The sequence below is a fragment of the Lathyrus oleraceus genome, chromosome 4 (genome assembly GCF_024323335.1).
Source record: "Lathyrus oleraceus cultivar Zhongwan6 chromosome 4, CAAS_Psat_ZW6_1.0, whole genome shotgun sequence".
NCBI classification, from domain to species: Eukaryota; Viridiplantae; Streptophyta; class Magnoliopsida; order Fabales; family Fabaceae; genus Lathyrus; species Lathyrus oleraceus.
Window position 1 is genome coordinate 157,885,732 of NC_066582.1, and position 72,089 is coordinate 157,957,820.

A 72,089-nucleotide genomic window follows, 5' to 3' on the forward strand; every position below is an offset into this window, starting at 1 on the left:
ATGCAGACATTTATGCAAATATATACACAACATAATAATCATAAATGCAATAAATAGAGCAACACAAGCAACCTAAACTATCCTAGAGAACGCTAGGAGAGACTCGCTTAGGGAAGATGGACCAGCAGGAGGTCAACTTCTTGCTTTATCCCCAGCAGAGTCGCCAGCTGTCGCATCCGCGAAAAACAACCGGCGGGCTAAAACAAAACAAACAGAGCCGCCACCGTGCGTTATTTATCCTAAAAGAGGGAAAGGAAACGCTTGAAGTAAACCTGGAAAAGACATGGTCTCGTGACCAAAGAGAGATGGGATCGGGAGTCGGTTATGCGAAGGGAAGGTATTAGCACCCCTACGCATCCGTCGTACTCGACGGGATCCACGCTCAGAAAGAATAGAAGAAAGGTTGCCAAAACTGCTCACAAACATCACACACACACACTGGAAACAACACAGCTGGAAAGAGAGGGGAACGGCTCGCTAGGATATCGCATCCTATGCCTACGTATCTCACCTGGAATGAGAATCAGAGCTACCGTAGTTCGGCTCACGCACGCCAAACAAAACACACACGGGAAACCGACTGCCAATCGCTGGGCTTACGTCAGACTCCACACAAACAGGCAAACATGGAAACCGAATGCCAATCGCTGGACTTACATCAGACTCCGAACCAACAAACACACACAGGAAACCAACTGCCAATCGCTGGACTTACGTCAGACTCCTACACACACAAAGGGTTTAACCGGACGCTGAATCGTCAAAAGCAACAACAAAGTTGAACAAACAAACTAACAGGGAGTCTGGTACTCGAGCCTGCTAGCTGTCAAGCACAACACACTCAAAAAAAGAAAAGGGTGCCCGGAGAGATCTCGTACGATCTCCTGCCTACGTACCTCATCTGGTATGAGGATCAGGGCAACGTAGTTCCCCTACGTAGGGAAAGAACTTCTAACCTAACCAGAGACTGGGAAATGACAAACTAGAAGGGAGACTAACTCGAGCCTAATAGTTATCATGTAAATTCACCATGGTCCTAGGTTGAAGTTTCTATCTAACTTGCACAGGGAGCAAGCTAAACCTAAACAGCACAAACAGTCATACAGAAGCACACAGCAAGCACACACACTATATACAAACAGAGGGGCTCAAACAAGTCTAGGCTTTAGTCAAGGGGTCATATCAACCTCAACAAACAAGCCACTGTATCAGGGTGATGTTAGCTCTTAACCCTAACATTGAGAGTTAGGGTGAAGCAGATGAAATGGGAAGTGAGGGGTGTGCCTCACAGCTCTTATCCCTGGCCTGGGAGAGCTTGACTCAAATAGAAGGTGTGGGAGTTCAGAAAGCAGGAACTCTTCTATCCACATGTGACTGACACAACATAGATCTTGGGTTAATATCCACAATGCATCAACACAAGGTGTGTGAGCAAAGTGGATGACACACTGAATAGCAGGAGATGGATTACACATCTCTTTAATCTTCCAATTGCCTTATCAAAGGACTTTTCCTGCTTGGCACAAAAATAAACATACACAAGCATTGCCTCTTAAGGAGGGCTTCAGACAGGTGCCTGCCCAAGTAACAGGACAGGTCTTCCAGACTACATGAAGTCAGAGATTTTATACCTCAATGTGGTTAAGCAACCAAGCAAAGCAAAAGCAAGTTCACAATGAACTTAAGCAACTAATGTACCTGAAAACAATCTAACTCAGTCAGTATACAATTCACAAAGTCAAACAGACAGGTAATAGTCAACAGTCAACAGACATAGTCAAACAGACAAGCAAGCAATGCATCAAGATGCAAGGCTCAAGCTCAACTCAAATGAGCTAAAAGCCACCTACAAAACAAGTCAAGATTAGTCAACATCAACCAAACAAACCAACTTAAGCAATGTGAACCAATCTCCTCAAGGCCATATGCTTCTTATCCTGAAAACAAAGCTCAAACATAAGCACCAACCACTAGGACAAGGCCTAGGGTCAAAGGGGGAGAAATAATTCAAAACAGAACATGAAAATTGACATGAAGCAACCTTAATCAATTAAGAACATCATCCAACAGGTCTCATGTCAATATCATCAACCAAATTCATTTCACAAATCAAATAAGGCAAGGCATGCAAGTTGGAAACTCATTGAAGCAACAGAATGAACAAATCCACATAAATTCCAAAATGGTTCAATAAATCCCAAGAAAAATCATGGCTAAACAGAACACACCACATGATCAACATACCAAAAATCAAGGCATTTGGACAAGTCTAAGCATGGAAAATAAATTCCATAAGGCAAGGCAAGCACAAACAAGCTCAAATAGGGCACAAAATGCTACATCCACTTAACACAAGCCTAAAACAGAATTGACAAATGATAAAAACCTCCAATCAAATCCAAAATAAACTTCAAAGTGTCTAGAATCAATGTGCAAAATTTCACATTCATAGGACAAACAACCATCATTTCACAAATCATTGAAGTTCATGACTATTCAAAGGTCCACAAATGGTCATCCAGAAGGAAAAATCCCAAACAAATCAGAAATGGTTCCAAAAATTCCAGAAACATTCATGATCATTCACAACATTCATATCAAGCATCATACAAAAAATCATGTCATTTGGAATTTATTTGGCATGGCAAAGAAAATCATCAAATTGAGCAAGCAAAGGTGTGACACACATTGTCACACCTACATTAACCAGATCATATCTCAACAACCATAAATGCTAAAAATGCAAACTCAACACCAAAATGACCAGAAAGAGGTCTAGTTTAAGCATACCAAATTTCACAATCATTGGATTAAATCTCATCATTTCATAAAGCAAATGGCAAGCAAGGTTCAAAAAGCACATGCATACACAAACCCTAAGCCAAAACATTTTTCAACCGTGCACAATTTCTGGAAAAATAGTCAAAAAAAACTAGACATGATGAGGATCAAAATACAAAAAACCACACATTAATTGGATGAATATTTATTGATTTATGAATTTTAGAAGTGGATGAAGAAATAAAAAAACATATGAAAGCATGGTTCATGAATGGATGGAATACATGAAATAATACAAAAGGCCTTTTGGAAATAGCTAGCACTGGGAATCGAACTGAGCGCTTATTTGAACTAGCGCGCCAGTTAAGTGAAACGCACCGTTTCACTTAACTGAGGTGGCAGTGGGAATCCACATCGTCCAATCAATATGCCATGTACACGCCACGCTGGACCAGTACATGCTTACTAACACAAAATTACATGCAAACAAGCCAGGCACGGATCAAACACAATCCCTAGCATTCATCAACATTCATACGTGTTCTTCAGGCCAAGAACAAAAGTGTTCAGAAATTGAAAATCCACACATCATTAGATTCATCTTTCCACGTACAACACTAATCCAAGCCTAATTTAACCTAAATCAGCATATATCCAGAGATTCGAGCAAAAGAAGTTTCAACCATCAAACTTAGATCTATCCTATCTTACTCATTTCTGCATGAAAATCAATGATCTAAAGTTCAGTGTGATCAGCATTAAAGGATCTACAACATGCATACATCAATTTCATGAATTATGAGAGTCGAATTCTGACCTTAATGAAGCTACAGAAGTGAAATTGCTCGAATCAGGTCTTGTAATGTAGAAACAGATGCTCCTCAAGGCTTAGGTGGATGAATGGATGAAGAACAATAGCTCAATCGTGTTGGATCTTGCTTGAATCTCCAACTGCCATGGATGAGTTTGAACTTCAACAGCTTCGAATCTTGATAAAACTTGAAGGATCTTGCTTCAATCTACCTCCACAATGCTTATGGATCATGAACCAATCGAGAACAAGGCAATGTATGTGAAAGAAATTGATGAAAAGTGAGAGAAAAAGTTTGAAGAGATTTTTCAGATCTGGAAATTATGAGGTGTTAATCTGTTTTTCTGTTATGCTTAGCTATATATATGATGTACTAATGATGCTTGTTAATCACAATTAAGCAATGCAAGTGTAATTAGCTAAAACCAAGGTGTAATGCAAATTGACCAATGCACCTCATGTGTGGAAAAGCAATGCAACAGTACACGAATTCTGAGTTCAATCCACTTGAAATGTTGTTTTTGAGCCAAAGCAAGTGTTGCCATGTGAAAACAATGAGCCAAATTCAAATTATAACTTTCCCTCCAAAATTCAAATGAAAAGTCAAATATTTTTGTGATCAAAATGCATGGCTTGTGATGCATGAATTGGATAGTGCATGTCAAGAGAGAAATGTTGCAAAAAGAACCACTTCATTTGGCCTTATGGTTTAAAAGTTATGCATTCTTGAAGTTCAAATTCACTTGGCAATGATTGATCCATATCTTCTCAACCATACATGAGAAATTCATGTTCTTGGACTTTTTGGAAAGGTGAGAGCAAGATCTACAACTTTCATGTTCAACAAAATTTCATTTGAAGCATTTTTGATGATGTAATCTTGAGGAGAAAACATTTCCATTTTTGGCAATTTTGAATTACAAGTCACTTTCTATTTTTGGAAAGTTTTGTCCTGACTTTATTTTCTTCAATGTTGATGTTTGAAATGTCAAATGATACTTGTTTGAACATGAATGAAGTATTTCTAACCACTTCCCACCTCCAAATCCAACAGTTGACTTGTGGTTGACTTTTTTTTTCAGTTGATAGATGACTTGGCTATGCACAAATGAATTTGAGCCTCAATCTCCTGATGAAATGGCTCCCAGATGAAACCCTAGCTTCTACAAGCTCAATAAAACAATATGATGATCCTTATCTCAATGAAGACCTCATCTCCTTGAAGAACCCTGATTGGCATAATACAACTGATTAGGGTTGACCAGAGGTTAAAACCCTAATCCCAAGGAACATGATCAGGCACAATGAACCTCTTGGTGATGATGATGTATCCATGATGATGGTGTACCACTTCAACCAAGATAAAGACCAACCTCCTTGAGAAACCAAGAAACCCTAATTGAAGCACAAACCCTCAGATGATTAGTGATCAATTCATGAGACCCTCAAGCTTGAATCTTTTAACCTCTTCATCTTCTGAGCAAGACCTAGGAGGATGACTTGCTCAATGTTTCCATATGATATGCAAAGATGCAATGACTAATGACCTACAAGATGAAATGCAATATGCTAAGCTAGTCCCAAGAGAGGAGGGCAAATTTTGAGGTGTTACACAAGCAAGTGAGTTCTTTCTCATGTTCTTCCAATTTACCAAACAAAGTAGTAACATCAAGTGCTTTAAGATCATTTGCTTCTTTAATCGCGACGACCTTAGGTTTCCATTCCTTATAAAGACATCTTAAAACCTTGTTAGTAGCAATAACGTTAGAGATATGATTACCTAGAGCATTCAATATATTAATAAGATGTGTGAATCTCTTTTACATGTCGGCAATGGTTTCACCATGCTTCATACGAAAAAGTTCAAATTCTTGGTTTAATGTGTTGATTCTAGCTTGTTTGACCTCATCAGTTCCCTCATGGGAAACTTCTAATGCGTCCCATATAGCTTTGGCAGTTTCACAATGAGAAACACAATAATACTCATCAATACCTAAAGCGGATATGAGAATATTTTATGCTTTCCAATCATGTGACCACAACTTTCTATCATTATTATTCCATTGACCTTCAGGTTTTGCTACGATGACGCCTTCACCATTGGTCATTGTAATTTCGTTAGGACCATTGATGATGACATCCTATACACCCTTATCAACTAAGTTGATATGGATACATATACAAGCTTCCCAATAGCCATAATTTTCGTTGGTGAAAATAGGTGCTCTATTAAACGCCCCTTTAGGTTTGATAGTCATTATCTAATAATCAAATCTTAAGACCGGAAAACAACTGACGCTCGTGATACAACTTATTAGACGATAGGCCTAGATCTAGAGGGGGGTGAATAGATCCCAAGTTAAAAATTTATTCAAAAATTTAATTTAGAAAACTTTAAGGTACGGAAGCAAGTTTCAAATATTTCTCGGATCAAAAATCATCTAACCGAACCTGCTTTTGAATAGCCCAGATATGCGTAAAGTTGTCAATGGTATGATAATAATACACAAGTTGATTAAAAACACTTTAAACAACTAATTGAATACTCTACTATAGTAAAGGTCTATCTCCAATGCTAACAACACATAAAAAACTAGTTGAAACAAGTTGTCAAACACTTTGCGTGCGATTAACAAAGTTTGGATGTCTGTATAGTATTTATAGTTCTTAGAAACCCAATCACTACCAAATGTTGTGTGATTACTATAACAACACAAATTTCACAAATGACCCAAAAGTTATTATCCAAACAATGTTGATCAAGAGATCAAAGTAATCAACAATTTGCAAACCAAAAAATAAAAGAGAGAGAGAGAGAGAGTACACAAGGATTTGTTTAGAAAGTTCCCCAGTCGACCTTGATATGGGTACATTTGACCTTAATTTGAATTCAAATTGAGATATTATTATAATAAATCTTAATTTGCAAATGAATGTATACAAGAGATGAGAAATCAAATCCCAGAAACCCTGAGTTTGTTCTTGACTCTAGCACCTCCAAAAACCTTGATCAAAGCTTAATCATGACACCAACAATAGTCGCTTCAATTCACCTGTTGTTGCTACTTCCTTACATGACCTCCTTGTCTCAAGGCTTTCACCCGGATGAATTAATCCCAAATACACATTTGTTGAACCCAAGATTTGTCAACATGATCCACAGCTTCACGCTACTCCCTTACACGGCACACCTAGTCCCAAGGCTTTCACTCGATCGAATCCGAATTGCACAATCTTGTCCAAAACCTTCAAACCTTAAAGATCTTGAAGGAAAACACCACCTTGGTTTTCTTATTTGAATCCCTCAATGATCTCAACCCAATATTCTCGGTACAACAAGTCTAATTGGATTTTATCAATCCTAATCTAATGACACCCAATCAAAAAATGATTATGTGTAGTTTGATTGTCCATGCCACAAAAAAAAAAAAAAAAGGGATGATCAAGCACAAAGGCTAGGAGGATGGTCCATTACTTCAATCCACACTTCATGATACTTAGGACAAACTTATGCATCAATCCAAAGTACTTTAAATGATCTGTGACCACTTAGAAAGTAGATTTGAAATGATGAAAGTTCATCAAGTACCAATCCACATATCATGAACAAGATGGATACAAGTCATCCAATTGATCAAAGGGAAAAGAAGGAGATGAAGAAGAAGGAATCAAGATAAGTCACACCCAAATTGGATAAAAACTTTGATCAAGTCATCATCAAATCAATCATCCATTTTGGTGGATTAGGATTTTCACCCCATCAATACCCAAGATCCATTGAATTTAATGAGACTTGAAGTCAAAACCATCATGATCCAAGGCCAACAGAAGTTCATAAGGTCACACAAATATAAAATGCAATTAAATGAAATAAAAATGCAACAAAGGTATTTTTAAATGAATTTTGAAATAGAAATAAAATGGAAAATCCATAAAGTCCTTCAAAACACCAAATAAATGGCCAAAAAAATTATGGAAGGTTGGAGATAAACTGACAAACATATAGTAAAATTTTCAGAATTTAAAAATGCAGAAAAGTAAGTTTTAACTAATTAAAACAAAGGAGAAAAGAGAACATTCATAAAAAAAATAGAAAACCATGAAGTACAATATGGAAAAATAAAAATAAAAGAGAATTTTAAAAATTATCTTAGGATTTTTTAGATAAAAAATGAAATTACTATGAATTTTTAAAGAAAACGCAATTAAAAATAATAAAAGAAAAAGAATTAAAATTAGAAAAAACACGGAGCATTGGACCACGCCTCATTAATTGACGTGGCAGATCCAACATTCCAAAGGTTATGATGCATTGTGGAATGCGGTACAAGCCAAACACAAGATCCAATTTAAATTCAACCAATCAAAATATTTCATTATGCCAACGTGTATGATTCAAACTCAGACAACCTAAGAAAGCTCTGGTCGTCTTCTCCGGTGAGCTCTCACCGGAGTTTCATCGTTTGGTAAATTCAAGACACTGGACCACCACCATTGTGATCCTCTTCTCATCATGAATTCAACCTTATACTTCAAATTCATTTATGTAAATTGAGCAAAGGGAATTTCATAGAAGTTCCATAAACAAGCAAGCCACGAAAAATAAAATTAAATGATGAACACGATCAATCAACATCAGATAAGTTAGGGGAAAGCATCAGAGAGTGAATGACTACATTGTGGTAACTTGTTTGAGTTCAAATGATGCTCAAAACAACCTTGTCCAGACGGTGATCAGAAGTTGATGAAGCTCGATTTAGTTAGATAAATTCATAAGGTCTCAGACCTTGGGAATTGTTGCGAAAATTTCAGAGGATGTCGAAGATGCTAATGGAATCGGGAAATTGGATTGAAACAAGCTGAAACTCAAAACACGATAGTTGAATTTTCTGGAAAAATTTCAAGTTGCAGCAGGGGTTTCTTGGATCTCCAAAGCTTGCAAATGAAGGCAATAGCTTCCTCTATTTATAGGAAATGTGTTTGGATCCAAATACATGTGAAATGATGCATAATTCGTGCAAAATGAATTTGATCCAAATGTGTGAAAAGTGTGACTTGAAACTCATTAAAACTCAGCTAAATGATGCGTTTTAAGGGTCAATTAACTTTTGGATACTTGGTTAAACATGTTTAGGATCAAAACACTTGATAATTTGGCTTGGAATTGAGATTAGTGATATGCAAATTTCGCGCAATGGTGATTTCTTCAGTTAAAAATCACCATGTTCAACTCAATGGGACATCCTACTCAAGAGGCTTTTTGATCTCATTCTTTTTGCAATGTGTTAACATCATGGGCAAAATTACAATGTGCCAAGAAATGTTGCATTTGTATGTTTGAGAAAAAAGTTATGGCATGTTGAAGTTGGCATGAAAAACTGGTTACATAACTTAGAAAAATTTGAGTGCTTCATGGTTGTAAATGACCTGTAATGTCTCAATGAATTTCATGATCTTCCAAGCATATTCTGACCTTAACCCTTGAAGCAAACTTGTAGAGGGCGTCATAAATGACATTGTGAAAAATGAAGAAGCCTCGTATGTTGAAAATTGAAGAAGTTATGATCTTTGAAAGTTTGGGAAAAGTCACTTGAAAATAGGTCAAATTTCACTAAGTCGACAAATGACCTATAATGTCTCCAAATGTTTAATGATCCTCTTAGCATAATTGGATCTTGTCATGTAAAGAGAAGTTGTAGAGGATATTGAGAAGAGTCATATGCAAAAAGGGTCATTCAAAAATATTGAGAATTGAAGGAGTTGTGATATTTGGAACTTTGACTTCAAATTGTTGACTTTTAGGTCAAACCACTTGGAACAAGCTTGTGTACTTGGACTTTCCTTGCATTTCAAAGCACATGGGTGATCATATGAATTCAAGATAAGGTGTCCTTGATTGTATCTTGATTAAAATTTTCAAAGCATGAAGTTTCTTGTTGAGAAAGGCATGGAAATAAACACATGAACCTTTGACTTTCCTTGAGAAGTAAACAACTAAACTTTGAGATGCTCTTGATTTGAAAAATCCTACCTTGCACAATAAACTTAAGGGAAACAAGACATGTTTTTGGTATTTTGATTAATGGTTAGATAAACAATGAATCAAATAAACACAAAGGTAAAACACCATCAAAGAGGTGCTTAGTGATCCCTGCAAAAGCAAACACAAAGATGGATAAAGGGAAATGACCAAAATGTGACCTTACTTGTATGCAAAAATTAAAATGAGACGTGGGATCTTAGGGTTAAATATTAGGGTATGACAGCTGGAATTATGGTTGAACAAAACAAAGAAAGCTAAAGTTGTTAGGAATCACATTACTATCGTTGAACCGTCTACTAGAACATGCTATAAGAAGATTCTTATCAAGAATCTTAACCTTGAAAAGATAAGAAAAGTAGAGGTTATTATGAAGGACCTAATGAATCTGGATGCAACTGATTCTGAATCAGATGAAGACCTTGAGAACTCTACAAATTCAACTAGACATCACTACAAGAAAAATGGCAAGTTACATCGGTTACTTTTGGAATATTATGTCGGTTTGAACCGCCACAAGTGTTATGTCGCGACAAGTATGATTCTGTCACAAAAGCGTGTGTCGTCAGTCTGTACTGCGATGGTTGCTAAAACCGACGCTATAACCACCACTCCAACAATTACGGCGGTTTAAACCGTCATTACTTTTATTTGAAGCGTCACTTCAAAAAATCCACTAATAAAACTGTAGGAAAATTCCCAGGTAACCCTAGCGCTAATATATTTATAAAATTAAGAAAAAATTTCAACCCAATTTAGTTCCACTAAAATGGCATCAAGGACACTTTGATATTAAGTATGATATGATAACCCGTATAATTAACCTAACATTCGTTTTAAATACATAAAATGGTATATAATAACTAGCCACCACACCCCAATAGAAATAACTTTACATTGTAAAAGCAAAATGATTTGCTCCTGCCAAAACTTGGTCATGACCAACCAAAAAGACAAAAGAGACGTCAACAGTGTGAATCACTTAATCTTCAAGCTTGATGTTCTTAACAACAAATGCATCGCCAACTTTCTGGAAAATAACAATTCTATCATGTGGCTTGATAACTCCTTATGCTTTTCCATGATCAAGTGCTACCTTCATAATAGAATGGTAAAATATGATACCAATACCTAGTTAGTCTCGGATCCTCTAATATATATCATGCACAATGAAATTTAATATTTCAACAACATATCCTAGGATTTATTGGTAACCAGTTTTCGATTGTAGTTTCCCTTTTTCAACATATTAAGAAAAATTAGTATTCACATTTTGTATATGAACATTACTAAATTATCCTGTGTATAGATGTGTCTAGTTCTAATTTTTTATTTCCTAAACAAATTAATATGAATCTAGTAATTTAAAATATGATAGATGTAGTATTGCATCTTTCGTGCCGGGAGCTCATTCTACATTGCTCACTGCTATACTAGAGATGGATTTCTTAAACATTGGCACCACAAGTTAATATGCATGCAATTATGAAAATAAACTAATTTGAGGTTACATCAACTTAGTAAACTTGCATTTTTTATAAGTAAAGCTAGCATCTATGAACGAAATTCAAAGATGCAGTCCGAATTTTAAATGAGCAATACCTTTGTATAATTTCCACAATGTTATTTCTAAATTACACAAATATATCTTAAATGAAAGTAAAAAACTTACAAAGAACTACCTCTCCTCCTTCACAGTGCTTGAATATAAACTATGCCTCATACCCTTGATGTCTTCTGGTACTTGGGATGGCAGTATCATTCCTTTTGCAGAACTAGGTAGAGATTCATCAGGTGAAGTTCCTAGAGACTAATTGGGTGATTGAATGGATCAGGAAGTATGTTAGTGATGCAATAGCAAAATAGTGGGGTGAATGCTACAATGGAAGCTATACAGGTTTTATGTTATTTGTAAATATTATTTTAACATGGAGTGATATCTATAATATAAAAAGAAACGAATAAAATGAAAAATACATGTAATCGGGTCTGGGTTATGGTTGGAGGTTATTTCAAGGTCCTGAAATAACCTTGGACATGTTAGTTCCATGATAATAAAAAAATTAACATAACTTCTAACATAACGAGATTTTGAACGTATTGTTTAGATAATGTACTGCAACAATGTTCCGGTCCTCAATCGCCAATGCTTCATCAACGCTTTCATTTATCTAGAAATGAACAAAACAACAGTTGAAAACAATTATGCAGAATGTGATACATGTGTACAGTTAGAAAAGTCATGATGAACCAAACAAATATGTCCCTTGGCAACCCTTGGACTTTTGGGACATGCCTGGTAATACCAACCTCCGTGGGATGCTTTCAGTTTGTCAGTTTTTTCAACTGCAACACATTGAGTGATTGGTAGGGAATGTCACATGAAAAATAAGGACCACATGGATATAATGTTTACATACCAAGGCATGGTCATTAAAAAAAGTAATAGTATTAGTTATTACATCTTGAAGTTGTATAATCTGACTGATAGGAAGAATGATTGCCTTAAACATGAATTTGTCGTATGAGGTAAGTTGAAAACCTCCAGAAGTTTGAGACCAATTTTGTGAACTTGAATTCATTGTTTGAGTTGAACCTTCAATGGAAGATGTTTTTGGGATCATATGCCCAATGAATTATAAAAGTATCAGTACGATGAAGGAAATATATAGGAAATAAATGTAAATAGAGTTAAACATAAAGTATAGTGTTTGCAGGAACGAAGAACCTGTTTAGGAAATATTTAATCTCAGATAAATCATCATTGATATGCAACTTAGTTACATTGAGTGTGTTTGAAACACATAATGGATACTTTCCTACATTGTAGTTAAATGACAGAGAAATAGTTGGGCACAATAGAAACTGAAACATAGTAAAAGGCAAAAAAGTTTTTGTCTTAACCTTCCACTTTTATTTTGGCAAATTGAAAAACGATTATTGTTGGTACAGATGAATCTTTCTTATGTTTAATGTATTCATGGAACTACAATGTGTATCCTTCACACAAGATACAATTTATAGTGTTGTTACTACATACATAGAAATCAATAGTGTTAAAAATGTGAAAACAACGTGTCAGATTGAAAAACAATTGCAGGTTTATTTATGATGTATTCTGACAACAATGTTCCATATCTCTTTAGTATCATTGATATCCTTAATCATTTCAAAGGGTCTCGCCATGTTGAATCAAAAAACCAGTCAAAAATGAGTGTTCTGGTTGAGATTTTTTTTTTGGTCGAAGAACAAAGAGATGGAGAAGTGAAGAAACTTGAGAGTTCAAACAAACCAGGATTGAGATAGAGAAATGAAATGATGGAAAAAGTGGTATTATGAAAACCGGAGTGCGGACACTGGCTCATTGGAAATGAATAAAAACTGCTAAGGCTACTTTGAGTGAAAGGACTGCAGGGTTGTGTTCCCAAGAATATTTCAGCATACTAATGGTTGCAATTGAAGTGCATACAAAGACTAATGGTTCAAATTTGTATGGTTTATCAAATGAAGTGCATACAAAGTGCTAACCAAAATCTAATTAGTTGTTGGCATGGAATCATCTGACAAATATGGTTGGATTTTGTCTAACAAAGACTCATTTTGCCACTAATTTGTCTACATGGAGAAAGAAGACAAAAGGGTTAAGTTGTAATAACCATCACATTTTATTTCTTATATTATAGATAGCATAATTAAATACTTTTATTTTAAAAAATGAATCTAAGAAAAATAAGTAAAAATAAGATAATGACTAAAAATAAAAAATAAAAAAGAGAGGAAGAGTAAAACGGTGAGTTAAGTTGGTGTGAAAAGAAGAAGACAAATTGATTAATTGATTTCATATCAAAATTTCCACTATTTTAGATAGAACAAAACCATCCAGGATGATGAAAAGTCGCGATAGTTAGTCAGAATTGTCGTATGAAGTGTCGTAATTTACTAGTTGCAGCACTTGTATGTACAACTATTGCAATCCAAGTGTCGCAAATCAATAAAATTCTTATAGTGCATGAAGATTGAAGACTGCCCTTCATGTATCCAATAGATTCTAGGAACTAGGCATGAAGATTGAAGACTGCCCTTCATGTATCCAATAGATTCTAGGAACTAGGCATGAAGATTGAAGACTGCCCTTCATGTATCCAATAGATTCTAGGAACGGTTAGTTATCAAATTCTCCCAATCTATGTTAGTTACTTGATGTTTTTGTTGATAAATGTTGTTAGTGAGTATATTATATCATATGTGGTTGCTTGTTTTACTAACCTATCATTGAACTTGCATTAATTTAAATAGATTTTTGAGACAATAATTAGAAAAATTAAATTATTCTTGAAAATCAACTTAGACGATTCAATGTTTATCAAATTTCGTGTATCTTGTAATCATGATTTACTCTTTAGCCCATAAAATTTGAGTCAATGCCACAAATTCTTCAAAACAATGATGATAAATGAATGTCAGTCTGGATCTTTCACACAAAATTTGATGTTTGTAAAATAAACTAGAAAAAAAGAGGAAATCAAATTTTGTGTGAAAGACTTAGAAGACGTTCATTCATCATCGTTACTTTGAAGAATTTGGGATTGAATCAAATTATATAGGTTAATAAGGAAACCATGAATTACAAGATGCATGTAATTCGAAGAACATTGGACCGTTTAAGTTGTTTTTGAAGAATAATTTAATTTTTCTGATTATTATCTCAAAAATATATTTTGAATGGTTGTATATGGTTAGTGAGGGACAGGGAAAAATAAGAAATCCCATAACGGACGTGCAACCGTCATTATATGTGTTTCGCAACTGTCATTATATGTGTTTCTGTAGTAGTGAACCAGTCTTCAGCGCCTTTATCTCATCCAAAACAAGCCTCGGGTTGAAATTGGTGCGAGCTAAAGAAGTACTCCTAACGGCGGTTTCGCTCACCTGTGAGTCATCTTTATCACCAAAATAATCCAACACTAACCCAAAATTACCATGGGACGTGTTTGGGGCAACAATAGGGGGTTCAACGCGTAGAGGAGCTCTACGAGTTTAGGATTCTCCACTCCTGTAAACGATGAAGACTCTTCGATGGTAAGCTCAAGAGCATCATTTACATGTGCATCTCTTGGGTTAACCATAACAACACACATGGGAAGAATATTTCATACCTTTAAAGGGGAGAAAGTAAGAATATGACCCACAATTAAGGAAACAACAGGGAAATCTCAAAACGCCAGAATAAGGAAACTGACCAACAGACCTAGGAAGGAGGAGTGAGCGTTGAGTAGAAAGTGAAGCAAAAGGAGACGTCTGGAGTAAAACTTTCCTTTTATAAGGAAATAAATTGTACACTATCAATCCAGGTTAATAGTTGAGGAAGATCTAAAGGCATCAGAGCAACCATCTCATTAGGGGAAGTAAGAGGTCAAAAACACTTGAGCACCCTAAGTAGGGGAACCATGCCCTAACCTATACCCCTAGAGCCACACGCTTATGAGGAAAGGTGAAACATTTTCATAATTGGAATACATTTAATGCACATGTTCTTCATTACTTTTAAAACCAATCCAAGATGTTTTCAATTCCATCCAAAAATAAACATCATTCCTGGAAGTCGGCCATAACATTGAAATATGGTCTTAGAGAGACTCTGGATATAGACAATATGGATTCTGATAAAAGAGATTTTGAACATTGGACATCTCAGTATCTGAACCCAAGTGATCAATTGCATAAGTTCTAAAGTTAAAGTCAACTTTGGTTGTCATCGGTCAACACTTTTGAAGTAGATATCTTTGATGAACTCTGATTCATACAAGCCTCATTTATTCATTAGACTTTGATGTCTATTCTCAAGGATCTGAACTCTGAACATGCGTTAAACATCTCATATGAAAATACAATGTTCTAGAGTGTTAAAACGGATGATAGTTCTTATGAACAATACAAATTAAGCGTCAAATCAAAAGTAATGTACTTCAAATGGCTATAAAAGATTTTATGCGAACTATCCAATATTTATGGCTAAAGCTACCTACTCTACAGCAGTAGTGTACTTTGAAGAAGGTTTCAATCCTATCCTCAAATGGTCTTATTTGTTATATATAAAGAGGACAAAGGAATTGTAAATAAAAAAACGATAATGTATGATTAAAAAGAATAACAAAAATAGATAGAAAGCTTTCACGCAGAAAGTTAAAGGAGCTTCATGATGAAGAAAATTCAATAAAGCAAATCATCTTCAAGAAAGAGAATATTGAACAAACACCTTGAGTTTCATTCTAAATATTCTCTAGTGTCAACCTAAACTTCATTGTGTGTATTCTACTTAGTAAGAAGCATCCTTGTAATCACAATTGACTTGATTAACAGTTGTTAATTTCCTTGAGAGACTAAGTTTAGTCATAATTCTCAAGAAGTCATTGGCGGTTATTATTTGAGTTGTATTTCCTTGAGAGACTGTGGTATAGTCAAAATTCTCAAGAAGTTTTAGATAGATGGTCTTTGAGTTGTATAATCATGTTAATTATTGGATTAAGTCCTTATTGAGAAGGAAAAATCACCCAGGCGGGTGAACTGGAAGTAGCTTCGTTAACATCGAACCAGAATAAAAAAACTTATGTTATTTATCTTTATATTTATCGTTGTTGTTTGTGTTATTGGGTTGCAAAAGTTTTAAATCTAGAAACTCAATTCAAACCCTATTTTCTTGTGTTTCTTGAAACTTCAACCATTTGATCTCATATGCTTACACATCTAAACCTAATCTAGCATATTTAAACTAACAATATTCACTGAGATGAGCATCCATCAATTGCACAAAAATTTAGAGCCACTGATTCCACACTTTGAGAAGAAACCTGCAGCACCATTGAATCCAAAACCTTCACTAAAACTCCATTTATGTAGCCATTAGATCTTATCATTGAATCTATAATTAAGCTGAGTTAAGCCTCTTCCTTCATCCTCAATGAACCATCACAGCAATAGCTCGGAGTACGTAAGAAAATTGAAAGAATGAAGTAGAAGAAGAAGAAGAAGAAAGAAGGAAAGAAAGCATAAAAGAAAAAATAAGTTACGTAAGAATTTTGGACTTTGCCGGTTTTTGTAAATTCTCATTGGAAAACTAAAGATCTTGTCGTGATCTTCATCAAATTTTAACTTTGGTCGTGTATATTTTCTTCACTTTTTGACAATTTTTTGATACGGTTTTGTTCCTACACTTGTGCTGAGCATTTCCCCCATGATTGCATGATTAATTTGTTCCCTGATGGCATTTAATTTGGAAATTAGGCTTGAATGTTCTTTGTTGTTCTTCATGTTTGTTTCTTGTGTTGATTTTTTATTGTGATTGTTGTGCTAAAATAATCAATCCCACACCATGGAACTCATGTATTCACTTTGATTTTCTACATTTGATGATGATGTTTGTTGTGATGAATGTAACACCCCGATAAAACATGATAATTATTTAAATTAAGTTAATAGTATATTTATTAATTTAATTAAATAATTGGATTATTATTGGAATAATAAAGTTGAAATATATATAAAGAGTTCCATTTGGTAAAAAGGGTTTTTCACGTGAAAAGAAGGAAGCGACTCAAAAGTGGAAAAGGGGCAGAAGAGAAGAAACTGAGAAAGGGAGAAGAAGAGGCTAGGGCTCAAGAAGAGAGTTCGCGATTGTTGAAGGTCAAAGAATCAATTGCCGGATTAACTCAGGTAAGGGGGGTTTATCGTCGTTTAATGGGTATTATGGGTTAACATGTAATGGGTAGTGATAAGCCATTGATTTGACCCTAATTGGGATGTTGAATGCTGAAAAATTGAGATGAATAAGTTATGTTAAAGCTGTAATTGAATCTGTAATTGGATGAGTCTTGATTTTCCGAAAGTGTAGCTTTTTACGGAATTGGAATCGGAGGTCCGGAAGTCCTCCAACGGCGGAAAATGCGGAGAATTCTGCATTCTGCTTCGTGTTAGCGCAGGAACAGCTTTCTGTCTTGCGTTAACCGGTTAACCCAGGGTGTTAACCGGTTAACACTGTTATGAATTGTGAAATATTGCTGTCTGTCTTGCGTTAACCGGTTAACCCAGGGTGTTAACCGGTTAACACTGTTAAAATGTGTCAGGAAGCGTGTTCTGTGTTGCGTTAACCGGTTAACCTAGGGCGTTAACCGGTTAACACTGTGTGAAATGTGAAAAATTTATATTTAAATATGGTGTGCATGTTTGATGTTTGGCCTATATTGGCGTATGATATAATAGGGATCATTTCCCGTTGTTTTGAGCGGTAGGGGTGTTAGTAGAGCGTGCTAATACTGTGATTGATTATGTGGCATGATATGATTATGTGATAAATATGTGGATGATGTATGATTGTATGCATAATGCTGTGGATGTATCTATTATGTATGCAATTGTGAATGGACTATTTATGGCTTAGAGTGTGAGCATATGTCCATTGTGGATGATTGTTGATGTTTGCATGACTAAGTGATTTAGCTTGCATATTGTGGCCTTTATGGTGGTAGCTAATTCCCATGGTGAGGAATTAGTGAGTGAGTTATTGTGGATTGTTGTTGATGTTTGCATGCTAGGTGATTAGCGTGCATAGCATAGCCCTTGGGGTGGTAGCTAATTCCCATGGTGAGGAATTAGTGATGTGAGTCACTAGGTCTCAAATGAGTGGGACTAGTGAGCTTGGTAGCCGTATCTGGATTTGATCGGTGAGGTTGAACTATATGTTCACGAATAGTCGGTACCGCATGCATGGAGTCTCATTGCATAATGTATGTATTGTGTATAATATGAATGGATGTGTTCCAATATTATACGTGTGTGTTGATGTTTATGTTGAGCATGATTATGAGTACGAGTTGATGTTGCCGTTACTGAATGTGTGATATGATTAGGGTGATGAGATGTGTTCATTTACTTAGCATTACATGATATTTTATAATGCTTATTATATCGATTGAGGAACTCACCCTTACAACTATGTTTCAGGTAACGTGCAGTGATTGAGTAGAAGCTAGTCCTTGGAGTCTAGTGTAGTTCCTTAGTGAGTCATGCTCTGGTAGATGTAACATCGGGACGGGATGTTTTGCCTTGTTTTCGGTTTAGTTGTTGAATAACCTTACATGTAATGTGTTACATGTTTTGCATGTTGTTGTTAATTTCTATCCGCTGCGAATTATGCAAATGTTTATTTTGATGAATAAATGAGCATGACGAGTTAAATTGGAACATGGTGTGAAGTGTCAAGTGTGACACCCTTAAACTGCATATATACTCTGATTTATGTTTGGTTGTTTTAATTATTTATTGGGGTACTTTAGAAGGGTGTTACAATGAACATGAGCTGAGAGAGAGGATAAAAGTTTGGAAAAGAAATGGTGTTTGATCCATTCCCCCTGTCCCTTTATGGTGTTAACTTGTTTTTTACTTTTGATTTTTTTATATTTCATTTTCCACATGTCATGCGCTAATTGGTTAGTTGTGGATATTTATGAAGGGGATCCTATAGGATCCCCGTGCGTTCCACAGTTAGAATTTGAACCCTAACCACTAGATCAATGTTGACTGCCAAAGTATGATGATCTGATGGCCCTAGGGAAGTCAAATTTCCCCTCTCTTTGACTTAGTCAAACAAGCTCTCTCTCACTTGAGCATTGCTTCTTGCTATCTGCACACCCTTATTTCCTTTCTAAGCCCCCTGATTGTGTGAAAAAAAGGTGTTGGGCTTCCTGATGAGCCCTAGTAGGTTTGAATTCAAAAATATGTAACACTTAGTGAAATATTGTAGAATAAAAGTATGCAACTCTTGAAAAATATTGCAGTAGGCAAAACAATGTAACTTTTGGCAAAAACTTGTAACTCTTGGTAAAAGGATGTTGTTTCACCAAGGGTCGCAACCTTGTGAACAACACCAATATGGCCTATAAATACTTCATTCCACATTCATAAAAACACAACAAAAATATACATCATATTCACTAAAATTCCAGATAATTTTTCCTACATTTGAGTTTTCATCGGTCTTATGCAAACTCAAGTATATGCTGAATTATCCTGAGTATTCTTACGTTCCAACTCTAAGTCATTTAAGAGTGCTTGAAATGCTTATAAGGAAAGTGATTTTGCTCACGATTCTAGCCTCGGGCCATTTGATTTGAATTAATTTCCTAACAATCTTATAAGTATTATAAATAATGGCAACCGAGACTTTCGTTTCAAGTATCAAAGTGACAAATCAAGAACATTAGAAGAGAGAGTACAAGAAGAAATCGTCATTATCGATCCAGATACGTTTTTATGGTTTTTCATAGAAACTATAACAATGTGAAAATTATAAAATCAAGATTCAAAATTAAATTCTATTTACAGTTGACATCAAAGTAAATGATTACCGGTATCATGATTTTTTTAATAATTATTGATTAATTTAGATGCATAATAATTAATAAGATATAATCATAAATTCTTTGATTATTCAAAGTATATCAATTAGTTATATTTTATAGTAAGTAATTATTTAACAAACTTTATGGTATTCATATAATTTTCATTTTAAATAGAAAAACTAGATAATGTGCAATACATGTTACATGCAACAATACCATCATTCCATTCTATGTGAGATTAATTGTGTGAAAAAATATATACACTCATTTGATTCAACATTATTGCAGCATGTTTGAATTATTTCCTAATGTATTGTAACAACTATATATATATATATATATATATATATATATATATATATATATATATATAATTGTTTTATTTGGTTGATAATATATGAATCATTCAAAGATATGGATTACGAATGTTACTCCTCAAGACAAAAGTATTTTGAAATTTTAAAAAAATACTCTTATATTCTTATATTATGTAGAAATCAAATTAATATGAAATGCATACACATATATATGTTACATATTTCATACAATTAAAAGTTTAAAAAATTATACTCTTATTCATCTATAAAATTCTCAAATGATCTTGCATAAAAATCTTTGAAACAATGGCATAAAAAGCTTATTTTTAAAAAAGTTGTCAGCACTTTTTAAATTAGGTCTATTGCACTTTTTAATTCATATATGGTTATCTGACTTAACAAAACATGTTGTTGTTTCAAATTTGAAAAATTGTTTGAAATTCAGAATTCGCAATGCACTTGTTAAGTCGGGTGCCCGTTTAACGACTTAACAAGTCCTGAACAAAATTCAAAATTATGTTTTTTTATGAACCGTTATCATTCTAAATTTTTACAAACCTTCACGAAAATGTCTGAAACTTTTGCATCAATTCATAGAAGTTTCTTAGAATGTATTTAAGAAAAAATACATTAATTTTCAAATTACCTCTTTCATTATTAATTTTTCACATCAATTCAAATGATTTTCTAAGTGTTCATTCTTTTTCAAAAATGTTGAAACTTTGTGCATATTTTTAAAATCATTCAAAAGGTTTCATGATATATTTTGAGCACTTAAGGTTTATATATATATATATATATATATATATATATATATATATATATATATATATATATATATATATATATATATATATATATATATATATATATATATATATATATATATATATATATATATATATATATATATATATATATATATATATATATATATATATATATATATATATATATATTGTTTGTTGAATTGTATATTGAAAGGGAAAAAAAATTATTTATTCTTGAAAATTGTCCAAAAATATCTTTTATTCAAAAGTATCATTTTGTTGTAACTTGATCACCAAGTGTATGGTGACAATTATTTGTAAACAGAAAGTGGTGTGCTTTCTAAGTGTATGTGATAATCATCATAGTGTTGATGTTTATTGGAGAAAGGTCATTTGAATTGGTTTGATTCAAATTCTACCATAGTTGTTGGTGTATTTGTGAAATTAAGGAAGTAGTAGCTTCAAAAGACTCAGGTTTTTTGGAAGGATATTATCCAATACGAAATGAATTTAACAATGTCGATCTACCTAAAGGATCAAGACCTGTTGGATGCAAGTGGGTTAACTATAATAGTGATGGTACACTAAACACATATACGTCTAGATTAATGACCAAGTGAGAACTTGTCGATCTACCTAAAGGATCAAGACCTGTTGGATGCAAGTGGGTTAAGTATAATAATGATGGTACACTAAACACATATACGTCTAGATTAATGACCAAGGATTTTAGACAAAATGAAGGTGTTGATTATTTTGACACATATGCGTTAGTAGCAAGCACGACGAAAGTTAGAGTATCATTTGCATTAGATCTTTAGGATGAATTTATATAGTTCATTAAATAGATGTCAAAATAATATTCCTAAATAGAGATCTCAGTGAGGAGATTTATATGGAGCAATTGAAAGGTTATGTACTTCCTAGTAATGAATAAAAGGTGGGCAAGCTTGTTAAATCCTTTTATGGATTAAAACAAGCACCGACACAATGCCATTGAAATTTTGGCTTTGTCATTGCAAGATTCACCAATTAATAGGGAGACACATAACTTAAGGGGAGACTTTTCAATCATGATCAAAATGCAAATTCAAAGAGTTTGTCATCATCAAAAGGGGAGATTGTGAGGAATATATCTTATATCTAGTTCTATTTTGATGAAGACGAAGATTATCAAAGAAGAAAATGATCAAAAGTGTCATACGCATCAATGATGAAGTCGATCAAGAAGGTTTAACATATAAATTCAAGTAAAGATTTGATACAAGTGAACATATATAACTAAAGATGCCCATTGAAATTTGTATTATACTATTTTAAATTGCTCATAATTTCATCTCTCACTTCATCTAAATCCTTCTTGCATCATCATGCATGATTATCTAAAAACCCTATTCATCTAATTCTTGTTACAAGTGTGTGTACACAAAGTTGTATGAGAATATTGTGATATTCATTCGTCTCCATGTTGATTATATGATTGATCATTAGCAACAAGATGAATGGAATTTTAGAAACAAAAAGGTTTCTAACTTCCATATTCAAGATGAATGATTTTGGACTAGTTGATACGCTTTTGAGGATCAAAGTCAAGCGAAATAGTGGAGGTTATGAACTTAGTCAAATACATTATGTTGAGAAAGTATTTGATAAGTTCAAACACTTACATTTAAAGAAAATGAGTACTTCATTTGATCCTACTGTCAAACTTTAAAATAATGATGGAATAATTGTGGCTCAATTGGAATATGCAAGTGCAATTGGTTGTCTAGTGTATTTGATGCAATGTACCTGACATAGCATTTGCAGTTAGTAAAATGAGTAGATTTACTAGCAATATAAATTGTAAGCATTGGAAGCCCATCACAAATAATTTTGGTTATATTTAGAAAAACAATAATTTTGGCCTCCATTACGGTAGGTTTCCCGCCATATTAGAAGGATATACCGATGCGAGTTGGATACCGACTGTTGAATATCATAAATATGCATTTGAATAGATATTTACACTAGTTAGGGGTGTGATTTCTTGGAAGAGCAAGAAACAAATGTGGATCACTCTCTCAACCATAGAATCGGAGTTCGAGGCAATTGTTTTCGCTGGTGAAGAAGTTGAATGGTTAAGGGACCTTCAGTTGAAAGTTCTATTGGGTAAAGAAAATGTTTTAAAGGTGTTGATACATTGTGATAGTCAAGTCACTTTACGTAGAGCACACAAAAAGTGTATAACAGAAAGTCTAGACAAGTAGGACTTATATATTCTTTCGTGATAAAATTGATTAAGGATGTAATCATTTCATTCACATATATATGGTCGAGCTATAATTTGCATGATACATTTACTAAAACACTGGCCAAATATTTTGTAAAGACTACCTCGAGAGTTATGAGATTAAAACTCCTTGAATAAAGGTTCCGACAATGGTAGCAATCCAATCTGAAGTTAACAAATCTTAACTTAAGATTCAATGGGTAACAACAACTCGTTGATTTAGATGTTTGTTCAATATTCTATGACAATGTTGACTATTGCATATTGAGGGTTGAGTTTTTCTTCAAACTCTTAATGAAGTTCTATATCAAGGATATGTATTTCAAGAAATAGATACAAAATGAACTTCACCTATATGAATTTTGAGAAGGTGTCGTCTCAAAGTGAGAGTTGGAGTTTCTCTTATGAAAACTTCAAAACAGGAAAAACACATGACCATAAATAGTGATAGGCGAGAGATGTAGACGAAGAACCATTAAAGAATGTATGTAAGGTAACGCCAGTATAATCACAAGGGATAACAGTTCAAAACATAGCTATCTAACATTCCGTTTAAACTTTTCATTATCCTTACTAAGGTTAAGTTCAAATAAATGATACTTAATTATATTAACATTCTCTATTTCTCTTTTTCTGGAATTGGTACTCTCTCTCTCTCTCTCTCTCTCTATATATATATATATATATATATATATATATATATATATATATATATATATATATATATATATATATATATATATATATATATATATATATTCTTTAATTGAATTGAATTTAATGATTAATTAATTAAAAAAGTTAATTTAATTATTATATTAAATTCAATTCAATGCATAAATTTAAAAAAATTATTAGATGGATATATATATATATATATATATTATATATATATATATATATATGTATATATATATATATATATATATATATATATATATATATATATATATATATATATATATATATATATATATATATATATATATATATATATATATATATATATATATATATATATATATATATATATTATATATATATATATATATATATATATATATATATATAAAGGAATATTAAAACAAATCCGGAGAAAAACTTTAGAGAAAAAATGACGGAAGTAGTTGGAATATAAAAACATTTGTCTCCCAAATTTTGATTTTCATAATAATAAATCCATGTATACATGCACTTAATAAGAGAGAGAAAGAAAAAAAAAATACCGAGACAGTTGAATTGAAGCAGGAAGCAAATCTGCGGTAGTGTCCTCTCCCTCCTTAACCAAATCGGGATCGTAATCGGAATCGGAATCGGAAAGTAACAATCTGAATGGCGCCAGTTTCAGCTCTCGCTAAATACAAGTTGGTGTTCTTGGGCGATCAGTCCGTCGGCAAAACCAGCATCATCACTCGCTTCATGTACGACAAATTCGACAATACCTATCAGGTTCCTTTCTTTCTCTTCTCTTTCTTCTTTTCAGATCCGTTCTCGTTTTCTTCTTTCAATTAGATCGCGCTTATCGTACATCTATGGAAATTTCCCCATTTTTTTTATCAATATGTGAAAACCTTAACGTTACTCTCTTTCTTTATTATTAACCAACAAATACATGAAACTGCTGAAGAAACTTCCTCTATGAAGTACTTTTGAAATCCTTGTCTATATATACATATACATATGCACCACCATTCACATTAACCAATTTCAATTATGCCTCGATCTTTTCTGTGTGTCACTTTATATATTTTTTTCTTGTTTCTCATTATGATCTCTCATGGAACAACATGTTCTACTACTTCGATGAAAACATCGTCCGATATAATTGAAGAAACCTGCGAAAAATGTGCAAACCAATCCATGATTTTGAGCTATAGTTTATGTTCAACAGCTCTTCCGGTGATTCCGGTGAGTCGTGCAACGAATCTTCAAGGGCTGGCTGTGATTGCGATGGAGTTAGCTTTAGAGAATGTGACTAGCACGCTTGCTACGATTGAGAAGCTGTTAGGTAATGAGAGTTTGGATAGTTATGCGTTGGGTTGTTTAACGGATTGTTTGGAACTATACAGTGATGCGGTATGGACTATAGTGAGTTCTGTAGATGTTTTCTTGTCGGGGAATTATGAAGTAAGTAAGACTTGGATGAGTTTGGTTATGGAAGCGGCATCGACGTGCCAGAAAGGTTTTGAAGAGAAGGGCCGAGTTTCTCTTTTGACAGAGGAGAATTATAATCTCTTCCAGTTATGTGGTATTGCACTATGCATCATCCACATGTCTACTCCTGTGACTGCAAATGCAATACCATTTTAATCAACTCTCACCAAGTTCAGCTGCCAATGCAATGCCTTTTGTTTTGTTGTGAGCTGTTTATGAAAAGATCCGTGTTTTTATTTTGGGATTATAAGTTCTAGCTTTGTTTTTATTTGTAAACTAAAGTTGTAAGAATATGTTTCCTCATTAACCGGCTTTCCGGGGACTAGGAGTATGACTAGAGAAATAAGACATGTCGCCTGCTTGCCTGTAAGTTAGAAGGAGGATGAGAAGGAAAGGTATATTGATATTTGAGAGAGTGAGGGCCTTTGAGCATTGGGAGGTGCTAACTCTTGTAGTTCTGTAATCTATAATGTAATGAAGAGAATTTATCCCTTATTTTTCTCATAAAGATACCTGTTTCTATCAGACCCACTTGGAAAATTTATCCTCCAATTTTAATTTTCTCTTTACTCACTGATGTACTCGTACGAGCTAATTTTTGGACTCTGATATATGTTTTCATGTTCCTTTATTTCCTTTTCCTCCTATAACTGTAACCAAAGAGTTACTTTATTTATATTTATTGTTTTCCTTGTAATGTGTTAAAATATGTACATTGTTTGTCTTCCTTCTAATGTTTATACATGCATATTAAGTTTATCACGATACTAGGCTGTCTTATGAAAATCTTGCACCATGTGTATTTCCATTTCCTTAATGTATATACTGGCTTGTGTACTCAACTTTTTTTCCTTTTGCCTGACAGGCTACAATCGGCATTGATTTTCTATCAAAAACTATGTATCTTGAAGATCGAACTGTTCGGCTGCAGTTATGGTAAGACGTGGCTAGACCATATTGAAAATTCTTTCAGGAAGAGTGAACAATGGTCTCATTGTTTGGTCTAAAACTGAAGAGCTGAACGGGGGTGCTAATGCTATATATTAAACAATTCTAGCATGAGCGGATCTCTATCAGACAGAACCCATAATAAAGTCAATATAAATTAACTAAAACAATTGAATTTTGAGCATGTGTTGACAAACTAGAGTGAGATCCATGAAGTTTGATGTGTTTAATTACACTAATGCTAGATTGTTGAATTTTAGTTTTTCATCTCAAAATCTTCAATTTGTGTTCCATGTGTGTGATAGGGATACAGCTGGACAGGAGAGATTTAGAAGTCTTATTCCAAGCTACATCAGGGACTCATCTGTTGCTGTGATCGTTTATGATGTTGCAAGTATGACATTTAAATATGATTTCTTTTATTGACAATTTATATTTTCATGCAGAAATACTATTATTATAATAGTATTTCAAGAGTCATGTTGAGTTTTCTACTTTTCTGGATGCTGATATATTAAAATATTGAATTGGAAGAGTTTTGAGTTTCAATTTCATTATTTGTTTCTTCAAAAGCTTACCAAGGAAGAGTTGTTCCTGTGAGAAATATGTATGTGGGATATGAAATAAATAACAATTTCAATTTATTTTACTCTTAATGGAAAAAGAGTTAATGAATATGAAAAGAACGTGTAGCCTTCCTCTGTGTGTTCTGCCAATTAGGTGGTAGTGACACATCAAAAATAAGAAATTCTCAAGAAGTTGTTTTCTCCAACAGCTGCTGCCTATTATCCATAGCCAACATTTTAAATTTCTCTGATGGGTGCTTTGACTGCTATCTGATCATTCAGTATTTTTATGATGTAGGTCGTCAGACTTTCCTAAACACATCAAAGTGGATTGAAGAGGTGCGTAGTGAGAGAGGAAGTGATGTTATTGTTGTTCTTGTTGGGAACAAAACTGACCTTGTGGATAAGAGGTAATGAATAATCAATTGTGGACTTACTCAAACAGATAGCTTAGACTGGTCTGTCTCATGACATAGCTGTCTTGTTATCTATTATCTAGTTCTCTCCTTTTGCATTTTTTTGCTAATTAATAATTATTGTCTAATTCAACACCTCGAGAAAGTTTATGTGTTAGTTATGAACAAATTGTGATGGTTAGCTCCAATTACAGTAGTAATAGTACTACACAAATTATCATTTCATTCTGTGTGCAGTAGATTATAGATAATTGAAAATCAAGCATACAAAGGAGGATAGGATAATTAGTGGTTAAGGATGGAACAACATGTTATACATTGATTAAGATCTGAAATTCTGAATTAAATAGGTGATGATTAACGTGACAATATTTCAAACCTTGAACTGTCGCTAGAATTCCTTGAGAATGGTTGGCTCAATTCACGTGTTAATTTTAAGATAAACTGAAAATCGTCTCAAGCAGTACATTAGACATCTGCACAACCCCTTTAATTTATGCTGTATTAGAGAAAACACTGAGCAATCTGGTTTTACTGAAGGACTGCATTGCCCTGGAACTTTTTGGGGCTTTCTACAGTCTCTTCTTTTCTACAATATATGAGATTTGTGTATGTGAGAGAGAGATATGTCTGGTGAAAAGGGAGCAAGGACAGTAAAAATGTTTTCTTATATGTCTTTCTGCCCTTTCCGTGTGGTTGCAACATTGCCTGGAAATACTGTTAAAACTTGATTGTCCCCTTGCTGAAGGCCACTTATAAAAGGAATATTATCCAGAGACAATGCTTTATTTTCCTAAGACAAGTGCAAAGAATTAGCAGTCTTACATCCCTATGAGGGGGACACCTATATTTCTCCAAGGCTTTAGGCTTTAGTAACTAACAATTACTAATACCGTCTCTTCTTTTTTGCCTAATATTCTTCACATGATTTTACAGGCAAGTCTCCACAGAGGAAGGGGAAGCTAAGTCTCGGGAGCTAAACGTTATGTTTATAGAAGCTAGTGCCAAAGCCGGCTTTAATATTAAGGTAAACCTTCCTTTTCTTTTGCCACATATACTTAACAAATATCAGCTTGAAATTATCGTGGCGAAAGCTACGTTGCCTATTGCATTTTGTTGGCTAAGGTGAGATATTTCAAATGGTTCAAATGTGGAATAGCTGCATTATTGTATATCTAACTTGTTTTAGACATTTCATTTGTACTGAATTATCAAACCTATTAATTCAGGCCCTCTTTCGAAAAATTGCTGCTGCATTACCTGGAATGGAAACACTCTCTACCACAAAACAAGAAGACATGGTAGATGTGAACCTGAGGTCTTCTACCAGCCATGATTCTCAACCTCAGTCTGGTGGATGTGCTTGCTGAACAAACTTTGTAGTTGTCTTAAAAAGTTTTGTATCTTTTCTGCTTCTTGCTATTTGTTTTGGGTTGTGGGTTACTTCAGATGTGTAAAGGTTCTTTTGTCTTCTAGACTTCAATAGCTTTGCGTGGGAAAAATTATAGAAAACAAGTGGAGACGTAGCAGTAACTGATTTATTGTTTAGTATTATTTGAAAGATATTCTTCATTATAATTGTGAAAAACTTGCTAGGAATTTTTGCAATTTACAGAAGGAAGGTTACCAATCCATCTATAAGTACGAACTCTGGCTCAAGAGTCCAAAAAAACAAATTCAAGACCCTTCGAATTAGTGGTGCAATTTTTTTTCTTTTAAGAGGTCCAATGTTGAGGGCCCGTATCTTTTATCTTGTTTTAAAAATGATTTTTTATAGTGTAACATTTTTTGTTTAAAAAAATTTATAAAGAAATATTTCATAAAAATTTCAATGAAAATTTGATTTGAATAATTATTTTTAAAATATTATTTTAGATATTTTATTATATTATTAATTGTTTTTTGAACATTAAAATTTCAAAAAATTACTTAGCTATTTTAAATTGTTTTTTTTACAAAAATCATATTTAGTAGCTCACATCAACAAAGAAAACATATTTAGTAATTGATTTTTAGCATGAACTTATATTTTTTAAATATAATTCATTCTACTTTGTCATTTTTTCTTCTATTTTTATTCTTATTAATTTAAATATACTTATTTTTTATATTTTATAATTAATTATTATTTAAAATAAAATAAATATATTTTAAATGCAGATATAGACAAGTCAAGTTTTGTATTTATAAATAAAAATTATTCTATCTTTACTTTCTATCGTTTTTTTTATTGTTGTTCACTCTTACTCTATCATTCGTTGTTTATTTTTTATATATATATATATATATATATATATATATATATATATATATATATATATATATATATATATATATATATTTTTTTTTGTGTCTGTGTTATATTTAATTCCATATGTATATTTTTAAAATACTTTACATATATTTATAATTATGTTTAATTTAATAATAATTTATAAAAGGTAATGGACTAATGTTAAAAAAAGTCTTGTTATCATTATTAATTTAGGTACATTCTTTGGTACCTATGAGTTTTTAATTAAATACAAGTACTAACAATTAATTTAAAATTTTAATAAATTTCAAAATAAAATAAAATAAAATAAGTAATATGTGATATTGAATAATATTCTTTGATTGAATATCTATCCAACTAAATTTAAATGGATCAAAATGTTCACTGTTAATTTATTAAAGTAAAATTTCTATATTAATTTTGTTAATAAATAACCTTCAATTAAATTAAATATTCGAAAATAAAATAAGTAGAGATGGAAAGCTGAGAACGGAAAGCCTAATGTTAGCGCCAAAAGGAAATGGCAGTCAGGGTAAAACATGCATGGACATGCAGCACACGATGGATGGTAAACTCCGAGGAACAGGTTTTGTCGGTGCTTGAATCATGTGACGGAATCAAGCAGTTCAACCAAGTTCACACTCAACTCATCATCCACGGTCTCTTTCAACACTCTCTTGTCGCCAGCAGAGCCATCAAGAAACTCTGCTCTCATCCACGCACCACCCCACGCGCCGCTTTCCTCTTCGACCATCTTCACCACCCCGACGCTTTTATCTGCAACACCATCATTCGTTCTTATCTACGCAGTTCTAATTCCTCCGCTGCTTTCAGTTTCTACTACCACAAAATGCTCGCCAGGTTGGTTCCACCGAATCACTATACTTTTCCTCTCATTCTTAAACTCTGCGCTGACAGTGGTTACCAACGAGAAGGAGAAAAGGCTCACGCTCGAGTTGTTAAATTCGGGTTTGAGTTCAATTTGTTCGCACGGAATTCGCTGATCCGAATGTACTCCGTTTTCGGAAGAATCAATGATGCTTGGTTGCTGTTTGAATCGAGTTATGTATTGGATTTGGTGAGTTATAATACGATGATTGATGGGTATGTTAAGATTGGGCAAATAGGTGGTGCACGGAAACTGTTTGATGAAATGCCTGATAGAGATGTTTTCAGTTGGAATTGCATGATTGCGGGACATGTGTTGGTTGGGGATTTGGAAGCTGCAAAGGAACTGTTTGAAGCAATGCCGGATAGAGATGTCGTGTCTTGGAACTGCATGATTGATGGGTGTGTAAGAGTAGGGAATGTTTCTCTCGCCCTTGAGTTTTTTAATCGAATGGATGGGGGTATTAGGAATGTGGTTTCGTGGAATTCCTTGTTGGCATTGCACGTGAGGGTGAAGAATTTTGGTGGGTGTTTGAGGATGTTTGAGAGGATGATGGAAAGTGGTGAAGCTATGCCAAATGAGGCTACTTTGGTGAGTGTTCTCACTGCTTGTGCAAACTTAGGGAAGCTGAGTTTGGGTTTGTGGGTTCATTCTTATATTAAGAGTAACAATATTAAACAGGATGTCTTGCTTGGAACTTGTCTTCTTACAATGTATGCAAAATGCGGGGCTATGGATTTCGCAAGAGATGTTTTTGTTGAGATGCCGGTGAAAAGCATTGTGTCATGGAACGCTATGATCATGGGATATGGTTTGCATGGAAATGGGGACAAAGCTCTTGAAATGTTTGAAGAGATGGAGAAGGCGGATCAGAAACCAAACGATGCTACTTTTGTTTGTGTGTTGTCTGCTTGCTCGCATGCCGGAATGGTCATGGAGGGTTGGTGGTACTTTGATCTCATGCGTCGTGTTTACAAGATTGAACCCAAGGTTGAGCACTATGGCTGCATGGTTGATCTCCTTGCTCGAGCTGGTTTTGTGAAGAGCTCGGAAGAGCTTATAGAAAAGGTTTCTGTGAAAGGTGGATCAGCTTTGTGGGGTGCTCTACTTTCCGGTTGTAGGACTCACTTGGACTTGGAGCTTGCGGAAAATGTAGCGAAGAGACTTGCTGAGTTGGAGCCACTGGATATTAGTCCTTATATAGTGCTGTCTGATATATATGGGGCTCAAGGGAGATGGGATGATGTTGAGTGTGTGAGATTGATGATGAAAGAAAAAGGGTTACGAAAAGAAGCAGCATTGAGCTTGGTTTACCTCGAAGATTCCGAATCAAAAAGTATTGTTAATAAATGATTTGGTCTGATGAAAAAGATAGTTTACTCAATGTTGGGTGCATTAGGGGCACAGTTGAAAATATCCATTTGAGATTCGACTGGGAAAGAAAAAGTCATACCTAGAAAAATGCTAGATTCTCTATAGTACAGGCTGTTGGGAGAGAAGCAGAATGTATGCTAAGGAGTGAGATATTGAGGTGGTAATTATGGATATGGGGAAAAATGTCAGGATAGAAACAGCCACTGATGAATGGTGAGTTTCAGCAGAATGGAGATGGGATGCTGGTAAATTTCTAAGAATGTGAAGAAACAAAAGGGGTTGATGCTGCAGGGAGTCCAGATTGGTTCCCCAAAGATTTTGCTTCCGGATTCATATATGAATGATAATTGATTTATTCGAAGAAGAATGACTTGCTCAGTGTCTTCCATAAATAAGCGTCTAACATGAAATCAATCAGTGATAATTCATTTTATTAAATTTGTTTCTCCGGTGAAAATTCTTGGAACACGAGACTGTTGGATCTTACATCGAATACATCAATACAAGTTTTAGGGAAAGCGGGTAGCTGGATAATAAGGATTGAGAAATCTAGATAATGCTTAATATTTTTTTATATGTACAGTATCAGATTTCAGACCCTACAGCACAACCTTACCTTGATAAAATGATATCAGATAACTACATATATTCACATCTGTATTTCTATATTCAAATGTTCATAATTTTAAACTTTCTTTTATCGTATTAATACCTTCGTTAAAGTTTATTTGATGTACACATCAACATGTAATGATGAATGAAACTGTAACCTTTTCAATCAATGATATGAAATTCAAAAGAGTTCCTACCTGTGATCAATGATATGATAAATTCAGTGGACTTATTTTTTATTTATTTAATTATTTCATAACAGGGTAATAGTAGCATATAAATAAACAATTTTTTGATGCTTCTCTACTGGTCTACTTGTACTCCTGAGTCATATGTTTCTCCAGCCTTCCAGTCTTCTGGTATATTATTAACAGGAACGACCCATGTATCATCTCCATCTTCAGTACTAAACAACATCCTTAGAGACAAAGGTCCACTCGGTGGAGGGGTTGCAGTCCAGACTGCGCCATGACTCCGATCCAGTAACTTGCAGACAAAGTTCTGAGTCTGCAGTCAGCAAAAGAGGCAAGTTCATTACAATAATATTTACCTAACAATAAACCTTTCTTTCTTAGTTTTCTCTATTTATTTTATGCACCTGTGTCGCTAAGAATGTTGTTTCAGTTGAATGAAGAGTTAAACATTTAAAGATGTCTTTTCACATGTAGTGGTGTTGTCTCTTCTTAAGTTAATTATTTGGCCAAATATAATTAGTTTCAATATAGGACATCGCTATATAATCCCAAATACTCAATTTTTTTTACCAATTATCTTTACCAGAAATTTAGTTTATTCAGCTTAAAGAATTGACCAAGTTACAACTTATGCCGGGACAAAGAAGTAGATAATACCTCACAGAGCTGCACAGCTGTTATGTCTCTCCTTCCTTGTTGAAACCATATGACAAAAGCCAAGTAGTGAGGGTTGCTGCTGCTTTCATCAATCTTAATTGTGATGTTTTTGTTAGGGTAGCTACATGAAACCCTGGAGATAACGAGGAGAGGCCTTGGTTAAGTTTACATTTAACAGAGACTAGAAAAATTAATGCATGAAAAAAAAAAAAGACAACATAGTGCAATAATGTTTCACCATGGTAGATCTAGGATAGATTCAAACTCATTGTGGATATATTATCAGGAGTCTTATCTTACATTTACAAGTGGCCAATTTCACGGCACAAAGTTATGACTTTTTAATCATACGATAATAACTATTGTATGAAGTCACTCCTTCACAGCAAAAAAGCTGACGTATATATGAAATAGTTGTGGAAGGATTTCTCACCTTCTGTATTCAATATCAACTACACCAAAAGCTAATAAAGAAGCGGATGCATCCTTGCTCTGAGCCATCCCACCAAAGGCTCGTTGGCTAAGAATGAAGTCAGTGTTATCGCCTGAGCCTTGGTCCGTTAAAACTATAGTGACACCGTTGCCCGAGCAATAAACACCGTTGGTACACCTTACCTGACAAAGGATAATAAGAAATATTACTTTCGAAGCTAGAATGCATAATGTTAAGTTGCAGATTGTTGTTGAAGTTATACTTGTGATTGCCAAAGGACCAAATGGAAGAACTAACAAAATAATAATGTTGGTGTGTTATATGTGATATATATTATGTGTGTAGTTGTGTTATCACCTGGTAACAAGCGCCACAGCCAACTCCATCTCGATAAAGACTTGATGCAGCCGATACATCCCCTCCATTAATGGTAGCACCAAAGGAACCAAATCCACATGCACCAGCTGCAATGAATTCAAAAGGAGCATATATATATATATATGAGAAAAACCTGCTTACAAATATTATTTAATGTTTGCATTATTGTTATCATTCGTTTTATCAGTTTTCTTACCATCTGTGCCATTTTCTTCAGAGTTTGAGTAAAATGATGCACGAGATTGAACAAAACAATCGTTGCATGAGGTATCTGCCAAAGTTTGCATGAAAAGAAAGGTGACAAGGAGAACAGAACACAAAAGAGAGAGAGCCATGTAGGACAGAATGGATAAAGCAGTCAAAACTCAGGATGTTAAGGTAAAGCTTGTGATGCATGAAGGGAACTTGATTTCTCGTATTTATAGAGAATCTGGTCAATGTTACCTACCAACTTTGACATGCCAAAGATGAAAATAAAAACTGCTCAAATTTTTAATAAGAGTAATTTTGATCCCTTTATCTCTGGACTACTTGCTTAGTCTGCATTTGACATTGAAAACCACTTTCTGACTCATCAAAATTTGTACCACTTTCCCTTTTAGATGTGATTCAATGTTTACCTGCTATGATATTTCCACACCATTTCCTGTACATAACTTTAATCAATGGATATGGTCCCCTATGCACCAAACTGTAGTCAGCCATTCAAATTATTAATGTTTTAGTCAGAAATATCATTTATTTTCTTAATTCAAACACATTTTCTTTTCTCAATATTATGCATTAATCTAGTTTTTAACATCATTATCCAACATGCACATTTAATTGTCAGAGCTATTTGACCTTTACTCACCTAACAGGCAAGTTAAATCAAATATTGAGTTGTACTGAATTGAAAATATGAAGTAAGAACATGGCTTGGAACACAAGAAATTAGAAGAGTTAGGCCCTTGTGCACTTTGATGATCCTATCTATGTTAGGCATATTTTTAGAGTTCCCACTTGGTCAAATATCACATAAGGACCTTGTTCTCTATGTCATTTGGTAGGTGCTTAGGAAATATCCATCTAATTTAGATAATCTGTTTTAAAGTGCATTACACTAGGTCACAGATTCACAATTCCAAATAAGCAGCCTCTAATGGCATGATGAGAAAGTGACCTTATTCCTTAAGATATTCCTTTCCTTATGTCATTTAAAGGTAATGTCATAGATCATGGGTGTTCTTGTCATTACAGCGATTTTAGTCCTTGAAGCAGCCTAATGAAATGAGTTGGAATATTGAAGTGTTAAGAATGAAGTTTTGATATATTTACTGTTCCAAAGAAGAGAGGTTGACAAAGACTGCCATGAAGGATAACCCTCAGCTATGACGTGGGAACCATTTTGGGCTCTGGAGTATGGGCCCAGCGTGCCAATACTAATCAATATTTATTGTTTGAGGCAACCCTAGATGTTTCATTGTCTACACCAATTTGTAAAGATTTTGAAGCTTAAAATATTTGTTCCAAAATCTATTTATTTCTCAGATTTACGCCAATGTATGATTGTAACTATATATAAGCAACTTTATTTTGTTCAATACTTAAGTGAAAATCCAAATATTTGTATTGTTCTTCTTGTTTACTTCTCAATCTTTTTTTTCTATTTTTTTTTCTCCATTTTCCTCGCAACATGCATAACAATGACACCTTTCACTTCTACATCGTTTACTATGGAGTTTATTTCATTATTTTGTGCATATCATTAGTGTGTATCTATGTATCACCAACATCTTTTAAAAAATATTTGTCCATGTCGGTATCAAACATATTCATCAATAATTATGATTACATTTAAATTTTTTTAATTATTATCAGTATCGTTATATCATATTAGAGTCGTATTCGAAGTGCCTACGTTATATATATATATATATATATATATATATATATATATATATATATATATATATATATATATATATATATATATATATATATATGAACATTTTTGATATATTTGCTGCATACAATCATTTTTTTAATCATTCATAGTATCTTCAAAAATTTAATTTTCCTTTTTCAAAGTAAAAATCACGTAGAATCTCTACATGTTCGAATTCTAAAAAATAAAATAAAAATATAGTAACCTAATACCTACTAACATAAAACTTATAAAATAATATTTATATTTTTCTTGCAATTATTTTTTAATTATAAAATTATAAAATATAAAACTATATTAACCTAATAACTACTTACATAATCTCATAAAATTAAAATGTTTAATACTTTATCTATTCTTATAGAAATGTCATTTCAAAAATAAATATTTAAACTTATAATTAGGTAAACATACTAAATTAAAATATCTAATATTTTATTTATTTATATAAAAATGTCATTTCAAAAATAAAGATTTAAATTTATAATTAGGTCAATTTCTCAACCAAGAATTTCTAAGATGTATTTTTTAATATGTCATATATTTGTAATACACATAAAAATTGATTAAAAAAAAAGTAAACAGATAAATTTATTTATTAAATAAAATTAAAAATATCTATTGCCCAGGTCAATATCTAGTTGGATTTAATGATTTTTTTATTCAAATACTCCAATTTTTTAATTTTTTTTCCAAAATAAGTCAATTTTCAAAATAATTTCCAAAGTACCTCAGTTTCAAAAAAAATAAAAATGCATATGCGTCAGACCAATTGTGGCATATCCTTAAACACTAAGTGGAGACGCCAATTGGATTGCTACAGCACATGGTGCTGCCAATTCAATTGGAGCTCATGTGTTATTTGAAAGAGGAGACACCAATTGGTCTAGCGCCTCAGTGTAATGTGCAATTTTTTTGGTTATAAATAGAGGTGTTGTGTGAATCATTTTTCCACATCTCATTTCGTCATATTTCAAACATGTTTGGTGTTCGTCACCGCTATGGAAAAGTGATTTATTCGAGAGACAAATCTCTGATGTTGATGCTCTTCTGGAACATCTGTAGTTTCGATCAACTGAAGAGGGAGCTGGTTCGTTCGTTAAATGGAAAAATAGTAGAAGGGGAAAAATTAGAAGTATTGAGAGACTCGATAGCATATTTGGTTGGGTGCGAGTCAAAACTGATAAGGATGTTAGAGAAATGATGTTTGAACGAGATGACATCAGTTTGATTGTTGTAATCAGTTAGAAATATTTTGTTTTAAGTTTGCTTATGTTGTAGTGATGTTTGTGTTGGTGTAAGCCCTAGAGGCCAATACTTTTGGTACTTGTATCGAATTATTTATTAATAATAAAAGACATTTTTCTTTATTATGTTTGTTTAATAAAGTCCCTGGAATAGATAGTCCATTTAATGTATCAAGTATGACTTAATCATGAGATCACATTAAACATAAGGACACTATTCTTAAAGTGTCCGTAGTCAAGCTTTATTATGAAATGGGATAACATTAAAGCATGGAGACTATTATGTTTGTAGACTGATGATCACGTCTCATGGATCATGGATAAAGAGTTATCAAGTCTTAAACATAGGTATGAATATTAAGAGTAATATTCATACTGGATTGACCCGCTATGAGAATACTATATAGAAAGTTATGCAAAGTGTCATAAGTTATTCTCATGGTGATAATAGTGTATACCACTCTTCGACCTGAAACCACTATGGATCCTAGATGTAGAGTCGAGTGCTTTATTGCTGATCCAACGTTGTCCGTAACTGGATAACCATAAAGACAGTTGATGGGTACTCCACGAAGCATGCTGAGGGACATGAGTGTCCTAGATGGAATTTGCCAATCCTGCTTAACAGGATAAATGTCTATGGGCCCAATATTGAACTGGACAAGGGTGACATAGTCTATACCTTGTGTTCAATATAGACATAAGGGCAAAGGGGTAATTATACACATAATTATTATCACAGGAGGTTTTGTCAGATCACATGACATTTTCATGACTTGGGTAGCAGTGATGTGTTGCTAGATACCGCTCACTGTTTATTATGTTAAATGCGTGATTTAATATAATTGCCAGCGTCGCGAAAACCTATAGGGTCACACACAAAGGACGGATTGATGAGAGATAGAATAATTAAGGAACATCGTAAGGTACGGTGTACTTAAGCTGAATACGAATTATGGTAAGGTACCAAATACTTAAGTGATTTTGGCATATTATGAGATATAGGCCAAAATGCACTTAAGTGGGCTTTTTGGCTTGAAGCCCACACAAGTGGTTCTATAAATAGAGCTCTTGTGCAAAAGCTTTGCAAGGGAATACAACACAACTGAAGAGTTGGAATTTCGTATCTCTCTTTCCCTCACTCAAAGCCTTCATTCACAAACAGCTAGCACTGCGATTGAAGGAATCCGTTCGTGTGGACTGAGTAGAGACGTTGTCATCATTCAACGTTCGTGATCGCCCCGTGGATTTGCTTCAAAGGATTCGATCATTATCAGAGATCTGCACCAAAGGTTTGAATCGCCACAAGAGGTAACGATTCTATCACTGATCATGCTCATTCGTAAGGATCACTAATGGAGAAATTTTTTAAATTCCGCTGCGCCTTGGATGGCAATTCTCCTTCAGTTTGTTGTTAACCTTGTTATAACAAAAAGATAATGATGATATATAAAAATTCAAGGTTACAAAAATTAAAAGGAGATACTATCTTATGATGCAGATGTTGCTCCTAGATTAGGACAGTTATTCTTATTGTATCCTGGTTGACGACATATACTACATAGTCTTATCATTTTATCAGTCGTATCCATTTCTGTTCTAATACACGTGCTGTTTGGCCGTCCTTTTTTCTTTCTTCGCATCTCATCGTTGTGCCAAACTATGTCACCTTCATATGAAGGCCAGTATTCCTCCATTGGTAGCACTGAGAAACTTTGGTTATACACATTCATGACGGTAATGGCCTTGTAGACATCAGATAGATGGCTGAAAACGTCCTGGCGAGTATGTGCGCATGCCACAATGACATGAGAGCAAGGAATACGGAAGACCTGAAACTTTCCACAATCGCACCAACTTCTATTTAGTTTGACAACATAAGATAAATTTGGCATCCCTTAATTATGGTCCATTGTTTCCTGTACATTGAAATTTTTCCTATGACGGTTGAAGACTGTAACCGCGTGCGTGCTAGCTTTGATACTTTCCTCTTTCATCACTTTCATACAACATTCACTGAATATTTGACCCGACATTAACACTGCACTCCATCTTTCACCTCTTGTTGTGAAGGTAGAAGTCAACCTATAATATGTTGTTTTGACCAAAGCAGTTATTGGTAGATTTCTAATGCCTTTGAATACCATGCATTCCACAAGGTTTGTTGTCATGTGGCCCCATCGACAACCTCCGTCAAATTCCCTTGTCCACTGCTCTATTGGTATGTTATCCATCCATCTTCCTGCATCTGCATTAGACAATCTAATTTCATCACGGTAATGTTGAAATGACGGCTGGGTTAGAGCATATCCAGCATTCACCACTTTTTTGCGAAAGTTCTTATCTTTGATTGCACGCATGAAGTTTTGTGCGATATGTCTAATGCAATAGACATGGGTAGAAGGAGGATCATGCCATCCGTTATCATGGTTATTGTAAGCACTTTCAATGACAACATATCTATCTGAAATCAAACAGAGATTGACTTGTGGAGCGACATGTGTTCTGAGATGTCGAAAAAGAAACCCTAACCACCAGCGGTTTCACCTTCAACTAGAGCAAAGGCAATGGGAAAGACATTATTGTTGCCGTATTGTGCAACAACCATAAGCAAAGTACCCTTGTATTTGCCGTATAACCATGTTCCATCAATTTGAATAATAGGTTTGCAGAATGAAAAACCTTTGATGCATGGTTCAAACGCCTAAAAGAGGCGGTGAAAGATTCTATTTCCAGCAACACAGGTTCCGTCTGGCGTAAATGCTGGCAATGTCTCTATAATTGCAACAATTCCTGGTACGTATGTTTTTAGGGCCCATAAAAACCATGGCAATTCTTTGTATGAATCCTCCCAGTTGTCGAATACCTGTTCAACAACCTTTCTCCTCGCAATCCATGTTTTCTTGTAAGATGAAGTATAATTATATCTTGTGACGATATGAGATATTATTATACTCACCTTCACTGATGGATCTTTGTTAACAAGCGGCAAAATGTCTTGACATATCAATGCAACGCTTAAATTATGGTGATCTTGTTCAACATTAGTTGCAATGCAACTGTGAGGTGGGTCTATAGAAACTGTCTCCCAAAAGTCGCTTCTCTTTTTGTGAGACGCAACCAACCGAAACTTGCAAAGGATGTTACGACATTCGATAACATACCTTCTCGAATCAATGCATTTCACAGTGAAATCAGAAGAGTTATTCATGTGAAATTTTTTGATAGCTCGCACACATTCTTCTTTAGTGCGGAACATGTCTCCCACTTTTAACTCACCCTCTGATTGTGGATACGGGTTATAAAAAACACTGTTGAATGTTTCATCATTATGCAGATCCATGTTTGTCATATGTTGAGGCGGATTATATACATGACTTGGAGGTAATGGCGCTGGATGATAGTCATCTTCAATGTTGTTGTTCAACATATGATCAATTTGTGTCTCGATCTCTTCTTCTTCTTCATCTACGACGTTGACTTCTGCTTCTGCTTCTGGGTCGGTATCATATGAGTTTTCTGAATCAAATTCATCAGATTCAGCTTGATTAGTCATCTGAGATTGTTGAGATGGTATACTTAGTTGAAGAGTAATATATAACTCAATAGAGTTCCAACCAGAATGTTCATGACTAACAAATATGTATTCAACATCTTCATCGTCCCGTACCTTCAGTGGGAAAAATTTGCATTGACTATTCTAAAAAAAAATTGGATTTTGATACGTGATCTGTGACACAAGACCATATTCTATGCAGGCTTCAATTCATTTTTTCAAATGCAAGAAATTTGAATTTCTCTTGATCGTAAGTCGGATAGTATCGGTGTTTCGAAAACAAAACCCATATAAATCAGACTCATATGTCTCACTATTGCAGTGAGCATTGATAGTATATTTTGGTGCAAATTACATTGTAATATTTCTTGTGCAGATGAAAAGTATTTTTGGGTGCAGATGAATTTGTGTTGATTGTTGGATGTAGATAGTAAGACACTTAAATAGGTAAGTGATGTGTCAAGCATGCAAGCTAGAGGAAAGTGATGTGTCAAGCATGCAAGCAAGACGGAAGTGATGACTCAAACATGCAAGCTAGAGGGAAGTCATGTGTCAATCATGCAAGCCCTAGCATCAGTCCAATTGGCACTAGCTTGTATCCCTTATACATGGGCGCCCGTCCAATTGGTGTTACCTTGTCTTCTATGCAGACCTCGAAACTAAGCATGCAGAGCCATGCATGCGCCAAGCTAGGTTAAGATGAAGCATGCATGCAAGTCTAGGAGACGCTACTTTGATTGGCGCTAGCATGTGACAATTGCACATGGGCGCCAAACCATTTGGCATGAGCATGCAATCACCATTATCCATGCATTCATACTTTTGCATGTCACACCTTATAAATAGAAAAGCAAGTCTCACATTTTTTCCTCACCAATAATCACTTCTTCCTCAACAACAACAACTCTTTCATCTCCAACAACCATTGTTTCAAATATTTACTCCGACAAAATGTCTCTCCTCACAATGGGTGAATCGTAGAGAGGCACAATTGCAAACATAGCAACTTATATAAGCATTTAATTCTTCTATTATTTGTCTAGAATAATTTTTAATAACGATACTTAATTTGTTGTTTATCTTTTATAGGATATTTCTAGGTTTCGAACTCGGGTCCACGAATTTGCACAAATGGACCCGATGATTCAAGCGTATGTCGAACTCGTCGATTTTGGACATATAAGCAAAATAATGTCTTGGTCGGTGGATAATAAATTTATTCTTGCGTTATGTGAAAGATGGCGTCCCGAGACACACACATTCTGGTTTCCAACCGGTGAATGTACCGTGACGTTAGAAGATGTCTACATGTTATTGGGACTGCCTATTGAAGGTAAGACGGTAAATGGTAAAACCAACTATGCGAATTCAATTTGCATGGACCTCTTAGATGCTGATTTGTTAGATGATAACTCGAGAGGTCAAGGTATACTCCTTTCACGCCTTAAGGCATATTATAACAACTTACCATTAGATGAGAATTCTACCGAAGAGGCTCAAATAATAAAAACTAGGTGTTACATTATGCTTTTAATTGGTTCATTTTTATTTCCCGAAGGTAGTGGTTCTAGTATGCATGTTATGTATTTACCTTTACTAAGACATGTAGATAGAATAGGAAGTTATAGTTGGGGATCCGCTTGTTTGGTTTATCTTTATAGCTCTTTGTGTAAAAATGCACACAAAGACACATCTACATTTTCTGGATGCGATGTTTTTCTCCAAGCATGGGGTTGGTCCAGACTACCGTCCCTAGCGCCCGTCAACAACAACCCATTCACATTCCCGTATGTATAAAAGTAAGTTCTTAAAAATGGACTATATTTACTTACTTTACCGATTATTATCTCTAAATAATATTTTTACTTTTATGGTGCAGATGGTCGGCACGTGGTATGAGTTATAATAGATGTCCTAGACACTGCATTACCCAGTATCGCAATCTCTTGGATCACCTTCGACCGACAGATGTATGGCCATTAACCTAATTATTTCGTAATAATTTGTTAATTTCTTCTACCAAATTTATAATGTAATATATGTTCACATTTCAGTTCATTTGGCGTCCATATCTAAATTTGGATCATGACCATGAAACAAACGAACAAGACGCAACCGTTTGGACTGCATGCACACTGATCATAAGATTCATCACTGTGGATATGCACAATAGTGATCGTGTTAAATTGTAGTTCGGTATGCTTCAACACATCCCAGATCTCCCGGCAAACCTAGGAGAATGGCATCTACGCAAAGTTAACGACCAATGGAACTTTAACCCATGGCAAAGCTTCGTTAGATTTGAGTGTCGCAAATGGAAGCACCGCCAAGACCATGTCTTAACAGACGCTGTGATGCCAATTGAAGAAAAACCAAGTCGTAATTATATGGCTTGATACATATCGGTTGGATTTGAGTTCATCGCGAGGATATGTACCTATACGACTCAAGCCAAATAACTTACACACCAGAAGGCTCAACATCTAACCCCTAACAACATTGTCAGACCGACTACTCACAACCCCATATCCATCAAACTTTCTAATCCACAAACACACAGATATACAACCCTAACATGCCATACACCCAACCACAATACCAAGAGCATACCCCGTACCACCACCAATAACTAGATCATCATCAAGAGACCCAACATCGCTATGCACCCAACACATCACCCTACCATAGTCGCCTTAGCCAAAACACTCAACGATCATTTCAACCTTTCCTCGACGCATCATTCACACCAATGTCTCACTTCAATCGTCTCGGTTGCCCTCTAACAACTCAAACACAACCCAACTACTCTGGCATGGGTCATGAACTTAGTTATGGCAGTACCCCTTCGATGCATACACAAGACTACACCGATTTGTCTGACTATCTCATGCAATCTCCTGCAGTTGGTGGTGATGTTCCTGGGTCCTCAGATACTCAAACACCTGGGGTGAATCATCAACGTGGGCTAAGGCCACGAGTTCGGGTAGCTAGGGGATGTGGGACCGAAGGTCGGTTAGGTGGTCCCGGTCATCGACATTAGTCTTTTTTTGTGTAAACGAGTATTAATATTAATATGAATTGGTCCGATTTCGACTTTATCTATCATGTACAATATTTTTCAAAAAAAAATACAAAACACACACATGTGTTAGACCAATTGGCATCTCCTTTAAAGCTTAACACATAGACGCCAATTGGATTGACAACACAAGGAGCACTAGCCAATTCAATTGACGTCTCCTCTCTAAGTTTAAGAGCAGACGCCAATTCATTTGACGCCTCCTCTCCAAAATGGGGTAGATTGAGAAATTTTTTTGAAAACAAGATTATTTTAGAATTTTAAAAAAAAAAACGAGGATATTTGGATAAAAAAATCGGATTTAATAGCCGTAAAACAATTTGAAATTTTAGTTGAGTTTAGTACAAATTTCAATCATTTTCATTTTTATATATTTTTTACTTTATTTTTACAATTTTCTTTGTTCATTAACTTTTTTGGTTTTATGTAAAAAAAACATTTATAAAATTTAATGAAAATTTATAGGTGTCCAAAAATTTTCTACTATAACTTTAACATTTCGGACAAAATGTATATTATTTGATGACAGATATTTTAAATCGAAGGAGTGTCATCCAACTTATAATTGAATATGTTTATGATTGAATGAATGTTTTGTTAACAACTGATACACTAATTATATTATATTTAACTAATATATTAAATAATTGAACCCTTATTTGATCTTGTAACTATTTATAAAAAATAAATAAATATGAATCGTATCTCCTCTCTTCTTATCTTTTCCTATCTTTTTCGTTAAGTTGATTTGAATATTTGAAAGAATAAGAGAGATTTCAACTTTAATCTCCAAAGATGACCTATGTTTAAGTGTCATTTTTTATATTTTGTATGGTTAATTCTCTTGTTTTATTATTTAAGGATTTTTTTTACAAAAACTTTAATTGTTGCTTTAATTATTTTTCAATATCAGTAAAGCAAAATAAGAAAATATTTTGATTCTCTTATAGTGTAATCATTTGAATATCTATGAATCAAGATAAATTAGAAGATATTCAAATTATCTCTTATAATTGTAACCATTTTGTTTAATGTATTTAGTATTTATTTTATACAACTTTTAATCCCTTAATTTATATCAAGTAAAAATTTTATAATATTACCATAAATAAATCTAAAAAATTAAAATTTTCTTCCTCTCATTAATAATTATAATCTTATTTAATATTATAATTAATTCTTTAAATATACATTTAGACGTATTTATTTATTTATGGATTTAATTGAAATACATTACACCATAAGTTAATCTTATACGTTGGATATTGAAATAAGTTTGACTTTTATTTTAAAAACCTATAAAATAATACAAACGGATGATGGTGATGAATCGACCGTATAAATTTTTTTACACTGACAGTGCATAATAATTAATCTCTTTATTTATTTTGTTAAATAATTTAATGATCATAATTTATCCTTAAAAAGTGAATAAATAAAATGTAAATTCGAATCCGCGTCCCCTAACATGGCTTCTATTTGAGTTGGTTCATAAAAAAAACATAAATGCCACTTAAATATGAATAGTTTTTTTATTACAATTCATTAAATACTTAATACTTTTATGATAATTTAAAACATATTTAATTATTGGATCATACTAACTAGAGACACTCATTAATAATTTCAAATACATAAAATATTATATGTTCGGTGCATTGAATATATATAATATTTAAAAAAAAAGTTAATTATTTATGTTTTAAGGGCAGTGAATATACATATTCTTTTAAAAAAAAATTGTATTTTAAATCTCTTAAATAATGTTCAACTTATCTTTTTAATCTCTTAACAAGTGTCGGGAGCATTTGTTAGCATTTCCCTTAATTATGTTATTAGCTATATATTAAAAATAATTATGGGAAATGCTAAAGAGTGCCCCAGATATATTAATTAAGAGATTAAAAAGGTAAGTTGAACATTTTTTCAGAGATTAAAAAATGTATTCAGTGCCCCTATCACTTCTAAGGACTTTGATATTTTTATTTAATTGATTTTTCACTTCTTCTTTGTAAATTTTAAATGTATTAAAAACATCATCTTTATGCTTCAAAAGATATACATGTATGTATCTAGAAGAATCATCAATGAATGTTATAAAATATTTATTTTCCCCACGGGTTAACATGTCGTTAAATTCACACAAATCTGAATGTACAAGATCAAATAGATTTGTATTTCTTTCAACGGTTTTGAAAGATTTCTTAATCATCTTTGATTTAACACATAATTCACATTTTTCAAAATCATTTATAACATGAGACCAAACTAGATTTAATTAGTCTCTTCATAGAACTAATACCAGTATGTGCTAATCTATTATGCCATAAAGAAACAGACTCAAGCATGTAAGCAAAATTAGAAATTTCATTAATAATATTTTTGGTAGTACAAAGTTTGATCATTCCCTCAACGGAATATCCCTTTCCAACAAATACACCATTACAGGTCAATATAAGTTTGCATGATTCATATACAGATTTAATACTCGATTTTCCCAACAAATCCCCACTAACAAGATTCATATTCAGGTTGGGGACATGAAGCACATTGACAAGGGTGGATTTCTTTCCGTAAGTAAAATTGAGTTCGATATATCCGGTTCCAACAACTCTAGATCGTACTTCATTTCCAATTTGTACTTCCTCTTTGATATGTAGTGATTAGTTGCATTTTGGAAAAATAAGTATTACTGTCAGATGTTGAATAAGATGTCCTGACATGTTGGTTCAACATTGGAGTGTGACCTATTTTAGTATCTTGTGAGATTTGTTTCCTTTTATGGTATATCTGAAGATACTCTGAAGATTTAGTGCATGAAATATGTAGAGCGTTTTCTAAAAAGCAAAAGACTATTTTGCCTTGACTTGTTTACGAAGTAAAGATGTCAAAACATTTTAAGAAACATCTGATTTGATTGAAATCAAATATGCAGAAGATTGTGCAAAGTCCTTGGATCTACTATGAATCGAGCTCGAAGCTCATATCGTTCAAATGATATATATATATATATATATATATATATATATATATATATATATATATATATATATATATATATATATATATATATATATATATATATATATATATATATATATATATATATATATATATAGATCGTTTCTAAACCTAAGTAGGTATCGAAGCAACGCTAAATATTGTCTAAGTTAGGGTTTCGAGTCTGTGTATTATGTGAGCCATTCGAGTATCTCTTTGATACTTGAATTGAACCTGGTTCATTGAGTTGTAACTGTCAATCCCTCAGAAGCTTTTAAGCAAGAGTGGATTGTGTATTTCTGTTATAAGTTGTTGTATGGTCGAAGGGAAGTGAGAGGGGTTTCATATCTAGGAGAGTCTTAGATAGAAACATCCACGAGTATATATTAGGTGAGAAGTTTGTAAAAGCTGAGCTTGTTCAGAACTTCAAACTAATTCTGTGATAGTGGATTTCCTTCATGGCTTGATAGCCCTTAGATGTAGGTGATGTTGCACCAAACTCGGTTAACAACTGATTGTGTTATTTTCTATCGTGTTGTTATTTAAATCGTAATATTGTTTATGGTGTGATAATGTGTTGACCATGGTGTCATGACATCATGTACGACATCTAGGACATGCATACCAGAATTTCAATTGGTATTAGAGCAGGCATCCCGCTCTGTTTCTGGGTGAGATTCGGGGAATATACTTTCTGGTACCATGGACAAGGAAGGGGATTTATCAATAGACCCCTCATCTTAGAAGGATCGAACTATGATTATTGGAAGGCAAGGATGGTGGCATTCCTAAAATATATGGATAACAAGACATGGAAAGTTGTCATCAAGGGATGGGAACATCCTGTAGTGAATGACAAAGATGGGAAGGCTACCACTAATCTGAAGCCTGAAGATGACTGGTCTAAGGAAGAAGATAAACTGGGTATTGAAAACTCAAAAGCTTTGAATGCTCTATTCAATGGTGTTAACAAAAACATATTCAAGTTGATAAACACATGTACTGTAGCTAAAGAAGCATGGGATGTCCTCAAATTATAATAAGATTATATGTGTTTAGAAGCAAGAGTTGGAAATGATCCATGTGATGGATTGGAATAAGGAGTTATTCAACCAACTAAAATATTCGAGAGTTATATTAGATACAATTGGAAGGAGTTCCTACCTAAATAACCTAGTTTTGTATAATCCGCCTACGCGGACTTAAAACAAAGTGAAATGTGGATCTCGACCCACTAGAAAATCTTCCAACGAGATTTTACAAATCAAATGATGAGGGTCATTTGTTTTATGTAAAATAGTGGAAGCATATTTAATTAAAGGCCTAATTAAATATGTTATTGATACTTATATTTTAATTAATCTCATGTAGATTACCACGACAACAAACACCTCTAACAACATTTTACGATCAATCCTTGACAAGGAAAAATTGTCTGGGACAAATTTTTTGGATTGACACCGAAATCTGAGGATTGTCCTCAAACATGATAGAAAGCTGTATGTCTTGGAGAAACCTGTTCCTGAAGAGGAACCTCCTAGTTCTGCACCTAAGGCAGAAAGAGATGATTATAAGAAGCATGTCGATGATGTCAATGAAACTGCTTGTCTCATGCTAGCTACCATGAACTCAGAGTTAAAAAAGTAACATGAGAACATGGCAACGTTCGATATGATCGAACACCTGAAGATGATCTATCAAGAGCAAGCAAGGCATGAAAGGTTTGAAGTTTCAAAAGCCCTTTTTCAAGGAAAGTTAGCTGAGGGAGCCCCTGTAGGTCCCCATGTGCTCAAGATGATTGGGTATGTGGAAAACCTTGAAAGGTTGGGTTTTCCCCTCGGAAAGGAACTTGCGACTGATTTGATCTTGCAATCGTTGCCAGATAGATTCAGTCAATTTGTCCTAAATTTCAATATGAATGATATGGATAAATCTCTTCCTGAACTGCTAGCCATGTTAAGAACTGCTGAGCAGAATCTGAAGTCAAAAGGGAAGTCCATTCTGATGATCGGAAATGGAAAGAGACAGAACAAAAGACCCACCAAGCAGGGTGATAAATGGAAAGGCAAGGAAGTTGCCAAACCCAGACCCACTATTGCTGCTTTGAAGCCTAGTGGAGACATAACAAAGGCAGGCACCTGCTTCCATTGCGGTAAGACCGGACACTGGAAGAGAAACTGCCCAAAGTACCTGAAAGATATGAAGAATGGAGTAGAGACTTCAACTTCAGGTATTTTTGTTATTGAAATTAATTTATCTACTTCTGCATCATGGGTATTAGATACTGGATGCGGTTCTCACATTTGTACAAATGTGCAGGGCCTAAAAAGGAGTAGAGATTTGGCAAAAGGTGAAGTTGACCTACGAGTTGGCAATGGAGCAAAGGTTGCTGCTTTAGCCGTAGGAACTTATGTATTGACTTTACCTAGTGGTTTAATAATTCAGTTAGAGAACTTTTATTATGTACCTGCAATTAGCAGGAATATTATTTCCTTTTCTTGTTTGGACAAGTTTGGTTTTTCATGTATAATAAAGAACAATTGTTGCTCAATTTATTTGAATGATATATTCTATGCTACTACACAAATGAACAATGGATTATATGTCATTGATCTTGAAATGCATATTTATAACATTAATACTAAAAGAATGAAACCTAATGAGTTAAATCCAACTTACCTTTGGCATTATCGATTAGGCCACATAAATGAGAAGCGCATTTCCAAACTCTATAAAGATGGACTCTTGGACTCTTTTGATTATGAATCATATGAGACATGCAAATCTTGTTTAATTGGAAAGATGACAAAGTCTCCATTCACAGGAAAAGGTGAAAGAGCTAATGATCTTTTGGCCCTCATACATACTGATGTATGTGGACCACTGAACATACCAACCAGAGGAGGTTTTCAGTACTTCATCACATTTACTGATGATTTCAGTAGATATGGTTATGTGTATTTAATGAAACACAAATCAGAGTCCTTTGAAAAGTTCAAGAAATTCAAGAATGAAGTACAAAACCAACTAGGTAAGAATATTAAAACTCTTCGATCAGATCGAGGTGGTGAGTATTTAAGCCTAGAGTTTGATGACCATCTGAAAGAGTGTGGGATCCTATCCCAACTTACTCCTCCTAGAACACCCCAATGGAATGGTGTATCTGAGAGAAGAAATCGAACCCTGTTAGACATGGTCCGATCCATGATGAGTCACGCCAATCTTCCAAACTCCTTTTGGGGACATGCACTATTGACAGCAGCTTACACACTTAACCGTGTTCCATCCAAAAGGGTTAAGAAGACACCATATGAGATATGGAGTCGTAAGAAACCACATATGTCTTACATGAAGATTTGGGGTTGTGAAGTTTATGTGAAACCATATATATAGTGTTGGTGTAAGCCCTAGAGGCCAATACTTTTGGTACTTGTATTGAATTATTTATTAATAATTAAAAGGCTTTTTCTTTATTATGTTTGTTTAATAAAGTCCCTAGAATAACTAGTCCGTTTAATGTATCAAGTATGACTTAATCATGAGATCACATTAAACATAAGGACACTATTCTTAAAGTATCCGTAGTCGAGCTTTATTGTGAAGTGGGATAACATTAAAGAATGAAGACTATTATGTTTATAGACTGATGATCACATCTCATAGATCATGGATAAAGAGTTATCAAGTCTCAAACATAGGTATGAATATTAAGAGTAATATTTATATTGGATTGACCCGCTATGAGAATACTATATAGAATGTTATGCAAAGTGTCATAAGTTATTCTCATGGTGATAATGGTGTATACCACTCTTCGACCTGAAACCACTATGGACCCTAGATGTAGAGTCGAGTGCTTTATTGTTGATCCAACATTGTCCGTAACTGGATAACCATAAAGACAGTTGATGGGTACTCCACAAAGCATGTTAAGGGACATGAGTGACCTAGATGGAATTTGCCCATCCTACGTAACAGGATAAATGTCTATGGGCCCAATATTGAACTGGACAAGGATGACACGGTCTATGCCTTGTGTTCAATATAGACATAAGGGCAAAAGAGTAATTATACACATAATTATTATCACAGAAGGATTTGTCAGATCACATGGCATTTTCGTGACTTGGGTAGCAGTGATGTGTTGCTAGATACCGCTCACTGTTTATTATGTTAAATGCGTGATTTAATATAATTGCCAACGTCGCGAAAACCTACAGGGTCACACACAAAGGACGGATTGATGAGAGATAGAGTAACTAAGGAACACCGTAAGGTACGGTGCACTTAAATGGTAAGGTACCATACGCTTAAGTAATTTTGAGCATATTATAAGATATGGGCTAAAATACACTTAAGTGGGCTTTTTAGCTTGAAGCCCACACAAGTGGTTTTATAAATAGAACCCTTGGGTAGAAGCATTGTCACTCTTGCATTTCGTTTCTCTCTCTCTCACTCAAAGCCTTCATTCATAGCAGCTAGCACTGAGATTGAAGGAATTCGTTCGTGTGGACTAAGTAGAGACGTTGTCATCGTTCAACGTTCGTGATCGCCACAAGAGGTAACGATTCTATCACTGATCATGCCCATTCGTAAGGATCACTAAATGGAGAAAATTTTAAATTCCACTGCGCTTTGGATCGCATTCTCCTTCAGTGGTATCAGAGTCACTTACGAAACTATGAATTTGATAACTGTTTATTTTCTGTATTAATACGATTAAAGACAGAATGAATCAAAGATTAAATTGAGTTCGATCAAGTTATATATATGATATAAGTAATCCTTATGCAAAATACATTATATATGATATAATGTTCTTGTTTCGTTCATTCAAACACTCAATGGTTGTTTTCCTTTGAGCGATCAATGGTCGTTTGATTCTTGATCCGACATTAGTATGGTGAAGCAATGGCGTATTGATCAATCATACTGAATCAACAATCGAGATGTGTTTGACGGTCTGAAATTGGTGCATCAGGGTTAGTGACGGCACAAGGGTTGTGTTGTCAGAGAGTTATGCGATTGGGGTTGTGACTGCACAAGAGTTGTGCTTTCTAACAAATTTTCGTATAGTGTTAACCGGTTAACGCGTGTGGTTAACCGGTTAACGCAAGACGGAATACTGTTTTTTAAAAGATTTTCAAACAGTGTTAACCGGTTAACGCATATGGTTAACCGGTTAACGCGAAACGGAATACAACTTTCTAACAGTTTTTCAACAGTGTTAACCAGTTAATGTATTTGGTTAACCGGTTAATGAAAAACAAAATACAAATTATGAATAGAATTTCAAACAGTGTTAACCGGTTAACGCATATGGTTAACCGGTTAACACAAGGCAAAATTCACTCGTTCGGCTAACTCTGCGTAATGTGATCGGTCGTCGAGATTTAATTTGGTTTTAATTGATTAAAAGAATTAAAATTGATAATAATAATAATAATGTGTTTATTATTGTCTTATGGTGATCAGTTATGGCCTTAGTTTTCCTTTATTTTGTTTTGGGTTTTAAAATACGACCTGCGTGTCGTGCCTCTCTTTTAATCTCTCAATGTAACTTCTTTTCTCATCTCACTCCCTCGTATGTAAAACGAGTTTCTTTATGTAATGTAATATTATGAAGAAAGCAAAGAAGTCAGTGCCAAAGGAGGACAACCTTGAAGATCTTGCTTGGAGAAGCTTAGATCATTATTAGGTTAGCTTAGATTCTCTCATTGGCTTGGGAGAACAATTGCGCTAGGGGCCATAACTATTTCATTATATATGTATGTTGATGCATGTGTATGTATGTTGATGCATGTGAGAGACGATTTATATGATAAATAAGCCGGTGAGATCAGAATAATTGTAAATTCCCTCAAATTAAATATTAAGTTTATGCTTTCCAAGTTTTAACACTCATTAAGACTAGTATCAGATAATGTAGGTTTCGCCTACGCGAGGTGCATGTTCTATATTAGTAAGGTGCGATGGGATAATTGTAATATCCAATTGTTAAAACAATGGGTCAAACTTGACTAAACAAATTATAATAAGATTATATATGTTTAGAAGCAAGAGTTGGAAATTATCCATGTGATGGATTGGAGTAAGGAGTTATTCACCCAACTAAAATATTCGAGAGTTGTATTAGATACAATTGGAAGGAGTTCCTACCTAAATAACCTAGTTTTGTGTAATCCGCCTACGCGGACTTAGAACGAAGTGAAATATGGATCTCGACCCACTAGAAAATCTTCCAACGGGATTTTCCGAATCAAATGATGAGGGTCATTTGTTTTGAGTAAAATAGTGGGAGCATATTTAATTAAAGGCCTAATTAAATATGTCAATGATACTTATATTTTCATTAATTCTTATGTAGATTACCATGACAACAAACACCTCTAACAACATCTTGCGATCAATCCTTGACAAAGAAAAATTGTCTGGGACAAATTTTCATGATTGACACCGAAACCTGAGGATTGTCCTCAAACATGATAAAAGTTGTATGTCTTGGAGAAACCTGTTCCTGAAGAGGAACCTCCTAGTTCTACACCTAAGGCAGAAAGAGATGCTTATAAGAAACATGTCGATGATGCCAATGAAACTGCTTGTCTCATGCTAGCTACCATGAACTCAGAATTGCAAAAGCAACATGAGAACATGGCAGCGTTCGATATGATCGAACACCTGAAGATGCTCTATCAAGAGCAAGCAAGGCATGAGAGGTTTGAAGTTTCAAAAGCCCTTTTTCAAGGAAAGTTAGCTGAGGGAGCCCCTGTAGGTCCCCATGTGCTCAAGATGATTGGGTATGTGGAAAACCTTAAGAGATTGGGTTTTCCCCTCGGAAAGGAACTTGCGACTGATTTGATCTTGCAATCGTTTCCAGATAGATTCAGTCAATTTGTCCTAAATTTCAATATGAATGATATGGACAAATCTCTTCCTGAACTGCTCGCCATGTTAAGAACTTCTGAGCAGAATCTGAAGTCAAAAGGGAAGTCCATTCTGATGATCAGAAATGGAAAGAGACAGAACAAAAGGCCCACTAAGCAGGGTGATAAAGGGAAAGGCAAGGAAGTTGCCAAACCTAAACCCACCGTTGCTGCTTTAAAGCCTAGTGGAGGCATAGCAAAAGAAGGCACCTGCTTCCATTGCGGTAATACCGGACACTGGAAGAGAAACTGCCCAAAGTACCTGGAAGATAAGAAGAATGAAGTAGAGACTTCAACTTCAGGTATTTTTGTTATTGAAATTAATTTATCTACTTCTGCATCATGGGTATTAGATACTGGATGCGGTTCTCACATTTGTACCAATGTGCAGAGACTAAAAAGGAGTAGAGATTTGGCAAAAGGTGAAGTCGACCTACGAGTTGGCAATGGAGCAAAGGTTGCTGCTTTAGCCGTAGGAACTTATGTATTGACTTTACCTAGTGGTTTAATAATTCAGTTAGAGAACTGTTATTATGTACCTGCAATTAGCAGGAATATTATTTCCGTTTCTTGTTTGGACAAGTTTGGTTTTTCATTTATAATAAAGAACAATTGTTGCTCAATTTATTTGAATGATATATTCTATGTTATTGCACAAATGAACAATGGACTATATGTCCTTGATCTTGAAATGCCTATTTATAACATTAATACAAAAAGGATGAAACCTAATGAGTTGAATCCAACTTACCTTTGGCATTGTCGATTAGGCCACATAAATGAGAAACATATTTCCAAACTCCATAAAGATGGACTCTTGGACTCTTTTGATTATGAATCATATGAGACATGCAGATCTTGTTTAATTGGAAAGATGACAAAGTCTCCATTCACAGGAAAAGGTGAAAGAGCTAATGATCTTTTAGCCCTAATGCATACTGATGTATGTGAACCACTGAACATACCAGCCAGAGGAGGTTTTCAGTACTTCATCACATTCACTGATGATTTCAGTAGATATGGTTATGTGTATTTAATGAAACACAAATCAGAGTCCTTTGAAAAGTTCAAGGAATTCAAGAATGAAGTACAAAACCAACTAGGTAAGAATATTAACACTCTTCGATCAGATCGAGGTGGTGAGTATTTAAGCCTAGAGTTTTATGACCATCTGAAAGAGTGTGGGATCCTATCCCAACTCACTCCTCCTGGAACACCCCAATAGAATGGTGTATCTGAGAGAAGAAATTGAACCCTGTTAGACATGGTCCGATCCATGATGAGTCACGCCGATCTTCCAAACTCCTTTTGGGGACATGCACTATTGGCAGCAGCTTACACACTTAACCGTGTTCCATCCAAAAAGGTTGAGAAGACACCATATGAGATATGGAGTGGTAAGAAACCACATATGTCTTACATGAAGATTTGGGGTTGCGAAGTTTATGAGAAACGACAAATTTCAACTAAGCTTGAGCCCAAATCTGACAAATGCTTATTTGTGGGGTATCCTAAAGAAACAAGAGGGTATTACTTCTACAATCCTTCTGAGGGCAAAGTGTTTGTCGCTCGAACTGGAGTTTTCCTAGAAAAGGATTTTATTTCCAAAGGAATCAGTGGGAGGAAAGTAGAGCTTGAAGAAATTCAAGTATCACAAAGCATCGATACACCTATGGAGGAATTAGAGCAGGAAACACAAGTAGTTGTGGAAGAGCAACCTGCTCAAGTAGAAGAAGACCAGCGTAGGTCAAGCAGGATACGTCACATACCTGAGAGATATGGATATCTCATAACTGATCAAGGTGATGTATTACTCATGGATCAAGATGAGCCTGTGACCTACCAAGAGGCCATAACTGGTCCCGAGTCTGAGAAGTGGCTAGAAGCCATGAAATCTGAAATGGATTCCATGTACACAGACCAAGTTTGGACCTTGGTAGAGCCTCCTGTAGGAGTTAACCCTATAGGATGCAAGTGGGTCTTCAAAAAGAAGACTGACATGGATGGTAAGGTACATACCTATAAGTGTCGCAACCTGAAAAATGGAATGCGAAAAAAAACACAACCGGCGAAAGAAAAAGACAGAAGAGTCGCCACCGTGCGTTATTCATCCCAAAGGAGGGAAAGGAAACGCTCGAAGTAAACCTGAAAAAGGGAAAGGACAAGACGGGTTCTCGCAACCAAATCTTGGGTTCGGGAGTCGGTTATGCGAAGGGAAGGTATTAGCACCCCTACGCATCCGTAGTACTCTACGGGATCCACTTTTGTAGTTTTCGTCTAAAGGGTGTGGGTTTATCTTGTGCTGTTTGCCAAAAAAAAGGGTTAAATGAAAATGACTCGCGCGGATGTCGCATCCACTGCATACGTATCTCAACTGAATATGAGAATCAGAGTCTTCGTAGCTCGGCTGACCTATGGGTTAAGGGGATGTGTGCTCGCTAAGACATCGCGTCTTATGCCTACGTATCTCATCTGGAATGAGAATCAGAGCAAGCCGTAGTTCGGCTAACTACGGGGTTATGGATTGGGTTTTGGACGAACGACGTTACTACGCAATCTACCGGATGCTCGACCTTTGGAGACTTACTCGCCTGTAGTAGAAGGAGTAAACGTGTTGCTTTGGGTTTTAGGGTTTGGGATGCTCGAGGGCAAACAGGCAGTCCTTGACGAAGGAACTGCGCTACATGTGGGGATATGAATACAAAACACAAAACATGTATCTCAAAGTAAAATGCCACCAAGGGGCCCAAACATTGCCTCCTATCGAGGTCTTCCAGCTAAGAAAGCGATAAAGTACGAGAAAAGGAAAAAATTACCACACGGATAAAGATCCGAAGTTACAACAATTAAAGGATTAGCAACCCTGAGATCTCTCCAGCTAGACCATCAAAGAAAATCAGTCAATACGATTAATCAGGATAAACCTCCGGATGGTATCCCTGCAAGAGTATGTGAGCCCTCGCGAAAACTCAACAGAAAGGTTAGACAAACAAGGTGAAATCCAGGGAAAACAATGCCATGGCAACACAAAGACAGGTTAGAGAAACAAAATAGGGTAACCCAGAGTTGCCCCTAAATCAAAATGTAACCACATGAATAATTCCATCAAAATTCACAAAAGGCTCACAAAAAAGGTATCAAATTCACCCATAATACCTCATACATTTAGAGCATTCAAATTAAAGGCATAAAGATGATGGATATAGGGCAAACCTGATTGGAGAGCTTGATTGAAATTAAGTTGCACCCGTGAGGTTTACAAGTTGAGTTCCCTTCAGGGTTTGGAGGCTGCTTTGAACTCTGTTAGTTCTTCTCTCACTATCTTTTTCCTCGGGGTTTTGTTCCAAGGAAACCTCAGAGTATTTTTGCTTCTCTCCCTTTTTCTCAAGTGAATCTCCCAGTGTAACTCCAAGTGTAACTCCTCTACTGAAACTTCAGTATTTATAGACTGATTTTCGTGGGTAGTGGGCTCAAATGAGGGAGACCCAAGTCCAAAATAATTTGTTATATTTTATTTATTTATTTTATTTATTTATTTAATTAATTAATTAATTAATTAAATAAATAATTTTTTTTCCAGGAAAAATGAAGGGTAAATTTTGGGGTATTACAGCTGCCCCTATTCAATCAACTGGAGACCTGGAAAGAAGATAGCAGCGACTTTCGTGCTTTCGAGGTATCAAGGGATTGAATACAATAAAAGCCCAAAAATTTGCACTGAAGTGAAGTGAAGTAACAATGTCTGTCAGAATCGGCAAAGAGGTGGTCTTGAAAGAAGAATCCGTCTGGTACGGTGAGAGTCAGTCTGAATATCGAAAAAGAATGTTAAGCTGGATACCAAAATAAATGGTAACACAGAAATAACCATGGCCTGAATACCGCTCATCAGTCTGAATACTGGAAAGGATTTCGATCTGAACATCGGAAAATTGGCCTGAATGCCACAAGTCGCATCGACCTGAACGTCGGAAACTTCTTCGATCTGAACATCGGAAAGACTTGGCCTGAATGCCACTTCGATCTGAATATCGGAAAGACTGGCCTAAATGCCACTTCGGTCTGGATACCGGAAAACTGACTTGAATGCCACTTCGGTCTGGATACCGGAAAACTGGCCTGAATGCCACTTCGGTCTGGATACCGGAAAACTGGCCTGAATGCCACAAGTTGCATCGACCTAAACGTCGGAAACTTCTTCGATCTGAACATCGGAAAACTTCATGCCTGTCAGCATTGGCAGAAATAATAAAGGCGACGCATGGGCCAATGACACTTGCTGGGGATAACCAAGGTGGGTCATGAACAATCTTTAGTCTGAGTACTGGAAACAACTTCTAGCTTATCACTTGGGATACCGAGAATGTTTTATGCTTACATGTGTATGTTTGAATCTTTCAATGGCGTAATGCTCCATGAAAATGGAAATGCTACGCGATTTGGGAGGATGCAATGCAATATGATTCTACATGCAGGGATGCGAAATGCTGGGTAGAATGCCAAGCCGAGGCAAGGGGATCTGCTGGGGAAATAATTACCATCCTCTGGGCTCTGGCCAGGCTGCTGGAGATACACACCACAATGAACTCTGTGGGGAGATGACTAGCCATGCGGTGTTCTGGCCATACCGAGACTCTGATCGGGGAAAGAATGGCATTGGAAGCCTGCTGCTGAGGAAAGCTACAATGGTTCTGGCAACCATGATTTGCGAGAGATGACTCAGCAGGGGGAGCAAACACTGATACGGTAACGAGGTTCTGCTTCAAGGAAAGAAACCATGGATCTGGCATTGGGATTATCGATCTGGCATTGAACTCTAAGGAGCAGCCACTTCTGCTGGGAAGATACAGTCTGGCACTGTCAACCCCGTTGGGGATATGTAGTCTGGTACTGTCAACTCTACTGGGGAGTGTATGTCCTGAAACAACCGCTTGGGGAAGTACGGTGGTGAGAAACTGCTGGGGATTGAAGAATCCAACGCTCTGATCAGCTCTGCAGGGATAAGACACCGAATTCGTCTGTTGGTGACTTCACTGGGGAAGATGTTCACGATCATCTGCAGGGGATTTTAAGGAAATGCCCCGAGGGTACCTGTTCTGAATAGACGATCAAAAGCACTTAAAATTTACAGCAATTTTAAATGTTTATTAAGCATGTACCTGTAAAGCCCTTATGTGTCATGATGCAATGTTTATCAAAAATTCGGACGTCATTTTTGCAAACAAAATAGTAAAATGAAAATGAAAACAGAGATATACTGAATAACATGATTTTATTGATTGAATGGCCTCTGAATAGGCATTTACATTAAGAAGCAATCCCTGGAAAGAGGTAATCGCACAATAGATAAAAACAGAAATTAATCTAATGGCAATGTGAAATGGATTTCTATTGGGTTCCAATTCTGCTATGACTTGCCCGTCTTCAAGATCCTCCAGATGATCAGCTTTCTGAAAGAGTGATTGGACTGTTTCCTATCCTTCAAAAATTTCCAGTCATTGGCACGAGATGAGATTCAGAACTACTCAGAACGCAGTCATTCGCTTAATCCCTAACTTTTGCCTGGATCGCCCTTTTCGGGTTTTCAATCCACCGGGATACCCATTTTTGCCTAAGTTGCCTTTTCAGGTTTTCAACTTACCGGGTGTACAATCTTTTTTATTTTATTTTTGTCCCTAATTTTTTCCCGAACCTTTTCATTTTCTTGGTTCGCCGGGATGCCCATTTTTTGCCTGGACTATTCTTTTTACTGTCCAGCGGGTCTATTTTATGCGAAGTATTTTTTAACTGCGTCTGAGTTCACAGGGGAAGTGAAGTTTTCACCATCCATAGTTGCAATCATTAAATCCCCACCATCAAAAACCTTGGTGACAATATACGGTCCATCATAGTTAGGAGTCCACTTGCCCCTGTGATCTGTCTGAGGAGGAAGGATCCTTTTCAACACTAAATCTCCGACTTGGAAACAACGAGGATGCACTTTCTGATCAAAGGCTCTCTTCATCCGACTCTGATACAACTGCCCATGACAAATGGCTGCCATTCGCTTCTCTTCGATAAGACTCAACTCATTGAACCTTGTCCGAATCCATTCAGCTTCGTCTAGCTTGACATCCAACAAGACTCTTAAGGAAGGAATCTCCACTTCAACAGGTAGGACTGCTTCCATACCATACACAAGGGAGTAAGGGGTTGCCCCGGTCGATGTACGTACTGAAGTGCGGTACCCATGCAAGGCGAAAGGTAGCATCTCATGCCAATCTCTGTACGTGACGACCATCTTCTGCACAGTCTTCTTTATGTTCTTATTTGCCGCCTCAACAGCGCCGTTCATCTTAGGGCGGTAAGGGGAAGAATTGTGATGCTGAATGTTGAAGTTCTGACACAACTCCTTCATCATTTTGTTGTTGAGATTAGAACCATTATCAGTAATGATTCTTTCGGGAATCCCATAGCGACAAATGATTTCTTTCTTGATGAAACAGGCAACCACATGTCTGGTGACATTCGCGAACGACGCTGCCTCGACCCACTTGGTGAAATAGTCGATGGCAACAAGGATGAAGCGATGCCCATTGGAAGCAGTCGGCTCAATCTTTCCAATCATGTCAATGCCCCACATGGCAAACGGCCACGGCGAAGACATCACATTCAGAGGATTCGGCGGTACATGCACCTTATCAGCATAAATCTGGCATTTATGACACTTCCGAGCATACTTGAAACAATCTGATTCCATGGTCATCCAATAATAACCCGCTCTCAACAATTTCTTAGCCATTGCATGTCCACCGGCATGAGTACCGAAGGAACCTTCATGAACTTCCTGCATTAACATGTCCGCCTCGTGTCTGTCCACGCATCTGAGCAAAACCATGTCGAAGTTCCTCTTATACAACACATCGTCTTTGTTCAAGAAGAAACTGCCTGCCAATCTTCTCAAAGTCTTTCTGTCATTGTTGGATGCCCCTGCAGGGTACTCTTGATTCTTCAGAAAGCACTTGATATCGTGATACCAGGGCTTGTCATCGACTACCAGTTCAGCTGCAAACACATACGCGGCCCTGTCAAGGCGCATCACATTGATCCTGGGAGCATGGTTCCAACGAATTACCTTGATCACGGAGGATAGAGTAGCAAGTGCGTCTGCCATCTGGTTCTCATCACGAGGTATATGATACAATTTTACTGTTGTGAAGAAAGTCAAAAGTCTTCTCGTGTAATCTCTGTAGGGGACCAGAGTGGGCTGAAGAGTATTCCAATCACCATTCACTTGATTGATCACCAGAGCTGAATCTCCGAAGATGTCCAGAGTCTTGATTCTCAGATCAATGGCTTGCTCAATACCCAAGATACAGGCCTCGTACTCAGCTTCATTATTTGTGCACTCAAAAGTCAAACGAGCGGTGAAAGGCATGTGGGCACCCTTCGGAGTAGTAATGACAGCGCCAATTCCACTACCTCTAGCATTGACAGCCCCATCAAACAACAAAGTCCACTTTTCGTTTGGATCAGGTCCCTCCTCAACAACTGGCTCTTCACAGTCTTTCATCTTGAGGAACATGATGTCTTCATCAGGGAATTCAAACTTCATTGGCTCATAATCATCAATCGATTGCTCGACAAGGTAGTCTGACAGAATACTCCTTTTGATGGGCTTCTGTGACGTATACTGGATGTCATACTCTGTTAAAATCATCTGCCAACGGGCAACACGTCCGGTGAGAGCCGGCTTCTCAAAGATGTACTTCACTGGATCCATCTTAGAAATCAACAAGGTAGTATGGTTCAACATATACTGCCTCAGTCGGCGAGCATCCCAGGCCAAAGCACAACAAGTTTTCTCAAGCTGCGAATATTTGATTTCACAGTCGGTAAACTTTTTGCTAAGGTAGTATATGGCATGCTCTTTTCGACCAGACTCGTCATGCTGTCCCAATACACACCCCATCGAGTTCTCGGTCACTGACAGGTACATTATCAGAGGTCTCCCAGGAACTGGAGGTATAAGGATTGGAGGTTTCTGTAGATACTCTTTTATCTTCTCGAAAGCCCTTTGACAATCTTCATTCCACCTGATAGCCTGATCTTTCCTCAGCAATTTGAAAATTGGCTCACACGTGGTTGTTAGGTGAGAGATGAACCTTGCAATGTAGTTCAACCTCCCTAAGAAACTACAAACTTGCTTCTCTGTTCTTGGCTCTGGCATTTCCTGTATCGCTTTTACTTTGTCGGGATCCACCTCAATCCCTTTCCCGCTAACGATAAAACCCAGCAATTTTCCCGATCTCACCCCGAAAGTGCACTTGTTCGGGTTAAGTCTCAGTTTGAATTTCCTCAAACGCTCAAACAGTTTCTGCAAATTCAACAAATGTTCTTCTTCTGTCTGAGATTTGGCAATCATATCATCCACATAAACCTCGATTTCATGATGAATCATATCATGGAACAGAGTTACCATAGCTCGTTGATATGTTGCTCCGGCATTTTTCAGACCAAACGGCATCACCTTGTAGCAGAAGGTTCCCCATGGGGTTATGAAAGTTGTCTTTTCCATGTCTTCTGGTGCCATCTTGATTTGGTTATAGCCAGAAAAGCCATCCATGAATGAGAATACCGAGAACTGAGCTGTATTATCCACCAAAACATCGATGTGAGGTAATGGGAAATCATCTTTAGGGCTAGCTCTGTTCAGATCCCGGTAGTCGACACACATCCGTACCTTTCCATCCTTCTTAGGTACTGGGACGATGTTTGCAACCTGTCATACGGTGAACTGACTTTGGTGTGATTTGCTTTGGAAAGCAAATGTCGCGGATAGCAAGAGTCGCCACCGACTTTTCTTTTATCCAATAAGGAAAGGTGGAAAAGAACAGGAAAGACCTTAATTAGATTTTGGGTTCGGGAGGTACATTATACAAAGGGAAGGTGTTAGCACCCTTTGTATCCATGGTTATCCATGGGCTCTTAATTGCTTGATCACTTATATTATTTTTCTTGTCTGAAAAAGTGTTCGTGAATTGTTTAGAAAATGTTTTGAAAAAGAGAATTTAACTTTGTAATGATTCTCGTATGAATGTATACAAAGTGGTTATCTCGTTTAGTTTTGAAAATGGTTTAGAAAAATATAACTCAGTAATGATTCTAGTATGAATGTATACCAAGTGGTGATTTTCTAGTATTTGTGAAGTGTGAAAAGTATTTTTAAATTGTGCGTAAGCAATTAAGAGTTATACCTACCCAAGGTCTTGATGGGCATTTCCTATCTTTGTGAGGGTAAAACCGTCCTTATTATTGAGAAATAAGTAGTTTTATCCTTTGGATGTAAAAGGGTCATCGTAGGGTCATCGATTGGTCATTGAAAGCAACGGTTGTAAGGATACCTTAGCATTCGAAGGGACTATCATCATTTAACCGTAGGCTACACCGAAGGGTCATCGAGGGACAAAATCATATATTCGAAGGCAACATCCGAGGGACTATGATTTATTTTATAGGGACATGATGATTTAATCGAAGGGTCTTTGCTAAGTGTATCCCCACATTCGCGGGACATGACCATAATACCGTAATACCGTAAAGCAACAAAGAGAGGTCCAAGATCACATATTCAAAGGCCGTATTTTACAATCAATTAGGTAATTAGGAGGAATCCCCCCATTAAAATTAATACATTAAGATCAATTAAGCAATTTAGGGTGGATCTTTGTCATAAAATTAATACATTAAAATCAATTGAGTAATTCAGGGTGAATCTCCACAAAGGTATCCCACAAATAAAGTGGAATACCTAACAAGCAATCTTTTCCTGGGATATGTGAACCTTTACAAAACTCAACAAAACATGTCAGAACACCAAATCAGGGTGCAATCGAGGATTACACCAAAAGAAAAAAAGATCACAACAGTAAATAGGGTCGGGTAAATGATGCATGGCTATGATAAAACATGAGTGAAAAATCAGAACAGAAAAGTCAGCTACTGTCACGTTCGCTCCTGCCTCGCCTAGCGAAGGCTTAGCGAACACTCGCTGCATGCTCGCTTAGCGATGTGCTAGCGAGCGGCTGCGGATTCTGGTTTTGATATCAGTACAATTTCAACCAATTTTATGCCTTATGACTTTCATTACAGCAATTATATGGTTAATCATTTAAGGTATTCAGGTACATACTAAAATTCACATGCCAAACTTAAGATATTTTCATAAATTTAATCATAATGCCATATGCAAATTAAGAACATAAGGCAGTAATAGCAATGTAAACCTGTTTGCAATTGAATTGCGACTTTGAATCGGCAAATCGGATTGAATTGGGTAGAGGTAAACCTTGATGCCGCCGAGTTCCTTCAGGGTTTGCCGTTTGTGAGCGTTAGGGTTTGCTTGCTAGGGTTCTCCTTTCTCCGTTTTCGTCTCTCTTCATCTGTATGAAGTCCTTAGTATTTATAATGCTTTTTCGTGACCTAATGGGCTCAGAATGAAGCCCAGAATTTTCTGGTATTCGCAAGCTTCGCTAGGCGAGTGGCATAGCGAAGGGTTCGCTAGGCGAAGGTTTTGCTCGCCTAGCGAGCAGGCCAGTTTGGGCCATTTTCTGGATTTGGCCATCTGTGTGCTGGGCCTTTGTTCTTTTGGAATCAATGCCTTGAAAAATAAGTTGGAGTGCCTAAGAAATGCCTTGTAATATTAATGGGCAAATTTTGGGGTATGACACAACCCATGGCGGATAATTGGTGACTGCTAGAAACCCTGCATCCAACTGCTTTTTCACTTCTTCCTTTATCTTGACAGCCATCTCTGGTCTTGTTCTTCTGAGCTTCTGCTTGACCGGAGGATGACCTTCTTTGAGAGGCAAGCGGTGTACCACGATGTCTGTGTCCAGCCCAGGCATGTCCTGATAAGACCAGGCGAAGATGTCAACGTATTCTTGCAGCAATTCAATCAGCCCTTTCTTCACATCATCTCCCAAAGCAACCCCTATCTTGATTTCTCTCTTGGCGTCCTCGGTGCCGAGATTAATCACTTCAACAGACTCTTGATGCGGTTGAATGACCCTTTCTTCCTGTTTTAATAACCTGGTAAGTTCTTCAGGGAGTTCACAGTCTTCATCACCCTCTTCTTCAGCTTGAAAGATTGGATTTTCAAAGTCGAAGCGAGCCATAGCAGAACCGTTATCAATAGGATCCGGTGTTGTGCATCTGCATGAGTGATGGTATGTGCTTATGAGTGTGAAAGAAAAAAGTGGAAACTAAACAAAACATTTCCATTTTTTTTATTTTGAAAAATTGCAAAAATAGAAAGACAGGGAACGAAATATTTGAATGCAAAAATACGTCCTTTATTTATGATAAAAATGCAAGTGTCACATAGATGGGCCCTACAATGAGTCATTACGCCCTGGGCGGAACGTAAGACTTGGATATGCATGAATAAACAAAGAAAATTACTCTTCAAGAAGAGTGACTTGGATAATCTCTTCAGAAGACCAATTGTTGATGACTTCACCAGGGACCCTCGGACGCACCCAGTTGTCAATGTCACAATCACTATCCCTATCTTCTTCGTTAATTGCAGAGACTTGACCATACTGAATGATGCCATCACTGGAGAAAGTGATCGGCCCCTGAAGAGTCTGAGGCGTTGAAGTACACACGTCCGAAACATCGGAATCAAGTTCAATTACATCAGGATCATCCACATTGGAAAAAATAAATACATAATCATGGATTACAGAATCAGTAGGAACAACATCTGCGAATTCATCAGTAGCATCTTCAAACCCTTCTTCCTCAACCCCTTCCACAAACTCTTGGACAGACAAATCTTCAACCTGGAGGATACCCTTGTCGAGCAAGGCCTGGATACCCTGCTGTAGCTTCAAACAACCTCCACTCTGAGTGGCACAATCCAAACAACCCTTCCCACAATCGGGGAAAACATCGGCCTTCAGCAAGCATCCTTTGATATCCAACAATGGAGTCTTCAGCTTCAACACATCCTTAATGGACTTGGCTTCTCCCTCTACCAAATTAACGTTTGCACCACCATGCTGGGGCATGGGATTGTTGACGACATTCGGAGCCGGTGCAAGGTCGATGGCCTTTGAATCTATGAGGTCTTGAACTACGTGCTTAAAAGCTTTGCAGTTCTCAATGTCATGGCCAGGTGCCCCAGAGTGGAAGCTACATCTAGCGTTGGCGTCGTAACCCACCGGAAGTCTACCAACAGGAGGAGCCAGAGTGCGCAGTTGCACAAGTTGTAGTTGCTGAAGACTAGAAAGCAACTGGGCGTACGACATTGGAAGGGTGTCGAAACGCCGGTCCATCATCCTTTGCCTCTGTTGATAAGCGGGTCTGTTACCCGGTTGTTGCTGCTGTTGATACTGAGCTGGTTGACGTTGTGATTGTTGTTGTTGTAGTGGTGCTGCAGCTGGAATGGTCACCCCTGCAGCAGTACCTGTTATGCAAGACATGCTAATGAATATGCAAATGCAATGACATGTTTATCAATTCCAAAGGTATTCTACCCCCTTGATTCCAGTCTCACATTTGATAAACAGTGTAAGAAAAGACTAAGCCGTTGATGAGAACCAAGAAAATTCCAACTAGAATCAAGTGGAAGATATAAACCCCACAGAAATGGATAAACATGTGTGAATGATTATGAATGCAAATGATGTGATGCAACGATGTGAATGCAATGCAGTGGCATGTCAATCAGGATTGCTGTATCTGCTTGAACATCTGTCAGGTTGCACTGTCTGGAGAGAAATTAAGAGTACACAAAACAAAGGTCATGGGATGGATCATGTTATCCTTAATATCAACCACCCATTTTGGCGGATTATGGTTTACACCTTATCAACACCCGAGTTTCATTGATATTAAGGATACCTGATCGGATTAACCATGAATCAAGGGTTTGTTGCAAGCCACGAGCATGGAGTTTAGGTTAAGAACCACCCAAAAGGAGTGTACTAAGGTTTAAACCTGCCAAACATGTTCTACAAAAGGTTCCCATAGTCATAATCTCATCTTTCGGATATTATCAGAGGAACGACTACTCGTATTCCAACAATATTCTCAAGAGAGACTCTTATGAGTGTAGTATCGCGTAACAATCGTATCAAATCTTACACTTGAACGACTTTTGCACTACGTCCTACGAATAGGCCAAGATGGGTTTGGTAAACTAAGGTCCTTGGCTTCTTAGGTCTATATTAGAACAAGTAATGTCTAACCACAACTTACTTATGTGACATTATTGATCTCAACATGACCTCCACCAAGTGAATGGGCTTGCAAGTCAACTCGCTAAGGAATACTCCACACAAGTTGACAAGACTATGCCATTCTCCTATCTTAAGTGCACTCGAGTTCGGGTATAGAACTCATCTCACAAAGATCACCAAGCAGCCATAGCCAACCAACAGATACAACAATGATATGTACACAATGTAATAAGGTAAAGCAGGTAAATAAATAACTGTACAAAAGCATGAACACCCAATAAACAAACAAACTACAAAAGCTAGGAGGGACTCGCTTAGGGAAGATGGACCAGCAAGAGGTCAACTTCTTAGAATCCCCAACACAGTCACCAGCTGTCGCAACCTGAAAAATGGAATGCGAAAAAAAACACAACCGGCGAAAGAAAAAGACAGAAGAGTCGCCACCGTGCGTTATTCATCCCAAAGGAGGGAAAGGAAACGCTCGAAGTAAACCTGAAAAAGGGAAAGGACAAGACGGGGTCTCGCAACCAAATCTTGGGTTCGGGAGTCGGTTATGCGAAGGGAAGGTATTAGCACCCCTACGCATCCGTAGTACTCTACGGGATCCACTTTTGTAGTTTTCGTCTAAAGGGTGTGGGTTTATCTTGTGCTGTTTGCCAAAAAAAGGGTTAAATGAAAATGACTCGCGCGGATGTCGCATCCACTGCATACGTATCTCAACTGAATATGAGAATCAGAGTCTTCGTAGCTCGGCTGACCTATGGGTTAAGGGGATGTGTGCTCGCTAAGACATCGCGTCTTATGCCTACGTATCTCATCTGGAATGAGAATCAGAGCAAGCCGTAGTTCGGCTAACTACGGGGTTATGGATTGGGTTTTGGACGAACGACGTTACTACGCAATCTACCGGATACTCGACCTTTGGAGACTTACTCGCCTGTAGTAGAAGGAGTAAACGTGTTGCTTTGGGTTTTAGGGTTTGGGATGCTCGAGGGCAAACAGGCAGTCCTTGACGAAGGAACCGCGCTACATGTGGGGATATGAATACAAAACACAAAACATGTATCTCAAAGTAAAATGCCACCAAGGGGCCCAAACATTGCCTCCTATCGAGGTCTTCCAGCTAAGAAAGCGATAAAGTACGAGAAAAGGAAAAAATTACCACACGGATAAAGATCCGAAGTTACAGCAATTAAAGGATTAGCAACCCTGAGATCTCTCCAGCTAGACCATCAAAGAAAATCAGTCAATACGATTAATCAGGATAAACCTCCGGATGGTATCCCTGCAAGAGTATGTGAGCCCTCGCGAAAACTCAACAGAAAGGTTAGACAAACAAGGTGAAATCCAGGGAAAACAATGCCATGGCAACACAAAGACAGGTTAGAGAAACAAAATAGGGTAACCCAGAGTTGCCCCTAAATCAAAATGTAACCACATGAATAATTCCATCAAAATTCACAAAAGGCTCACAAAAAAGGTATCAAATTCACCCATAATACCTCATACATTTAGAGCATTCAAATTAAAGGCATAAAGATGATGGATATAGGGCAAACCTGATTGGAGAGCTTGATTGAAATTGAGTTGCACCCGTGAGGTTTACAAGTTGAGTTCCCTTCAGGGTTTGTAGGCTGCTCTGAACTCTGTTAGTTCTTCTCTCACTATCTTTTTCCTCGGGGTTTTGTTCCAAGGAAACCTCAGAGTATTTTTGCTTCTCTCCCTTTTTCTCAAGTGAATCTCCCAGTGTAACTCCAAGTGTAACTCCTCTACTGAAACTTCAGTATTTATAGACTGATTTTCGTGGGTAGTGGGCTCAAATGAGGGAGACCCAAGTCCAAAATAATTTGTTATATTTTATTTATTTATTTAATTAATTAATTAATTAATTAATTAATTAAATAATTTTTTTTCCAGGAAAAATGAAGGGTAAATTTTGGGGTATTACAATAAGGCAAGACTGGTTGCAAAAGGATATAAACAAATTCATGGGGTTGACTATGGCCTATGTTCCACCAGAGATAACTGTTAACCAGCTGGAGTCGGTAGTTTCAAATGTAAACGCTAGCCATGGGCTAGGTTTCACCGACTATGACCTGACATCTGAGGGCAGGAATCACAACAAAGCCTTGCATATCACAATGGAATGCAAAGGGGTGGTGCTTTCCCATGTTTTGGTTAATACATGCTCTTCTCTGAATGTTCTTCCAAAGAAAGCCTTAATGAAGTTGGATTACGATGGCATCATCCTGAGGCCAAGTAACTTAGTTGTGAGGGATTTTGATGGCTCTAAGAGAGCTGTTTTTGGCGAAGTTGAGTTGCCAATTAAGATTGGACCGCAGGTGTTCAAGAGAACCTTTTATGTGATGGATATCCAGCCTGCCTATAGCTGTCTGCTAGGTCGGCCCTGGATTCATGCTGCCGGTGCTGTTACTTCTACCCTCCACCAAAAGCTCAAGTATGAACTAGAAGGTCAGGTCGTCACTGTCTGTGGTGAAGAGGATATTTTTGTTAGCCACCTGTCTACATTTAAGTATGTGGAGATGGATGGCGTGATGCATGAGATGCTGTGTCAGGGCTTCGAAGCCATAAACATCAGTGAGGTCGCGCCCGAAGTTGTCTTTTCACCTGAGTCCGAGAAGGTCGGGACTTCTATCTCTTCATACAAGCAAGCTGTTGAAGTGGTTAAAGCTGGTAATGCCCAAGGCTGGGGCAAATTTGTGGAGCCAGTCATCAAAGAAGACAAGTTTGGATTGGGATATACTCCGGAATCTCAGAAGACAAGAATGGAGCCACATCGTCAATGTTGCAGATGAAGATAAGGCTGACAGCGACTGTGACTTAGATAGCTGGATTCGCCCGTGTGTCCCGGGAGAAAAGCTCAACAATTGGTCGTCCGAAAAAGTCGTCCGGATTACTCTACTGAAAGAGTAATTTTTATTGTTTTCCTTTTATTACATGCATAATAAATTCTTACACTTTGCCCAAGGTGTAATGACTCATCTGTAGGGCCATCCATTTAGTTACATTTCGCAATTATTTTCATCATCAATAAAGGATAACTTTTGCAAACAATTTTGTGTTCTCTTTCTTTCAATTTTTTCCCTTTTACAATAGAAATGGCAATGTTTCTTTTTCGATTTTCTTTCCAAAAAATAAAATCTCGCTCTAAGGTAAAGCATGATCCTCCATCATGCATAGACGATCATTACTATGGCCAAGTATGACTTCGACAATCCTATCTATCAAGCCGAAGAAGGGGTTGAGGAAGATTGTGAATTGCCTGAGGAGTTAGCCAGGTTGTTGAAACAGGAGAACCGAGCTTTTACACCTTATCAGGAGGTGATTGAGACTATCAACATTGGTACCGAAGACGACAGAAAGAGAGGTTCGTGGCTTCAGGGGTAGATTGAACTACATTTCAAGGTTCATATCTAATCTTACAGCCACATGCGAGCCATTGTTCAAAATGCTGAGAAAAGAGAAAGAGGTCAGTTGGAATGATGATCGTCAGAAGGCCTTTGAAAGAATAAAAGAGTATTTGCAGGAGCCTCCGATTCTAATGCCTCCAGTAGAGGGAAGACCGTTGATCATGACTTAACTGTGTTAGAAAGGTCAATGGGTTGTGTGCTCGGTGAGCATGACGAGTCAGGTCGAAAAGAGCATGCAATATACTACCTTAGCAATAAGTGTACCGACTGTGAACAAAGATACTCACTGCTCGAGAAAACTTGATGCGCTTTGGCGTGGGCTGCTCGCCGACTAAGATAGTATATGTTGACTCACACGACTCTATTGATATCAAAGATGGATCCAATCAAGTATATTTTTGAAAAGCCAGCGCTTACCGGAAGGGTTGCTAGGTGGTAAATGATACTGACGGAGTATGACATCCAATACACTTCATAAAAAGCCATCAAAGGAAGTGTCTTGCCAGACTATCTTGCGGAGCAACCAATTGATGATTACCAACCTATGAGGTTCGACTTTCCTAATGAGGACATCATGTTTCTCAAATCAAAAGATTGCGAGGAACCACTCCCAGAGGAGGGGCCTGACCCTGAATCCAAATGGGTTATGATGTTTGATGGGGCGGTCAATGTCAATGGTCGCGGAGTTGGTGCAGTGTTGATCACGCCGAAGGGGGTTCATATGCCATTTTGTGCCAGAATAACTTTTCCCTGCACCAACAATGAAGCCGAATACGAAGCTTGTATCCTAGGACTTGAGGAAGCCATCAACCTACGGATTAAAACCCTGGATGTAGTTGAGGAAAAGAGACTAGCAGCTATATGCCATGGCCAACTATATCAGAGACGAATGAAGAGAGCATTTGATCAGAAAGTGCGCCCTCGGGAGTATCAAGTCAGTGAATTGGTACTCAAAAGAATTCTCCCTCCCAACACAGATCACAGGGGCAAATGGACACCGAACTATGAGGGTCATACGTGGTTAAAAGACTTTTCTCTGGCGGAGCTCTGATGCTAATAACCATGGATGGCGAAGACTTCCCATCCCCTGTCAACTCATACGCAGTTAAAAAATACTTCGCATAAAATAGACCCGCTGGACAGTAAAAAGAATAGTCCAGGCAAAAAGGGCATCCCGACGAACCAAAAAAAAGAATAAAGAGGTTCGGGCAAAAATTAGGGATATAAAAATAAAAAAATGTACACTCGGTGAGTCAAAAACCTGAAAGGGCGGCTCAGGCAAAAAAGGGTATCCCGGTGGATTGAAAACCCAAAAGGGCGGTCCACGCAAAAGAGGGAATAAGCGAATGACTGCAGTCTGAGTTCATCCGTGTTATATCACCGGCAATCTTCGAAGGTTAAAGATCGACTAATCATCCACTT

At 36.2% G+C, this 72,089-nt stretch overlaps 4 protein-coding genes across 4 annotated transcripts; 3 read left to right on the plus strand and 1 right to left on the minus strand.

Moving 5' to 3' along the window:
* Positions 1-24,510: 24,510 nt before the first annotated feature.
* On the plus strand, positions 24,511-29,101 carry LOC127074282 (ras-related protein RABH1b). Its single transcript, XM_051015588.1, has 6 exons — positions 24,511-24,834; positions 26,405-26,475; positions 26,793-26,881; positions 27,352-27,463; positions 28,406-28,496; positions 28,699-29,101. Exons 1-6 carry the CDS (start codon positions 24,718-24,720, stop codon positions 28,837-28,839), a joined length of 621 nt encoding a protein of 206 aa, XP_050871545.1. The 5' UTR covers positions 24,511-24,717; the 3' UTR covers positions 28,840-29,101.
* On the plus strand, positions 24,864-26,064 carry LOC127074283 (putative invertase inhibitor). Its single transcript, XM_051015589.1, has one exon. The coding sequence runs from the start codon at positions 25,099-25,101 to the stop codon at positions 25,693-25,695; it is 597 nt and encodes a 198-aa protein (XP_050871546.1). The 5' UTR covers positions 24,864-25,098; the 3' UTR covers positions 25,696-26,064.
* Positions 29,102-30,224: 1,123 nt separating the features above from the next.
* LOC127074280 (pentatricopeptide repeat-containing protein At3g29230) lies at positions 30,225-32,675 on the plus strand. The gene has a single exon (XM_051015586.1). It carries the CDS (start codon positions 30,265-30,267, stop codon positions 31,984-31,986), a length of 1,722 nt encoding a protein of 573 aa, XP_050871543.1. The 5' UTR covers positions 30,225-30,264; the 3' UTR covers positions 31,987-32,675.
* Positions 32,676-32,831: 156 nt separating this feature from the next.
* On the minus strand, positions 32,832-34,701 carry LOC127074281 (expansin-like B1). Its single transcript, XM_051015587.1, has 5 exons — positions 34,478-34,701; positions 34,261-34,367; positions 33,904-34,085; positions 33,471-33,603; positions 32,832-33,126 (listed from the first exon to the last, which is right to left on the minus strand). Exons 1-5 carry the CDS (start codon positions 34,614-34,616, stop codon positions 32,923-32,925), a joined length of 765 nt encoding a protein of 254 aa, XP_050871544.1. The 5' UTR covers positions 34,617-34,701; the 3' UTR covers positions 32,832-32,922.
* Between the last annotated feature and the right edge of the window lie 37,388 nt (positions 34,702-72,089).

Coding starts and splice junctions, on each gene's coding strand:
- LOC127074282 (XM_051015588.1), top strand. CDS start 24,718: ATGGCGCCAGTTTCAGCTCTCGCTAAATACAAGTTGGTGTTCTTGGGC. Junction 24,835..26,404: donor AATTCGACAATACCTATCAG/GTTCCTTTCTTT, acceptor TTTGCCTGACAG/GCTACAATCGGCATTGATTT. Junction 28,497..28,698: donor AAGCCGGCTTTAATATTAAG/GTAAACCTTCCT, acceptor CTATTAATTCAG/GCCCTCTTTCGAAAAATTGC.
- LOC127074283 (XM_051015589.1), top strand. CDS start 25,099: ATGCCTCGATCTTTTCTGTGTGTCACTTTATATATTTTTTTCTTGTTT.
- LOC127074280 (XM_051015586.1), top strand. CDS start 30,265: ATGGCAGTCAGGGTAAAACATGCATGGACATGCAGCACACGATGGATG.
- LOC127074281 (XM_051015587.1), bottom strand. CDS start 34,616: ATGGCTCTCTCTCTTTTGTGTTCTGTTCTCCTTGTCACCTTTCTTTTC. Junction 34,086..34,260: donor GCTGTGGCGCTTGTTACCAG/GTGATAACACAA, acceptor ATCCTTTGTCAG/GTAAGGTGTACCAACGGTGT. Junction 33,127..33,470: donor CAGCTGTGCAGCTCTGTGAG/GTATTATCTACT, acceptor TGCTGACTGCAG/ACTCAGAACTTTGTCTGCAA.